We start from the raw sequence: 64,778 nt of genomic DNA, 5'->3' as shown, positions 1-64,778 counted from the left end.
CCTCACAGTGTAGAAACTCCCCCATAAGTGGCCTCACAGTGTAGAACCCCCCTCCCCAGTATGTGCCCCCTCACAGTGTAGAACCCCCCTCCCCCAGTATGTGGCCCCCTCACAGTGTAGAACCCCCCTCCCCCAGTATGTGGCCCCCTCACAGTGTAGAACCCCCCTCCCCCAGTATGTGGCCCCCTCACAGTGTAGAACCCCCCTCCCCCAGTATGTGGCCCCCTCACAGTGTAGAACCCCCCTCCCCCAGTATGTGGCCCCCTCACAGTGTAGAACCCCCCTCCCCCAGTATGTGGCCCCTCACAGTGTAGAACCCCCCTCCCCCAGTATGTGGCCCCCTCACAGTGTAGAACCCCCCTCCCCCAGTATGTGGCCCCCTCACAGTGTAGAACCCCCCTCCCCCAGTATGTGGCCCCCTCACAGTGTAGAACCCCCCTCCCCCAGTATGTGGCCCCCTCACAGTGTAGAACCCCCCTCCCCCAGTATGTGGCCCCCTCACAGTGTAGAACCCCCCTCCCCCAGTATGTGGCCCCCTCACAGTGTAGAACCCCCCTCCCCCAGTATGTGGCCCCCTCACAGTGTAGAACCCCCCTCCCCCAGTATGTGGCCCCCTCACAGTGTAGAACCCCCCTCCCCCAGTATGTGGCCCCCTCACAGTGTAGAACCCCCCTCCCCCAGTATGTGGCCCCCTCACAGTGTAGAACCCCCCTCCCCCAGTATGTGGCCCCCTCACAGTGTAGAACCCCCCTCCCCCAGTATGTGGCCCCCTCACAGTGTAGAACCCCCCTCCCCCAGTATGTGGCCCCCTCACAGTGTAGAACCCCCCTCCCCCAGTATGTGGCCCCCTCACAGTGTAGAACCCCCCTCCCCCAGTATGTGGCCCCCTCACAGTGTAGAACCCCCCTCCCCCAGTATGTGGCCCCCTCACAGTGTAGAACCCCCCTCCCCCAGTATGTGGCCCCCTCACAGTGTAGAACCCCCCTCCCCCAGTATGTGGCCCCCTCACAGTGTAGAACCCCCCTCCCCCAGTATGTGGCCCCCTCACAGTGTAGAACCCCCCTCCCCCAGTATGTGGCCCCCTCACAGTGTAGAACCCCCCTCCCCCAGTATGTGGCCCCCTCACAGTGTAGAACCCCCCTCCCCCAGTATGTGGCCCCCTCACAGTGTAGAACCCCCCTCCCCCAGTATGTGGCCCCCTCACAGTGTAGAACCCCCCTCCCCCAGTATGTGGCCCCCTCACAGTGTAGAACCCCCCTCCCCCAGTATGTGGCCCCCTCACAGTGTAGAACCCCCCTCCCCCAGTATGTGGCCCCCTCACAGTGGTTAACCCCCCTCCCCCAGTATGTGGCCCCCTCACAGTGGTTAACCCCCCTCCCCCAGTATGTGGCCCCCTCACAGTGGTTAACCCCCCTCCCCCAGTATGTGGCCCCCTCACAGTGGTTAACCCCCCTCCCCCAGTATGTGGCCCCCTCACAGTGGTTAACCCCCCTCCCCCAGTATGTGGCCCCCTCACAGTGTAGAACCCCCCTCCCCCAGTATGTGGCCCCCTCACAGTGTAGAACCCCCCTCCCCCAGTATGTGGCCCCCTCACAGTGTAGAACCCCCCTCCCCCAGTATGTGGCCCCCTCACAGTGTAGAACCCCCCTCCCCCAGTATGTGGCCCCCTCACAGTGTAGAACCCCCCTCCCCCAGTATGTGGCCCCCTCACAGTGTAGAACCCCCCTCCCCCAGTATGTGGCCCCCTCACAGTGTAGAACCCCCCTCCCCCAGTATGTGGCCCCCTCACAGTGTAGAACCCCCCTCCCCCAGTATGTGGCCCCCTCACAGTGTAGAACCCCCCTCCCCCAGTATGTGGCCCCCTCACAGTGTAGAACCCCCCTCCCCCAGTATGTGGCCCCCTCACAGTGTAGAACCCCCCTCCCCCAGTATGTGGCCCCCTCACAGTGTAGAACCCCCCTCCCCCAGTATGTGGCCCCCTCACAGTGTAGAACCCCCTCCCCCAGTATGTGGCCCCCTCACAGTGTAGAACCCCCCTCCCCCAGTATGTGGCCCCCACAGTGTAGAACCCCCTCCCCCAGTATGTGGCCCCCTCACAGTGTAGAACCCCCCTCCCCCAGTATGTGGCCCCCTCACAGTGTAGAACCCCCCTCCCCCAGTATGTGGCCCCCTCACAGTGTAGAACCCCCCTCCCCCAGTATGTGGCCCCCTCACAGTGTAGAACCCCCCTCCCCCAGTATGTGGCCCCCTCACAGTGTAGAACCCCCCTCCCCCAGTATGTGGCCCCCTCACAGTGTAGAACCCCCCTCCCCCAGTATGTGGCCCCCTCACAGTGTAGAACCCCCCTCCCCCAGTATGTGGCCCCCTCACAGTGTAGAACCCCCCTCCCCCAGTATGTGGCCCCCTCACAGTGTAGAACCCCCCTCCCCCAGTATGTGGCCCCCTCACAGTGTAGAACCCCCCTCCCCCAGTATGTGGCCCCCTCACAGTGTAGAACCCCCCTCCCCCAGTATGTGGCCCCCTCACAGTGTAGAACCCCCCTCCCCCAGTATGTGGCCCCCTCACAGTGTAGAACCCCCCTCCCCCAGTATGTGGCCCCCTCACAGTGTAGAACCCCCCTCCCCCAGTATGTGGCCCCCTCACAGTGTAGAACCCCCCTCCCCCAGTATGTGGCCCTCTCACAGTGTAGAACCCCCCTCCCCCAGTATGTGGCCCTCTCACAGTGTAGAACCCCCCTCCCCCAGTATGTGGCCCTCTCAGAGTGTAGAACCCCCCTCCCCCAGTATGTGGCCCTCTCAGAGTGTAGAACCCCCCTCCCCCAGTATGTGGCCCTCTCAGAGTGTAGAACCCCCCTCCCCCAGTATGTGGCCCTCTCAGAGTGTAGAACCCCCCTCCCCCAGTATGTGGCCCTCTCAGAGTGTAGAACCCCCCTCCCCCAGTATGTGGCCCTCTCAGAGTGTAGAACCCCCCTCCCCCAGTATGTGGCCCTCTCAGAGTGTAGAACCCCCCTCCCCCAGTATGTGGCCCTCTCAGAGTGTAGAACCCCCCCCCTCCCCCAGTATGTGGCCCTCTCAGAGTGTAGAACCCCCCCCTCCCCCAGTATGTGGCCCTCTCACAGTGTAGAACCCCCAGTATATGGAAGTCTTGATTTATAGCTGCTCCCCCCCAATATATGGACCTTCAATATATAGAACCCTCCCCCCTCTCTATCTGATCTAATCTATCCATTGAACCCTCTCACTATATCGAACCTGGGTGGTACTTGGATATTAGGTCAGTGATGTAGTTCGGGGCAGTATGGTGGACGGCTTTGGACGTCAGTGTTAGGATTTTGAATTTGATCCGTTGGGCAATCGGAAGCCAGTGGAGGGATTGGCAGAGGGGGGTGGCAGAGATGGAGCGGTTGGAAAGGTGAATGAGTCTGTATATATCATGTCTGTATATATGTGATCTGTCGATGTTTGTCTCTTAATACATGTGATCTATGAATGTGTTTAAGTTCCAAGTGTGGCTTCCTATCCGGCTGGTCATCAGGAAGGACTTTTCCTGGACTGTCTTTGTTTCCATGAGCCCAGAGGAAGAGCTCTGCTGGGACAGCTGTATGTGTTTGTTGCTGTATCTGCACCTCCTTTTTCTTGTCTTCAGTGTGCTGTGTATGGGGAGTACGTGAGGTTCATCATGTCATCCTAGCTTGGCTGTAGTCAGACATTTTTTTCAAAATTGCAATATTTCAAAAATTGGTACAAATTTTCCAAGACTGGGTGCATGGCTAGATGTTTGTCCATTGCAATGCTGTCCATAGATCTTTTTGTAAATCTGCCAGAGGGCTGAAGGAAATGACAAGCCTTCCGCACAAGCAAGGATGGGGGAATCCTCCCCACTTTGACATTGGGGACTGTCCGCTGTCTGAATACACTGATTGCAGATGCTGATCAAATGAGTTTTCTAGTAGTCCCATTCACCAGAAGTTGATCGTTGGATTGAAATATGAATTCCTGACGATGTATGGCCTCTATCGGCCGTCTGAATGGGTAGGACTCTTCCAAGCGCCTATCCTGATGAATGTGAACTGTCACTAAATGTTGATTAAAGTTGTCTAATATTTAGTTATGGTGTCTCCTAGGTGCAATCATGTCTGCAGGGAACGCTCACATCGGGAAGCCGGCCCCAGATTTCGAGGCTACAGCGGTAGTGAAAGGAGAATTTAAACAAGTCAAACTATCAGACTACAGAGGTGAGTGTTACCATTGTACGGATGAGTGTCCTATATTAACTAGTGGTGGACTGAAATTAAAATTTTGGTGCCGATGCCGAAAATTCAGAATGCACGTGGCCGAAAACAAAGTCTGCGTATGTGGGGGTGGGGAGGCTCCAATTTTTATTTTCTTTTACTTTTATATATTTTTTAACTTATGATTTTATTGCTATCACATAGGGGACCAATAGTCCCCTATGTGATAGCATATGAGTGACAGATCCTCTTTGTAGGGGGGAGCAGTGTGTGCAAGGAGGGAGCAGGAGAGGAGCAGTGTATACAGAGGCTCCCTCACTGGTTGTGCCACTGTTGGTGCTGGTTTTTAATTGTTATTAATGGCTATTTTCTTCACTATAGCTCAGAGTTGGCTGTCCCTTTCCCCAGAGCTAAAGGAAACTGTTTTTTATCTCGGGAAAGAAACTAAAAGGAAACTTTTTAGCTTGAGGGAAAGTGACAGCTAATTCTGTGAGCTGTAGTGAAGAAAAAGCTGGAAATTACATTTAAAAACCTGCACTGACCTATAGTGACAGGCAGTCGCTGTATATACTGCTCATCTCCTCCCTTTGCATGGGGGGATTTAAAAAAAAAAAAGTATAAATCTTTTTTTTTTTTTTTTTTCCCTGATTCATCTTTTTTTTAATCGCTTTTATTTGTCAAAAGGAATGTAAACATTTTTGTGACAGCAATAGGCTGTGCCAAGTACCCTCTAGGGAGAGATTTATCATCTTAGACCCCAGACCGCTCCAATGCAGCCGATCAGACACAGATCAGTGTGATCGGCTGCTTTACTGGCCAGTAAACACAGAACCGAAACAGGATGTGACGAAATCCTTGTTGCTTTCTTTTTCTGATCCCACACAGTGGGAGGAACAAAATCTGTTCCTCCCACTGTCTGGGGGAGCAAATGCCGCTGGTCCCATCTTTACCAGGCTTGAGAGCCCATTAAAGGTGACGGTAGAAGGGGGCGAGACCTCCTGCCACCTGTAAAGGTAATCCAGCGGCTGCTTGGCTGGATTGGCTCTAAAACAGAACAGGATCATGGTTGTAGCCTCCTTGGCTGAAAATAAGTTTAGTTTTGCTTTTAAGTTGTAAAATTTGTTTTGCTCTTTTCAAAATATTGTTAATTTTATACTGAATCAGAACCCCCCCCCATTGGGAACTTTTTTGCATTCACTGTTTCACCTGGACTTTAGCTTAGAACGTCAAGTCCAGACAACACAAGAGCAATGTATGCAGGAAAGTGTGAACTGACAGGTGTACAGAGTCAAACATGACCTGCAGGTTGGTAATGTCAGCCAGTTGACAAGGCACAAAATGGCAGGATTCAGGTGACTGCCCACTCTGGACTTGTGCTAACAAGGCTAAAAGTAAAGGGAACGGTTGTGAAGAAACAGCTAAACCCTTATAGCCTAGTTCTGCAATACATTCACATCCCTCATCTTTGTATGTTTAACCCCCCTGGCGGTATTCCCCAGTGTAGCTCGGAGTAAAGTTTCAGTACCACAAGCGGTGACCCCGAGCTACACTCGGGAATACACTGCAGCGTTGCTCCGGGATCTGTTCTTCTCTTGCCTTGTCCTGCGCTCCCGCGATGTCCCTCCCGCAGTGTCCCCTGTAATGTCCTCCAGCGGATGCCGGCATCTGTCTTCTGGGTTCTGTCCCCTGCAATGTCAGGACGAACGGGGGACGGAACGGCAGGAAATTTGAAAATGACATTCACTAAATACACTAAAATCACATAGTAAAACATTCCTGTATCAAACCATTTCATATACATTTTGTCCCGAGTGCTTTGTCCTGCGCCCTGCCTGCATTTTTACTGTTCTTTCTGCCTGGAAACTGAGAAACGTCCATGGCGTCCAAAAAGCGTCCCTTTAGGTCAAAAGCGGTTTTAGACCGGCTAGAAAACAGCGATAGTAAATCAGAACCACTTGCAGAATTGAGTGATAATGATTCGTGGGGAAATTCCTCATCAGACACTGAAAACAATTTTGCAACGGAGCTCAGTGATGTGCGAACTTGGCGCTATATTTCAAATTTCAGTGTTTATGGTTTGATTATATTATTGAATTACATTTATTATATTATGATTATTTATTAAATTATAATTTATGATTTCGGGTTTCAAATTTTAACATACCCGGGACGTTTACTAGACTCTTGTTCGGACAGATTTCAGTGAGTTCCTAAAATTACAGGCCTACGATAAAATACATATTTCCATGCAAAACAATGTACCGCTTTGAGCACAGAAATATGGACATAATCAGACTGCTAGGGAGGTTAAAGAACTAAATGCAAAACCTTTCATTTTGGAAAGCGTAAGGGGAAAATTAGAACATCTGTCGGAGATTTGCCTTCACTTTTTTCATAGTCAAAACAGGAAGTGAGAGGAAATCCCTCCAAAGTGAGGGAATGCCTAGTTGTCACCAGAACTAATGTCCCTATTGGGCCAATTTCCCCTCTATTCTTCTGTGGACAACCCAAAATTTGGGACTTTCTCTTTTGATAACCGTAAATAGGACAAATAGAGGGTGAATCTCCTGAATTGGGACAGACAGCAATAAAAACCTGACTAGTATTTTAATCCCTCTCCACTTTATCCAAAACTAAAGAAAAACACCTTTGTACATTAGAAACGCTGCCAGAGCAGGAATGCCTATTGATCTTTCAGAAATCCAATGGACTTCCAACTTTTGATATAGTGAGCTGACAACATTGCCTGCGCTGCATTGAAATTCCATATCGGCCTCTTGAAGTTCTCCTCCTGTGGGACTGCAGAAAACCTCCCCCTAACATCATAATAGTTTACTTTCTCTGCATGCAATCCCCTCCCATACCAGCTGCCTGTTTTTGTTCTCCTGCTATTACAATGGAAGTTACCTGCTTGTGTGAAAATGGCATGGGCTGAAAAACAACGTTCCCTCTGGGAGCAACCTCAAAGCATGTGATTAAACAAAGCTCTAACTTGTACTCCATTCTCTATGGACCCGGTCTTGATGTATGTATTGTTTTAGACCAACAATACTTTCTGCCCGTCCTGGTAATGGTTGATATTTTTGAATACAGTTTCTACTTTTGTATATTAAATCTGTATCTTTCCATTTGATGCCATACACCTGCGCAGAACATTTGTATCTTTAGCACCTTTTTGGTAGCTGCATGTAGTATTTGGTGTTGCCACAAATGCACTGCTGCTTTTATTATCGGTATGTTCATTGCATACCCCCAGCACCATGACTGCTGTCCCTGATTGCTATTGAAAGCTCAGCAAGATGGGGGGGGGAATCTCATCTGATCTGACACCAATCACCTGCTGAGGAAGACCATGAAACTGGTGCAAGATTTAGTTTTTGTGTGGGTTTTTTTTTTTTTTTTTGTGTTGGGGCTAGTGCAGGAATGGGCAAACTACGGCCCGCGGGCCGTATACGGCCCGGCGAACCTTTTAATCCGGCCCGCGGAGCGTGATAAAAAAAAAACAGCCAGGGCAGGCAAACATTGGCTGTCAGGATGTGTGTAGACGGGGCGGCGTGACGAACGTGAGGGGAGCTAGGCTCCTCTCAGTCCGCCCTGAAAACAGGAACTCGCGGAGAAAAGGTAAGTAAATTGACACAGGGGGGACTTGGCTTACTACTTGGGGGGGGGGGGGGGGGGAAATAGTACTATGGGGGGGATGAATTGCTATATGGGGGATACATTGCATAAAAGTTTTGTAAAATAACTTTTTATGCTTTTCTACCTTAAATTAATCTAAACATTTAATGTTACAAATTTTAATTTATATTCACACATACACATCATTCATCTACTCTTGGTCCGGCCCCCGGGTCCAATATATGAACCCATTGCGGCCCTCAAGTCAAAAAGTTTGCCCACCCCTGGGCTAGTGGGAAGGAAGGGGTTGATTTTACTGAGACCTTACCTCTGGGCTAGACTTCCTGCTTTTCATCTGAGCCTTTAATCATTAGGAGTAATGACTATACTTCCCAATCATTACTGTTCAGCGTACAGAGTTTGCATGGAATGAGGCTCCTCTGCAGATTGTGACAAACTAATGCAAATTCTGTTTGGCAGGCAAATATGTTGTGCTATTCTTCTACCCCCTGGACTTCACCTTCGTCTGTCCCACGGAGATCATCGCCTTCAGCGAACACGCCGAGGACTTCCGCAAGATTGGCTGTGAGGTCATCGGGGCTTCTGTAGACTCCCACTTCTGCCACCTTGCATGGTAAGCACAGTAGACATGTCTTATTGTATCCCTTTCCAATGTCCACGTGGAAGGATCATCTAATGGGCTGTCCATTTTTGTGCTCTGCCAGGCTTTGCTTTTTTTCTTTAAAATATTTTTTTAAAATATTTTGAGGAGAATTCATAATGACGAGAACAGCAGAGAGTAAAACAATGCATATCCAGTCAATTGTACAATGTGTAGGAAGATGAAACTGACACCCCCTGGACAACTGATGTCTCAAGAACAAGTTGGCCACCATTAACCACTTCCTGTCCGGACACTTTTACCCCCTTCCTGTCCAGGCCAATTTTCAGCTTTCGGCGCTCTCACATTGTGAATGACAATTACTCAGGCATACAACACTGTATCTAAATGAAATTATTATCATTTTTTTCAAACAAATAGAGCTTTAATTTGGTGGTATTTAATCATCACTGGGGTTTTTATTTTTTGCTAGAAAAACGAAAAAAGGCTGAAAATTTTGAAAAAAAACATGTTTTTCTTAGTATTTGATACTAAATTTTGCAAATAAATATACTTTCTTCATAAATTTAGGCCAAAATCCATTGTGCTACATTTTGTTGGTAGACATAACCCAAATCAGTGTGTATTATTTAGTCTTTGTGAAAGTTATAGAGTCCACAGACCACGGTATATATATTTGATATATTTTAAAATGTATCAATCCTGATGCACGGACTACCTATATAATTTCTTGGGGCCCTAAAATGCCAGGACCCCCCAAATACCCCCCAATGACCCCTTTTTGGAAAGTAGACAGTCTGAGGTATTTAATGAGAGGCATGGGGAGTTTTTTGAAGTTGTCATTTTTTGCCAATTTTTTAAGGAAATGATGAAAGTAAAAAAAATTCTTTTTTTTTTCCCACAAAGTTGTCATTTAACAAGTTCTTTCTCTCACACGGCATAGGCATACTTGCAATTACACCCCAAAACACATTCTGCTACTCATCCTGAGTATGGCGATACCACATGTGTAAAACTTTTTCACAGCCTAACCACATAGAAGGGCCCCACATCCAATAAGCACCCTTAGGCGTTCTAGGGGCAAAAATTACACATCTAATTTCTTGACTGTCTATCACAGTTTTGGAGGTCCTGGAGCACCAGGACAATTGAATTACCCACAAAATGACCCCATTTTCAAAAGAAAACACCACAAGGTATGTTTTAAGAGGCATGGGGAGTCCTCTGAAGACTTCATTTTTTGCCACAAGTTTTTGGAAAATGCAAAAAGAAAATGAAAATGTATTTTTTTTTCTACACAAAGTTGTCAATCTATGAGATATTTCTAATACACTGCATAGGCATACTTAAAATTACACCCCAAAACACATTCTCTAACTCTTCCTGAATATGGTGATACCAAATGTGTGAGACTTTTTCACAGTCTGGCCACATAGAGGGGTTCCACATCCAATAAGCACCTGTTAGCGTTCTAAGGGCAAAAATCACACATCTAATTTCTTACCTACCTATTGCCGTTTTGGAGGTCCTGGAGCATCAGGGCAATGGAATTATCCACAAAATGACCCCATTTTGGAAAGCAAACACCCCAAGGTATGTTTTAAGAGGCATGGGGAGTCTTCTGAAGACTTCATTTTTTGCCAAAAGTTTTTGGAATATGTTAAAAGAAAATGAAAATGTATTTTTTTCTATGCAAAGTTGTCAATATAGAAGATATTTCTAATACACTGCATAGGTATACTTAAAATTACACCCCAAAACACATTCTCTAACTCTTCCTGAGTATAACGATACCACACGTGCAAGACTTTTTCACAGCCTAACCAAATGGAGGGGCCCCACATGCAATAAGCACCGTTAGGCATACTAAGGGCAAAAATTACACATCTAATTTATTGACTACGTATCACAATTTTGGAGGTCCTGGAGCAGCAAAGTCTTCTGAAGACTTAATTTTTTACACAGATTTTTAGAAAATGTGAAAAAAAGTAGTTATTTTTTCTTTAATGCAATGTTACCAATAATAACATATTTCTAACACACTGCATAGGTATTCTTAGAATAACACTTTAAAACACATTCTGCTACTTTTCATGAGTATGGGGATACCACATGTGTAAGACATTTTCAGTGTTTGGACTGATTACTGGTCATTGCAACCTGTTTATCACAAAAATTAGCAAACATTATATATCAATAAAGCATAGTGTAGCTTCACCTACAGCCTGTTCCTAAAAGCTTAACCTATTAGTACGTGGCTGTCCACATAGCACTATGTTCATTCACCAAGAAGTTGAACAAAAGATAAACCAAAGAGTACCTGTTGTTTCAGTGCAGAGGGTGGGTGGCACCAGTGTCTTGCAGGAAGGTAGCCAGTGGGATGTGCAGATGGGTCAGTACCGGTGTCATGCATAGATGTGGTGAGCAAACAGGCAAAGTAGTGGTCCAGGAAGAAGACAGGAACATGGTCCATAAAAAGGCCACAGTCAATACAGACAGCAAGCAAAGAAGTGGTAAAAGGATTGGTCCAGGCAGAAACATTAAGCTTAGGGCCTTGGTTAGGTAAGACTGGACAAAGGGGTAGAGGCTTCATCCCACCCAAATCTCTTCGAAGCCTCTGGTCTCCAGACCCTGATCCGGGAATTAAAAAACCCAAAGAAAACAAAAAAGTTTTCTCTGCTCGGAAACACTACTCTGGATCCCCTCACATACGTGAGACCCCTGTGTTGTCTTGAATCCCACTACTAAAGTGGGAGGGCAAAAGATCAGTCCAGGAGGCAGGCAGAGGCATGGTCGATTAACAGGCCGAGGTCAGTTCAGGCAGCAAGCAGAGGCATGGTCGATTAACAGGCTGAGGTCAGTTCAGGCAGCAGGCAGAGGCATGGTCCATTAACACACCGAGGTCAGTTCAGGCAGCAAGCAGAGGCATGGTCAATAAACAGGCCGAGGTCAGTTCAGATGGAAGGCAGGAAAATGAATTCAGGCAACAGGCAGAAACGTGGCAGGGAAATAGCAAACAGAGGACAAAGAGATATATCTTCACCGTACTTCACTAATAATGCAGTGCGGTATGGTAGATACGGAAGCACTCTTCTATACAGAGACCAGGCTTTGAGGGACACTGGGGACAGTAGTATCGGGTGTCAGATCGAATTCTATGTTTGGAGCATACCCGACATCTCTTTTGAGGATTGCGGTCTGTTTCGGTAGGGGGGACGATATTGGGGAAATGTCTTTCATGCAATCGGCTCACTGCATCAGACCGAATTTGTTCAGGTATGGGTCTTCCTTGATAGATGAGGGATGTGATAATCTCTTCCTGATATTGTAAGAAGGTGACAGGTCTTTGTGTGGACTTCTGGAAAACGATGTAGGAATTGTACAGGGCCATATGGAAAAGGTAGGATACTTTTTTATACCAGTAGATTGATCTTCTGTTGGGTATGTAGGGCTGTAACATTTGATCATTTAAATCCACTCCCCCCATGAACAGGTTGTATTCGTGTATGCATTGGGGTTTTCGGATGGGACCGCGACTTCCTTGAATTTCCAATGAGCTGCTGTTATGGATAGATGAAAGGACATACACATCCCGTTTGTCTCGCCACTTAAGGGCCAGGATCTCTTCATTTCTCAAGCTAGCTGACTCCCCCCTGTTTAGCTTGGTGGCAACCAATTGTTGTGGAAATCCCTTCCGATTGGGTCGAGCTGTGCCACAGGCTACAGTGTCCTTGAGATAAAGGTGGCGGAAAAGGGGCAGGCTTGTGTAGAAATTGTCCACGTAAAGGTGGTACCCCTGATTGAAGAGGGGGTATACCAGGTCCCAGACAATTTTTCCACTAATCCCCATATAGGCTGGGCATTCAGGGGGCTCTAGCTGACTGTCCTTTCCCTCGTAGATACGGAACTTGTGCACGTATCCTGTGGACCTTTCGCAGAGTTTGTTCATCTTCACCCCGTATCTGGCCCGTTTACTTGGAATGTACTGTTTTATGATCAGCCTCCCAGTGAAATGGATTAGGGATTCATCGACACAGATGTTTTTTTCAGGACAATATATTTCTGAAAATTTTTGGTTGAAATAATTGATTAGTGGACGAATTTTATAAAGTTTGTCGTACTCGGGGTGATCTCTGGGGGGGAACAGGGAATTATCGTTGAAATGTAGAAAGTGCAGAATTGTTTTATAGCGGGTCCTGGACATAGTGGCAGAAAAGAGCGGCATGTGTTGAATGGGATTTGTCGACCAATAAGCATGCAGTTCATTTTTTTTTGTTAGTCCCATATTAAATGTAAGGCCAAGAAAAACTTTAAATTCTTCAACTGTGAGGCATTTCCACTCAAATGTTCGAGCATAACAGGAGTTGGGATTTTGAGTGATTAATTGCTGGGCGAAAATATTGCATTGGTGCACAACTGAATTCAAAAACTCTTCAGTGAAAAATAAATGGAAATAATCAATGGCTGTAAAATTTTGGGTTTCTGCCTGAATGCCTGACTGGGCTATGAATGGGGGAATTATAGGTGCTCCTGATCCTGAAGGTAGCCACACAGGGTTTAAAAGAGCATCTGGGACAGCAGTATGGGCCCTAATCCTTGGTGGCGGATGTGACACCTGAATACTAGAACTTGCACTTACAGTGCTGGTAGTAGCCATATCAGAAGAACGTATTGAGCTGCTGGTGGTTGCTTGCTGCTCCTTGGAGTTCCTCATTCTTTTTGTTGGAACACCTTCTTCTGATTCAGAGAGTGAACCGCTGCTGTGTTCTGGTTCATATACAGAATCAGAGTTTGACAGTGAGAGTTCTCCGTCACTCTCATCTGTCATACTCAGAATTTGAAATGCCTCCTCGCTTGTATACGATCTTTTGGCCATATTTTTGACACTGATCAGGACCCACTGGTATGGCAGTGATCAGGATGGTGTTGCAGTGAGGGACAGATATCTGGCTGCAGTTGGTTCACACTAGTCACTGTTGGGCAAAAATCAGAGATACAGTGAGGTGGCTGGCAATGTTTTGTGAGTGTGTGTAAACTCTGTGCAAAGGCTGAAAATTACTCAGTTAGCTGTACTGGATCTCTCTCCTCACAGACGTTGGCAGTGAACAGGATCCACTGGTGTGGCAGAGATCAGGGACACTTTATGAACAGGTACACTGTAAGGTGATCAGGGACACTGATTGGGCCACTGTATGGTGATCAGGGACACTGCTGGGCCACTGCGGTGATCAGGGACACTGCTGGGCCACTTGTGTGGCAATCAGGGACACTGTGGCAATCAGGGACACTGTGGCGATCAGGGACACTGCTGGACCACTTGTGCGGCGACCATGGACACTGCTGGGCCACTGCGATGAGCAGGACACTGCTGGGCCACTTGTGTGGCGATCAGAAACACTGCTGGGCAACTGCGGTGATCAGGGGCACTGCTGGACCACTTGTCCGGCGATCAGGGACACTGCTGGCCACTTGTGTGGTGATCAGGGACACTGCTGGGCCACTTGTGTGGTGATCTGGGCCACTGCGGCAATCAGGGACACTGCGGTGATCAGGGACACTGCTGGACCACTTGTGCAGCAATCGGGGACACTGCGGTGATCAGGGACACTGCTGGGACACTGCGGCGATCAGGGACACTGCTGGACCACTTCTGCGGCGATCAGGGCCACTGCTGGGCCACTGCGATGATCAGGACACTGCTGGGCCACTTGTGTGGCAATCAGAAACACTGCTGGACTACTGCGGTGATCAGGGACACTTCGGTGATCAGGGGCACTGCTGGACCACTTGTCCGGCGATCAGGGACACTGCTGGGCCACTTGTGTGGTGATCAGGAACACTGCTGGGCCAATGTGGGGATCAGGGACACTGCTGGGCCAATTGTGTGGTGATCAGGAACACTGCTGGGCCAATGCGGTGATCAGGGACACTGCTGGGCCACTTGTGTGGTGATCAGGAACACTACTGGGCCAATGCGGTGATCAGGGACACTGCTGGGCCACTTGTGTGGTGTTCAGGGACACTGCTGGGCCACTGCGGCAATCAGGGCCACTGCGGCGATCAGGGACACTGCTGGACCACTTGTGCGGCAATCAGGGACACTGCGGTGATCAGGGACACTGCTGGGCCACTGCGGTGATCAGGGACACTGCTGGGCCACTGCGGTGATCAGGGACACTGCTGGGCCACTGCGGTGATCAGGGACACTGCTGGACCACTTGTGCGGCAATCAGGGACACTGCTGGGTTACTTGTGCGGCAATCAGGGACACTGCTGGGCCACTTGTGTGGCGATCAGGGACACTGCTGGGCCACTGCGGCAATCAGGGACACTGCGGCAATCAGGGACACTGCTGGACCACTTGTGCGGCAATCAGGGACACTGTGGCGATCAGGAACACTGCTGGACCACTTGTGCGGCAATCAGGGACACTGCGGTGATCAGGGACACTGCTGGGCCACTGCGGCGATCAGGGACACTGCTGGACCACTTGTGTGGCAATCAGGGACACTGGTGATCAGGGACACTGCTGGGCCACTTGTGTGGCAATCAGGGACACTTCTGGGCCACTTGTGTGGCAATCAGGGACACTGCTTGGCCACTGCGGCGATACTGCTGGGCCACTTGTGTGACAATCAGGGACACTGCTTGGCCACTGCGGCGATCAGGGACACTGCTTGGCCACTTGTGTGGCGATCAGGAACACTGTGACGATCAGGGACACTGTGGAGATCAGGAACACTGCTGGGCCACTATGTGGCAATCAGGGACACTGCTGGGCCACTTGTTGGGCGATCAGGGCCACTTGTTGGGCGATCAGGGCCACTTGTTGGGCGATCAGGGCCACTTGTTGGGCGATCAGGGCCACTTGTTGGGCGATCAGGGCCACTTGTTGGGCGATCAGGGCCACTTGTTGGGCGATCAGGGCCACTTGTTGGGCGATCAGGGCCACTTGTTGGGCGATCAGGGCCACTTGTTGGGCGATCAGGGCCACTTGTTGGGCGATCAGGGCCACTTGTTGGGCGATCAGGGCCACTTGTTGGGCGATCAGGGCCACTTGTTGGGCGATCAGGGCCACTTGTTGGGCGATCAGGGCCACTTGTGGGGGCAATCAGGTGTCTACTACCTCCTCTTGGCTGTTTCTCCTCTCACAGACAACTCCGTGAGAGGAGAAGGAGGCGGAAGCCGCACCATGCGGCTTTTGTTTACACTTATGCTGTGTCCTTTTTGGACACAGCTGATCACATGGTATGGGACCGATTTCATTGGTCCCATACCATGTCACGTAATCTACCGAGTCCGTCGGACTCGGCGATCATCGGGCTCGCGGGTGCGCGCTCTAGGAGCCGCGCACGAGCCTCAGACACAAGGTGCCGTTTAGAGACGGCAACCCGCTCCTGTAGATGTCCCGTCCTGCCGTTTATAAACAGCGGCCGGACGGGAAGTGGTTAAAGGCCACAAGCATCAATGACCCAAGTTACCTAGGGAGGGTATTATAGGCCTCTCACAAAAGAGCTTGTAGTGTTTAAAGGAAGACACAGTATACATTTGACTGGGATAGTCAGCAGTATGAAGGAAAAGAGATGAGAAGGAAGAAAAGGGGAGAAGAATATGGGAAATATAGGGGGCCATAATAAACCCCATGGGGGAGATGCCAGGGTCAGCCTGTGCTATTGGTTCACTTTTTCTTTTGTGATTGTCCAGGGATTTGCAGGGTTTGATGGGAAATGTCATGGTAAAACGTGAGAGGCTTGTGTTGATGCTCTACCTGCCTCTTGCTGCCTCGTGGACCTGTTGATATGCAAGGATGCCATCAGTGATGGGTCATTGGTGAAGAGGTGGTGGGCCGTGGACGTTGGCATTTTAGGGAGGCACAGTGGCTTAGTGGTTAGCACTTCCGCCTGGCAGTACTAGGGTCGTTTGTTCGAATCCCAAGCACGGCACCACCTGCCTGGACTTTGCACGGTCTCCCTGTGCCTGTGTGGGTTTCCTCTGGGTGCGTGGGTTTCCTCCCACACTCCAGACATGCAGGTAGGTTAATTGGATCCTGTCTAAATTGTCCCCAGTATTCATATGTATGAATGTGAGTTAGGGACCTTAGATTGTACACCCCTTGAGGGTCAGACTGATGTGAATGTACAATGTGTGTTGACGGCGCTATAAAAATACCTAAAATAAATAAAAATAAATTTTCTATTGAGACTACTTTAAAGAAAACCAGTTGCTATTGCTATGCGTAAAATACCCCTGTTGCAGGATAAAAGTCAAATCAAAAATTTATATTAAAATTCTAAGTAAAACTTAAATTTCCCTTGGGAAAGATACTTTACTTCTGACTTCAGGAAGTCGAGGGATATCTGCTCCCAATAGGAAACTGCAAAAAAAGCCTTAAAAGGTTTTTAAAGTGGAATTCCAGCTTGCACCTAACTAGCCTTAACTGTCCCCTTCCTTCCCTCCCAACACCTATGCTAACTAACCGGCAAGATTACATGGATATTTCATTTTCACTTCAGTCATGTGATCTCCTTACCCAGTGGCAGCTGCAGGGGAGAGGAGCACTCCAAACGGTTAGTAAAGCCTGGAGCAGTGATGTCACACTTTGACTTCAATGGCCTATCTGTTTGCAGTGCTCCCTCTCCCCTGCAGCTGTGCTGGCTAACAGTTGGACCCTGAGACCAGATCAGGCTGTAAATGGGGTACATATACACACCTTTCACAGGTCTTCAGCCTAGGTTTTAGGAGAGGGGTGGGGGCATTTGTAAGAGCTGGTTAGGGTCAAGCTGGCATTCCATTTCAGCCATTCTCTACACTATCAAACTGTTTTTAATATACTTTAAAGTACTAAAGTTTTGATATTAACAGTCAGAACCATTCTGAAGCCTCGTGATATTCTGGCATATAGTCCTCTGGCTCGCTCCAGTGATCTATTCATTGACTATGAATATTGCATGAGACCTGAAGACTCAGCAGAATGCAGCAGGGCATGGAGGTGTTGGCTTGTGGCTGATGTCCTCTTTATCTCTGCGGTGTTCTGCCATTCTCCACCCAGTCAGTACAGTGCAGGCCTCCCCAGTAACTGTACACCTCTTATCAGGTGAATGCAGATCTGCTTTATTGTTAATGGGGCAGTTTTGAAAATTGCCTGAGTAATCTACAGCCGAGCAGATTGCTTTGTACTGCAAAGCTCTGAAGACACGGTTCACCCGGGTAGTCTGCACACTGTGAAGTATGAAGATGAATACTTATTGGCCGCTTCTTGGGTTTCAAGGTGCGAATAGAAGCAGGGGAACTGATGCTATAAAGATGCTGAAACCATTTAGTGGCCTTTAAAAGGTTTTTTTAACCACTTCAATACCGGGCACTTTTACCCCCTTCCTGCACAAGCCAATTGTCAGGTTTCAGCGCTCACTTTGAGTGACAATTGCACGGTCATACAACACTGAAATTTTATAATTTTGTTCACACAACTAGAGCTTTCTTTTGGTGGTATTTAATCACCGCTGGGGTTTTATTTTTTGCTAACTTAACAAGAAAAAAAAAAACTTTTTTGGTTTTTTGTTATATAAGTTTTCAAATGTTCTTCATAAATTTAGTCCAAGATGTGTTCTGCTAAATTTCTTTGAAAATAACCCAATCGGTATTTAGTTTGTAGGAAAGTTTAAGTTCACAAACTATGGGATATATCTGAAAATTGATCAATCCTGAAGTACTAACAGCCAATCCAATTTCTTGAGGCCCAAAAATGTCAGAACAGTACAGATATCCCCTCCATGACCCCTTTTTGCAAAGTAGACAGTCCGACGTATTTCTTCATAAGAGGCATGTTGAGTTTTTTTAAAGTTATTTTTTTATCATTTTTCGGAAACTGACGAAAAAAAAAATTTCCCTTTTTTATTACATTCTGTCACCAGTGCAGTACAGCTTCATCATATAACTGGTGTGGTGGTGATCAGGGACTGGTGACTACGAAATAAATGAATTTTTTTATTTACTTTTCTTTTTTCATATTGCACTGATCAAAGTAGTATAATGTTGCCATAGTAACATTGTACTACTTTGAGCAAGTGATCCGTATATTTTTTTTTTTTTGGTACACAATTTGATTATAGCAAAGAATTTCTTTGTAAACAAGCATTTAACTGAATGAAATTGATTTGAGTCAGGTTTTTTGTTGGGATTGGCCACGGCTAATCACATGACACAGATGGGCTGTGATTGGCCCAGCCTGTGTTTGTGATCGCTGTGACCATTCACAGCTAGACACACTTGTATACAATGGATGGCTTCCTTTCATGTCATCCATTGTATACAACTGTCATGTGACCTGCTGTGATTGTTCACAGTAGGTCACATGGTACTGGAAACAGGGCCGGTACTCAGATCTGTCATCGGCTGTCTGAGGTACACAGCCGATGACAAGTTGCGCCACGGTGCGGGCATGCGCAATCCAGGAAGGATGCCATATGGACGAAGTGTTTGCCCGGCCACCACTTGGCCATAGCCCGGGCGGCAGCTGGTTAATCAATGCCATGGGACAAGAACTACTTTAAATTTATGTTGCATTAGACCAAAGTATACATGGCTCACAACTCTATTTTATATCTGGTATCCCCCTGCTTAAGTGACTATTTCTAGGATCTACTGTTGCATAATTCATAAAGGATTCTGCGTGCACATTGGTGTCCTTTGTGTAAGTGTATGTTTGGTCAAAATGAAAATTGTTTCATTTCTGCAATTCACGCACATTCCTCATGTTCTGTCCCCTTAAAGTGACAATAGGCTTTTTTTGTACTAAATTCTAAAAAATATACTATGGCTTTTTTGGAAAGTGTTCAAGCTAGTTTCCTGTACACGCTTCCTGTCCACCACTGATGCTCCTCTACAACTACCAGTGCAGACCAGTGCTGTCTGTTTATATGATTTGCTCTATACATACATAGAATTCCTATAGCCCTGACCGTTTTTCACGTAGATGTGTTTACCTTGGGATTAAGGGGGGGGCAGGAAAGGGTGGCTGTTCACATACACAAGGAGTATTGAGAAAATAGCCACCCTAGAACAGGAAGACTGACAATAGCATACAAAGATTGTATTTGAGAGCTGAAACAAAGGAAGAAAGATGATGCATTCTACTTGTATTTTAAACCTATTGCAAGCTTGGTGTCACTTGGGAGATCTGTGGAGCAGAGCCTACGTACATTTCTGACATGTCCAAGTGGTGTTTTCAGTCCTACCGGAGTTCTCCCCTGCTGCACTACAGATTACCTCCCCTTATGAGGAGCTCTATAGATCGGTGTTCCTCAACCTTTTTTCAGTCAAGGCACCCTTTATAATTATGGATAATCTCAGGGCACCATGTTCTAAAATGTAAAAAATTCTACACCCAACATTAGAGGTGATTTATTCTTCCAAAGCAAATACACCTTTGCATTGTGGTACTGACTAGTATTCCTGTGTCTCTCTCCCTTACTCTGCTAATGTGACTACAAGGGAGAGGCAAACAAGGATGATGTATATCACCCCACGTCCTCATCAACTGATGATGTCATTGGTTGTTAGGATGCAGGCAGCTAGGTCATAAGTGCACAATGAAAACCTGTGTACTAAAAAGCAGGATTGATCCACCTGCTGGCTTGTATACAGTTTTTGGACATTGCCAAGACACACCTTAAGAAGCCTGAAGGCACCCCAGAGTGCCTGGCCACCCTGGTTGAGAGGCTACTATAGATAAACAGTAGAACACTGGGCATGGCTAATGCCTGGGATTTTGGTTCAATAAACAGTTGGTACACTAAGTTGGGAATACACTAGTTTCTGGCACATCAGCTGTTATACTTGCAGTCTTAGGCCCCTTTCAGATGGGGTGGACCCATCAGCGGATCAGCCTGCTCAGTGGGGATCTCTCTGCTGATCCCCACTGAGGAGGCGGAAGACAGGTCTGTATCTGCTTCGCTGCTGTAGAGCGGACACACTGCCGGCGGTCAGATGGAAACGGACCGCCTGTCCGTTTACATCCGGTTGCCCTCCAATCCACCAGATGAAGAACGCATCCTCCTCTGTCTGTTTCCGGCCTATCTGGATGCTGGTGGGTGTTAGCAGACACCCGCCAGTCTATAGAGGTCTATGAATGGTCCGATCAGGTCCCCCTGAAAAACTGACAGGCAGATCGGACTGTCAGTGTGAAAGGGGCCTTAGAAACAAAACATGGAGAAATGTGGATGAATTGCAGAGATGGTCTGCATGTTTATTGCCCAGAATCTAAACTGCCCTACCTATAAATATCCATTGGTAAAAAGCACAGGTTTATCATCGCCCATAAAACCTTTAATCCTGGGTCTCTTCAGTGACATTTAGACTGCGGCAGGAGTGATGTATCCTTGGCCTTGCGCATTTGCGGGCGTTAGGACCTTTCACTGGAGATATCACACACGTGGTTCAGCTACCTCAGAGGTCACTTGTTCTGTTCACTCTTAGAATTCCTATATATAGAAGCATGGGCTGGTTCATACACACCTTATCAGCTACACTTGCCGTTCATAGTCCAATCTCCAAGCAAACCTGTGAATTCAAACCAAGCCTATGATGAGAAAATATATACAAGCAAAGGTTCTTTGGTGAAAACGTGTGTTCGGTAGATAAAAATGTAAAGGACCTGAAACTGCATGCAGTGCACACGAGTCACTTTAGATACAAATGAGGCTTCTCATAATGGTGCGGCACACAAACAGAAGTAGACCTTTCGTTTGAAGTTCCACATTTTTTGGGAAAGATTTCAATCAAACTGTCCTGTGTGGGGGAATCTCCCATTAGGGACAGACTATAAAATCCTGAGACCTCTATCCAGAATTCTGGTGCTTTAGGCTAGGTTCACATCTTCATGTCAAACGTGCACAGAATTGTTCCCAAAATGCAGAGAAATGTGGTGCCATTAATTGTTAGTTTCACGCACACAAATGCAGTTTCACACACCAGACCACCATGTGCCACAGATGTGTATTGGTGTTTTTTTTTTTTTTTTTTTAACAGTTTCAATACCGGGCAATTTTACACCTTCCTGGCCAGGCCATTTTTCAGGTTTCAGCGCTCTCACACTTTGAATGACAATTGCGCGGTCATACAACACTGTACCCAAACTAAAATTGTATCATTTTCTTCACACAACTAGAGCTTTCTTTTGGTGGTATTTAATCACCGCTGGGGTTTTTATTTTTTGCTAAATTAACAAAAAAAGACCAAAAAGTTTGAAAAAACACATTTTTCTTTGTTTCTGTTATAAAAGTTTGCAAATAAATAATTGTTCTTCATAAATTTAGGCCGAGATGTATTCTGCTACATGTCTTTGGTGAAAATAACCCAAATTAGGATGTATTTTTTAGTTTGTAGGAAAGTTATAGAGTTCACAAACTATGGGATAGATCTGAATATTGATCAATCCTGAAGTACTGACAGCCAATCTAATATCTTGAGGTCCAAGAATGTCAGAACAGTACAGATATCCCCCAAATGACCCCTTTTTTGCAGAGTAGACAGTCCAACGTACTTAAGAGGCATGGCGAGTTTTTTTGAAGTTGTATTTTTTTTTGTCATTTTTCGGAAAATGAAAAAATTAAAAAAATTTCACTTTTTTTTTTTACATACTGTCACCAGTGCAGTACAGTGTCATCATATAACTGGCATGGCGGTGAACAGGGACACTGACTGGTGACAGTATGGAAAAAAAAAATATATATTTTTTTTATTATATTTAATTTTTTATTACTTTAATTTTTTTAAGATTTTTTTTAAGATTTTACTATGACCAAAGTAGTACAATGTTACCATAGTAACATTGTACTACTTTGGGGAAGTGATCAGTATTTTTTTTTTTTTTTTTAAACAATTTGCTTATAGCAAAGAATTACTTTGCTATAAGCAAGCATTTACCTGAATGAAATCGATTCAGCTTTTTTTTTTTTTTTTTGTGCTTAGCTGTAATTTGGTCACAGCTAATCACATGACATGTGCATGTGATTCGCTGTGACCATTCACAGCTAGGCACTAGTATACAATGGATGGCATCATGAATGAAGCCATCCATTGTATACAACTGTCATGTGACCTGCTGTGATTGGTCACAGCAGGTCACATGGTACCAGCAACGGGAGCCGGTGCTCGGATCTGTCATTGGCCGTGTCCGAGGTGCACAGCCGGTGACAGATCGCACTGCTGCGCCGCTCTGCATTAGCGCAAACAGCCCATGTGCGGGAGAGACACTTCTGAAGCCGCCAAACGGCCATTGGCCAGGGGGCTAATGGTTAAAAGATGGCCTTTTTTTTTTGCAGTATTTTGTACATATGAGCTGCCCTAGATGTAGGAACACCCTGGAAAGTGTACTGTTGCACCTGTAGTGTGATCCCAGCCTTAGAACTGATCTTAGATCAAAGATCAAAACAGACTAGTTTCCCTGTAATTCCATTGACTTGGGGATTATAAACTTCTCAATTATTTCTAATGCTATTTTCATAAAAGGACTATTGTAGTAGCTGAGGGTGAAGCATTGGGGACATTAACAGTCCTAATCTCCCCTGCTTTATAGCGAAGGAGTATGTCTAGGGCAAGATATGGCCAGGTAACTACATATTAAGAGCTGAAGAGTGAGATAACAGAAAACTGGGTGCTGTTCCAGTGTAGACTTTTAAAGACCAATAGTTTAAAGCCCAACTTTGGTAAAACCATGACCCCCTTCCTGCATGTGCCGTCGTGTGGTTTTTTTTTTTTGGTACATGCAGATTACTTGCCTAGATCATCTTCTTAGTCTCTTTGCAAGTGTGGGGAGTATAAATCCAATGCTTCGAGTGTTCCCACACCCATCCTGTCCTTGACCACCCCTTGTAATGACATCACTGCTTTTAAATCTTAGGGACCCCCGGCAGGGGACACCCAACGAAACCTGCCGGATGTAAAAGACTGGGGCCTGGAGTGTCATGTGAACGCAGCTTTAGAGTAGTAAAGATTGTAAGCTCCCAGGATCAGGCCCTCCTAACCCTCTTGTATTGAACTGTATCATTGCTGTGTTGTCTCCTGTTAATATTGTAAAGCACCGAGCAAACTGGTGCTATTTAAATCTTGTTTGTTAATAATAAAGATCCTTCAGATGGGGCTTTTTATTTCATTGATCAGTTGGCTGTGTATAACTTATGTTCATACCGCTGCTCATACTGTGTTCCCACAAAAAATATAAGTGACTCAGTGCCCGCAATACCAAATCTTCCTAGTGATACATTCTCATGTGCCATGCAATATCACATCTTGTATTAGGTGGACGTGTGTATCTTATACGTTTATGTCCAAACAGAACTTGCGTAGAACGCAAGTTTGTCGTCACAATAGATTTAGAACAATACTCACACTAAATCTTATAATAAAGTATGTTCAGTGGACATGCATGTATCACATGCATGTGTCAAATACATACGTGTAACTCATCACCATATATCTGAAACTAACCTATATGTGGTGCAGCATATAAAGTAGAATAGTGTCAATGGTATAAATATATAGGTTTACCCCTGAGGACGTGCATGCGCACGAAACGCGTTGTAAGGAGCCTACGTGCGGACGTCACTCTGCCGAGTCCGTGCTTTGGAACTGCAGCCATATTGGTATATGGCATATTTAATGTTTTATTTTCCACCTGGAATGCTTTTATGCATAATTTTCAATAAATACTACACTATATACAGTTTTCCGGGCTGTGTGGTGAGCGTTTCCTTTCAGGATGTAACTAGACCAACAGATGTCCGAGTGGATAACACAGATCACTGAGTGCATAGTGGTGGTGGATTGCACACTGGACTCCAAAGCACGGTGTAGAACCAAACACAATTTGCCGTGACTACTAGTATCACATCACTGATGAACAAAAAAGTCCTAGTATAAATCTGTATAATACCATATTGGTTGTACTGATATGTGACATTGTGTCAAAAAGGTATGTATGTAGTCACCATCTCTGATGCTAGCTGCTCCTACTGCTATAGCGCTCACCATTTGCATTTTGGGATACATTTGAAACCATCCACACCCATAATGACAAAACCTAAAAAAACTAAATAAAAAATCTTATGTTCTGTGGACATGTGTGTATCATATGTGTATATATCAAAACATAGAATCATGCATACAATGCGTTTAATTCATCGCCATATATCAAACTATCCACACCCATAACTACAAAACAGTAAATAATGGTAAATTCAAAGTGTCTGTTTTCATAAGAATGTCCAAAAATCCAACCGTGCAAGCAAGTATGTACTACATGTTTTGCTCTTCATTTCTAATACCCATCCACCATTGGTAATATGCCCTCACCTTTTTAATAGACCGCACAACAAGGTCTCATGCGCCTGCCCCTTGTAGTGGGCACCGCCATCACAAGAGTAATGGTTTCCTCCAGGTCACTGGGGCTTCTCAATCAATCTCCATCCTCGGCAGTCCTTGGTGGAATGTTTTCAATAAACTCAGAACAAAGCAGGAAGTATAGTGCTCTCCGCATAAAGCTTGCCATTTATTGGAAAAATATAATGCGTTTTTTTTTTTTTTTTTTTGTGCACATGGAATACAGGCATGTGTAGTTGAAACCAACCAACAAAATTGCCGGCCGTGTACTTCAATTTGTGCAGCATGTCACCAGCTCCTCCCTACATGCTATGTCATGTGATTTCATCAGGGGGAACGGGGGGGGGGGGGGGGGGTCTTCCAGAGTTGGGCTTTAATAAAAATATCTTGATCACCTGGTCTTGATTCACATTTGGCCAACATGGCTCTTTGAAGCAGACCTACAGAATGTTGAATCTTTCTTCAGCCTGTAGATCTGGAATGGCACCAAGGTGTACGGTCTCCAGTACACACACCCTACGTACTTGTGATCATAGAGAAGTTGAGTTCTCTGAAGCCAGTTGAATATTTGAACACAAATTTAAGCAAGCTGGTTCATTTATTTATTTATTTTTTTTTCTTTCAGGACCAACGTCCCTCGCAAGGAAGGTGGTCTGGGACCCATGAACATTCCTCTTTTGTCTGACCTAAAACACTCAATTGCCCGGGACTACGGTGTTCTGAAGGAGGAAGATGGTGTGGCCTACAGGTAAGGCTGCTGGTAAAGCTGTGAAGGATATAACCGGATGCCTGTACTGTCCAGGAATCTGTATACAGCCTTGGTCTAGTTCCAGGGTTTGACCAATCTTTGCCTTTCTTAGGGGGTTGTTCATCATCGACAGCAAAGGAATCCTCCGCCAAATCACTATAAATGATTTGCCCGTGGGCCGATCTGTAGATGAGATCCTCCGTCTGGTTCAGGCCTTCCAATTCACCGACAAGCATGGAGAGGGTAAGATGGAATCTGCCATGATGGCTGCCAGTTGGCTATGGAACCTGCATGGTTAAATATGCTGGAATGTGGATCTGGGGGGTGGGATTAATATGGAATTCAAGAGTAGATGTCCAGAACATGTCTCCATTGAAACTGGAGCTGATGCTTTGAGCTGCACAGAAATGTTCAGTCTTTTTACGGGCATACTTCACTCTGAGTGCAGGCCTCCAGCAGTTGCTGGTCACATTTTTTATTTTTTTATTTTTTTTTTTTGGTGCAGGAGCCTGTAGACCATTGCACCAGTTAGTAGAATGCTGATGCCATGCATATCTCATACTGACCTGCTTGCCCATATGGGATGTACGAGCAAGCAGATCTACTGACTGTAAGAAACCGTGAACTACTACAGCACTCCACAGCATTGTGGTAGTTCATTGAGAACTGCAGCCGACAGCCGCTAAGGCCATCAGGACTTGTAGTTTCTCATTCAGAGGACTGAATTAGTGACTTTGTTCCCCGCACAGCCACTTTTTTAACACTTTGACAGCAGGAGAAGACTATTCCCCGATGGCGGGGGCTGCTCTGTTATGCCCTGAATATGGGACCTATCCTTTAACCACTTCATGTCTGGATACTTTCACCCCCTTCCTGTCCAGGCCAACTTTCAGCGCTGTTGCATTTTGAATGACAATTGCGCAGTCATGCAACACTGTACCCATATGAATTTTTTAGCATTTGTTTGAGACAGAGCTTTATTTTGGTGTTATTTATTCACCACTGGGATTTTTTTTTTTTTATGTAAATGAAAGTCCAAAAATTTTGGAAAAGTGTTTTTCTTATAAAAGTTTGCAAATAAGATTTCATCATGAATCTTGGCCAAAATTTTTTTCTTTTTAGTAAAAAAAACTTAAGTTAGTTTATAACCAAAAATTATAACTTTTTTTTAAATTTTTTTTTTTTTACTATTTTATATTTTTTTACATACTGTCACCCTAGCAGTATAGTGTCACTGTACTAGTGGGGGGGTGATTTTTTTTTTTTTTTTTTTTTACACGGATTTGCTTTTATACCCATAAAGGCTGTAAAAGCAATAATTTCTCATTCTCTGGCTGCTCTCCTTTAAAAGCCCCCCTATGTTTGTGGGACAGGTGGACCAGCTTTAATAAACCACATTTCAACAAACTCTAACATGTTTCACTCCGTCTGGAGTTTATTTGTAGTCTGTGAATAATCTCTGGATGGAGTGAAATGTGACCTTGTGGGGCATTTGCATTAGTTTCTGCATTCTATATTTCAATAAACATACATGAGGCTTCTAATGGAAAGCTGTTTCCTTGTTGAAAGTGGACTATTCAGTAGTTGGTCCAGACAAAGCATGTACCCATTGAAATCTGAAATCTCTTCTGTCCCAAATCCAGATTGGTATTCTGGATCTTCACACTCAAAACAAGCTCTGGTGGCTTGCTTCTTCTGCGTATTCCTTAGTTTTGTATGATGTTCTTTTGTGTTCATACTTCAGCAGGAACACATCTTAGTGGTGACTACAGTAGACTGCTGAGGCATTGTGTTGTCACTGCTGCTGAATGGATATCACCCTAGGACAGGGAACGTATACGATCTGTCTTTAATGAAAAGTATTTCATATCAGCATTTCATGTTTTGGCATTAAACATGCGCAACTGGATGTTTGTCTAGATATACTGAGCAGGCCTAAGCAAACTGGGAATACTGTACAATGCATAGATTTTAAAGGAAGACCTGCTTCAAAAGTATCTGATCACTGTGCTACCACTTCATTGTAAGCAGACCGTACCACTGTAAAGTGTTACTAAACCCACAACTGTAAAATCGGTCTGTATATACAGTAAAGCATACTTGTTATACTCGCTGTAGAACCTAAGGGGGTTTATCCTCTGCATTGTGTAAAACCGTGGTTTGATCCTGACTTCTCTGATCCTCCCCTTCTTCCAGTGCCCCCCTCTTATCTCCTCATAAGATATTGTGTGGAGTCACTCTAGCAATTCACATTAAACTGAGCATGTGCAGAGAGGTTTTCTTGGGAGAGTGCATGTGATCAGCACTGTCCAGACAGGTCAGGGGTTCTGCATCCTCATAGCAAAAATAAAACTCATCCTACAAGCTTTAACCAGTTCTCGGCTGGACACTGCTAGTCACGACTGCTGATATGAAAAGGTATTTAAGTTTATGCTTACTAAAATAATTGCATTTCCATGTAGTGTGTACTTTGGGAGACCAGATATAGTGAATGCAGGGTCCGGGGAGACCGGATGTAGTGAATGGCGGGGTCCGGGGGAGACCGGATGTAGTGAATGGCGGGGTCCGGGGGAGACCGGATGTAGTGAATGGCGGGGTCCGGGGGAGACCGGATGTAGTGAATGGCGGGGTCCGGGGGAGACCGGATGTAGTGAATGGCGGGGTCCGGGGGAGACCGGATGTAGTGGATGGCGGGGTCCGGGGGAGACCGGATGTAGTGAATGGCGGGGTCCGGGGGAGACCGGATGTAGTGAATGGCGGGGTCCGGGGGAGACCGGATGTAGTGAATGGCGGGGTCCGGGGTTTATTAACACTTTAAATCTATCAACTGTAGTTGAAATGCATGAGGAAAATACTTTCACATTGATTTGGCTGTTGACAAGTAGTTTTGATCAATCCTAACGTTTGTTTTTTTGCACATTAGTTTAGGCCTGAATAGAAGTTAAAACCCCCCAAACAGTATCTCTTGAAAGGTGCAGACACTGCAGCCCTCAATACAAAGCAATAAATGCTTGTTGAAGGATGTTGGACAGTGCATATTGTACAAAAGGAAAATTATGGTGTGTGTGGATGGGGGATCTTGTGCAGCTATAGATCCTTGTTGGCTTTTGGCTTGGGCTTCTAGTTCCCAGAGCTGATGTTTAATAGAAGTAAATGGTGGCATGGAAGTAAATGGTGGCATGGAAGTAAATGGTGGAATGGATCTCATCTCAAACCAGGTATTAACCATGCTGTGTTTTTATAGTTTGCCCTGCAGGATGGAAGCCTGGAAGCAGCACCATCAAGCCCAACGTGAAGGACAGTAAAGAGTACTTCTCTGCAAACAACTGAAACTACTCTACTACTCCATAAGATGTGACTGTCCCCTGTGACAAGGGGGGGCACCCCCTGACCTGCACTGATTTGTTGTATTCATGCTGACACTCCATCCCTCCATGTTCTGGAGGAAAAAGCACTTAGTTCTTCCATCTTCAATAAAATGTTGTTAGAATTCCCGTGTGTGTGTTGGGTATACCAGCAGTATTATGTGATGGGGTAAGGGGGTGTACTTGGCTCATTGCTCACATCAGGATTCCAGGTGATTTGGTGGGTTAGATGACTAGTGGTAGTCAACCCCCAATGGGAGCCCAGGCTGGCATGAAATCGCACTACCCTGGGTTTGCACTAGTAGCTCCATTTTATGCCTGTCTAGTTTGAGTGAAAACCTGTCACCATTCAAGAATTTAACCTCTTGGCGCCAGCCAACCGCAAATGTGCGGCCTCCTGGCGTCTGGGCCTAGAGGCCAAGCAGCTGCACATTTGCGTTCTATTAAAGTAAAAAAAAAAAATGTGCAGAGAGCGTGCTCCCAGCACACACGTTCGGTACTCACTGAAAGGTCCTAATCTTTCAATCGGGACCTTTCCCGATCATGTGACCGCGAATCACGGCAGTCACATGACCCTAAAACCTCGCCCCGCTTCCTGGCTTCTGAAACCCTTAAAGAGCTGGGAGGCGCCAAGGGGTTAAAGTTTCTTGGCCTCTCACTAAATATGGGACTCACAAAAAAAACTACAGTCCCCCATTCACCAAATGCCACTCTAGTCTTCTGTTGTGTCCAAGACCTGCTTTATCCTAGTTATGAGATTTCTATACTTCAGTGACCATTTCCTGTGTCTTCCCTGAAATCGCCCCCTAAAAAAGCTTTAGAAAATTATGCCACCAGTCAATTATTTTAACTAAAATTTTATAAAATGCATAGTCCTGAAACATGTCATTTATCAACTGGTCGCATCTAGTCTTTGAGCAGAGGTTCACACTTCTAGCTGCGCTGCATTCCTGAGTTCTCTGGCAGGCTTGGGAGTCCATTCACAATCTCCAAGCTGCTTCAGCCTCTTCCCTGAAACCTAATCTGGTTGTGTACCCCAGACCGTGCCAGGATGAAGTCCTAGAGGGTCCACATCTAGTGATTTGTGGGTTATCGGCTGTAAAGGAGAACCCTTTTATTGCGTTCTGTCCCCTCTTCTACCTGTCCTGGTACGGGGAATACCCTTGGATCCTCCTCAAACCAGTTCCTCTTTAGCTCTTGAAGCTCCTGTAGTTTATTTCAGCCATGAAAGGTCTTCAGCATTACTGAGCAAGTCACGTTGCATGTGAGTAACTACGAAGACCTGGATAAATGAGGACAAACATAAAGCGCGTCAGCCTCGTGCATTATCAGAAGACTTTACTGAATAGATAAAGAACGCCAAACTGCTCACAAAGGCAAATGGTCAAATGCGTGTAAGTCAAACAAGCCGCCAGAAGCACGTCCATCAGGGCACAGCTTACGTGTTTCGGGGGTGAAACCCCCCTTCCTCAGAGCGGGATCAATGAGAACTTTCACAGACAGCCTCTATCTGATTTGTATTGCGCTCTGTGAACATAGGTCACCCGAATAGAAACACGTCATGCAAAAAAAACCTAACCGCACGAAAGAAAAGTATTGTATGCGCTCTAATAAGTTAAACCACAAGGTGGTGCTAATAAAGCATACAGTCAGATTCCAGTCCTCAGTGGAGCCCGGCCTGGAGTTCTGAGTAGCAACAGAATACAGTTCCTGATTCAGCTCTTCAGTGCAAATCGGCATAGCAGTACTTGGCAAATCCGCTTTGTATCCATGAATCTAAACTGTAATCAGGGGCGGACTGACAACTCATGGGGCCCCTGGGCAATAGGGGATCTTGGGGCCCCTGTGTCCTTGCCCAAACTCAAAAAAGCCTATGAAAAAAGTACCAGGGGCATCTCATGGGGGCCCCCTACTGACCCCGGGCCCTCGCAGTGCCCAAGTTTCCAAATGGTCAGTCTGCCCCTGGCTGTATCTATTGGTTTCATTTCATCTTAGATTGTAAGCTCCCAGGAACAGGCCCTCCTATCCCTCTTGTATTGAACTGTATTGTCTTCCGTTATATTGTAAAGCGCTGAGCAAACTGTTGGCGCTATATAAATCCTGTATCATAATAATTTCTTATGCAGGCCATACATGGGTCGAATTCCAAACGATTTTTCGTCTGAAACTCAAAATTTGCTCGGTAATCCGATGGCGCCATCAGTGATTTAGAAAATCGGCCGACCAAGTCATAAAGTTCACCCCATATAACGGGAAACTTCTGTTCCTTCCAGGTCACAGCTCACGTGCATATTTTCGGGAAAACGATCGTATGATTTTACCATCATTGAGTTGAAAATTGGTAGTTTTTCACAAATTTTCCAACATGCCCGATTACCGAAAAGCGGAGGGACCACGAAAATCGTCCGCTGCTGTTGACCCACTAACGGAGCGAAAATCGGACAATTATTCTTAGGTACGATTTTCGGACGAAAAATCAGTTGAATTTCGACCCATGTATGGCCGGCATTATTTTTGGTTAGGGAAGGGTCGGAACCCCTGTGGGGTCTTTATTGCTCTCTGTCCCCCTGTGGGGTCTTTATTGCTCTCTGTCCCCCTGTGGTGCAGCTCCACTCCTCTATTTGTCCCGGTGACCATTGTCAGTAGGAGTCAAAATTAATGGATATCCACAATTCTGAGTTCTTCCCAAAACAGGAATAGAGGGGAAATCTTCCAATCAGGATGCTTGTTCCAGTGCCAAGGCATTTCCTTCATTGGCTATGCGGCCAATGGCATCATTTTGCTAAAATCTTTCAAATTTCTCAACATGACCTCTTCAGAAAGCTCAAAGGCCGCATATAAAAGTGTTGTTACACCTGTCCTTATGAAGCCGCCATGTTTGAAGCCACAAAACGCGTTGGTGTATTTGATTATCTGACCGATAAATACTCACCTTTTGATGCGCATTCCCCCCAAGTTCTTTCTTCGATCACAGGAGCCTCAGCTGATCACACCAGGACTCTCTTTTTGGGGCGAACACTTTCTCCTATATCACATATGGGATCCAGTCACTGCAAGGCACATGATCATTCAGAGAGCGACCATCCACCGTCTACCTGCCTGGAGACAGACATAGGCCCCACAAGCTCCCAAACCGGATCCTTTATTGACTTCCCAAATCCCCCAGATTTGAGGAGATGCACCAAAAAAAAAATGTGTGTATGTGTGTATATATATATATATATATATATATATATAATTTTTTTTATTCTATACCTTCTGATATCAACTACTACACTTAGATAGATCTTCCTTCTGGTCATTTATCCTCTTTCGCTATCTTTTGAGTTTTGGAATACATCTACACTTAAGCCCCGGGTTCACACTGATGCAGAATGTGCAGCGGTTTCTGTGCAAATTCCGCACCGCATCACAATCGCACCCCGTTCATGTGAACCGCTGCGGGTGTGTATGTTAACAACACCTTGAAATTGGTTTGCAAAACATGGTGCGATGTGGAGAATCGGATCGCATAGGTGTGAATACCCATTCAATCCAAATTCTAGTGCGGACCAAAAAAAAAAAAAAATCGCACCATTTTTGGCGCAGCTGCAATGCGATTTGAGCCATACAAAATGTACGGCTCAAATCGCACCACACAGAATTCTCATGCACAGGAATGCGGTGCGGTTCCTGTGCGAATCACATGCGATATCCCGCACCGCATATATGTGAACCCGGGCCAAAACCAGAAATGTATTATATTGCAGCTTACCAATCATTAAATGTGAGGTCTGCATTCGTTTTTTTCTTTGGGTTTTTCCCTGTTTTCACCTGCTGATCCGGCCAGTAACACACCTCCTGTATTCGTGAGACACAGCTCTGGATGAATGAGCACAGGAGGCACAGCAGCATTATCAGCCTTGGGGGAAGGGAATGTTAAATGTATTAGCAGATTTAAATACACTAAACAAACTGAAGCTAAACTCCAGCTAATTCATTATAATCCTTTAGAGCAGTTTTTCTTTGTTTTGGGATAAAGGTTTTGCATGAATAAATAAAAGCAGATTTATTTATTTTAGGTACTTATATAGCGCCATCAGTTTACACAGCACTTTACATATACATTGTACATTCACATCAGTCCCTAACCCTCAAGGGGCGTACAATATAAGGTCCCTAACTCACATTCATACATACACATACTAGGGCCAATTTAGACAGGAGCCAATTAACCTACCAGCATTTCTTTGGAATGTCAGAGGAAACCAGAGTACCCAGAGGAAACCCAGTCCCTAACCCTAAAGGGGCGTACAAGCTAAGGTCCCTAACTCACATTCATACATACACATACTAGGGACAATTTAGACAGGAGCCAATTAACCTACCAGCATGTCTTTGGAGTGTGGGAGGAAACCCACGCAGGCACAGGGAGAACATGCAAACTCCAGGCAGGTGGTGGAGTGGTTGGGATTCGAACCAACGACTCTAGTACTGCCAGGCGGAAGTGCTAACCATTTAGCCACTGTGCTGCCCACAGCGATCATTTCAATCACCCCTGCCAGTGTCAAGTGGTTTGCCTCACCCATGTAAACTGATACATTGTGCTTCTGGAAAACAGCAGAGTTGTTGGCTGGATCACCAGATGAAAATAGAAGAAAGAACACCTAATAAAGGAAAGTAATGAAGCCATCACCTCTTCATTGGTAAACTGCAATATAATAAATGTTTGATTTTGGGTTTAAGACCATGATGACACCGGGAGCGACTTGCAAATCGCATGGCAAGTCACACCCTATTGTCCACAATTACTGCGGTCATATCGGTGCGATTCCGACTTGTTCGGAGCCGCACCGATTTCTAATGTAGTGCATGCATGACTTTAGGTGTGACTTCCATAGACATCTGTGACTTACAAGCTGCGGATGTCTTACAAGTGGCACCTCAAGTCGGAATACCATCCGACTTTGAAATTGCGCAACTTCACTGGAAGTCGCATGATTTCAGTGAAGTCGACCGGGGTGTAATACTGCTTTAACCTCCCTGGCGGTATTCCCGAGTGTAGCTCGGGGTAAAGTTTCAGTACCAAAAGCGGTAACCCCGAGCTACACTTGGGCTTACCATGCGGCGTTGCTCAGGGATTCCCTGTAGCGCTTACCTTGTCCTTCGCTCCCGTGATGTGTCCCCTGCAGCGTCCCCGGCCATCTCCTCCGGCCGATACTGGCATCTGGCTTCCATGTTCCGGTCCCTGTGACGTCGGGACGTACGGGCGCCGGAACCGGCAGCAAATTTGAAAATTTTAAAAAAATGACATTTTTTTTTAAACGATTATTTCATAGCAAAACATTCCTGTATCAAACCATTTCACATACATTTTGTCCCGAGTGCTTTGTCCTGCGCCCTGCCTGCATTTTTACTGTTTTTTCTGCCTGGAAACTTAGAAAAGTCCACGGCGTCCAAAAAGCGTCCCTTTAGGTTAAAATCGGTTTTAAACCGGCTAGAGAACAGCGATAGTAAATCAGAACCACTTGCAGAATTGAGTGATAATGATTCGTGGGGGAAATTCCTCATCAGACACTGAAAACGATTCTGCGACTTTGCTCAGCGATGTGCGAACTTGGCGCTATATTTCAAATTTCAGTGTTTTTGGTTTGATTATATTATTGAATTAAATGTATTACTATTATATTATTATTTTTTATGAGTATTTATTAAATTATAATTTATGATTTCGTGTTTCAAGTTTTATCATCCCCGGGATGTTTACTAGACTCTTGTTTGGACAGATCTCAGGGAGTTATTCCTAAATTACAGACTACAATAAAAAAAATACATATTTCCATGCAAAAAAAATGTACCGCTTTCAGCACCAAAAATCGGAAATAATCATACCGCCAGGGAGGTTAAAAAATAAATAATGCACATTGGGGTTGATTTACTAAAGGCAAATAGTCTGTGCATTGCAAGTGTACTTGTGCTAGATCTGATGGGAAGCTCTGCTGATTTCTATCATCTAATCACGTGCAAGCAAAAATGCTGTTTTAATTTTCCTTGCATGTTCCCCTCAGATCTAGAGCAACTTCACTCGCATTGCACAGACTATTTGCCTTTAGTAAATCATCCCCATTACAGTGCTCTGCGGGTTATTTTTCAACTGTAGTGTGACTTCTTCCCACATGGTGGCGATAGAGCATTGAAAAGTGTGTTGAGCCGCCTCTTGGCACCTTTACATATGACAGTCACTGGGGGGATTCCAAAGAGGAAAGATACTAACTATTCCAAGTTTGTCTCAAATTTACAATTTACTGTAAGGGGTCTACTATTAAAAAGAAAAAAAGGCATTTCATCTTAAATTATATGCCAATTTATAGGGTCATTTCTCGGCAATGAACTTAAAGCGGAGCTCCACCCAAAAGGAGAAGTTCCGCTTCTGATTCACACACGTGCGATGCGGACTGAATTCACAGCTAATTGATACAGTCGTTGTTCACAGGTTCAGTTCAGGTTCAGGACAGGATCAGCTCTGGATCTTATCCTGTTCACACGTCAGGTTTAGAAAAGGTTCCTATAGAAGTCAATAGCCTGGAATCCACACCTGAATCTGAGGGCACTGCTCAGAAATTGGACGGGACTCTTTTTCAGACCGCACTGAGCCTGGGTTCACACTGATGCAGGGCGAAATTTGCACCGTTTTCTTTGCGATTTCCGCACTGCATCATAATCGCACCCCGTTCACACAAACCATTGCGGGTGTGTATTTTAACCTCTTGGCGCCGGCCGCACGCAAATGTGCAGCCTCCCTACATCTGGGCCTAGACGGCGAGCGTCCGCACATTTGTGTGCAATTAAAAAAAACATATGTGCTGAGAGCGCACGCCCTGCACGCTCCCAGCACACGTCCGGTACTCACGGAAAGGTCCCGATCTTCTCTTTCGATCAGAACCTTTCGAGATCATGTGACCGCTGTGACGGCGTGTCACGGCGGTCACATGACCCTAAACCCCGCCCCGCCTCCCGGCTTCTGAAACTCTTAAAAGGCCGGGAGGCACTGGCGCCAAGGGGTTAAGTTAATGATACGCCAAAATCAATTTTCAAAACGCGGTGCGATGGACAGAATTGGATCACACCCATGTGATCCGATTCTAGTGCAGACCAAAAAACGATACTTTTGTGTAAATGCGGTGCGCACCACACAGAATTTCGCATGCGATTTGCACAGGAATGCGGTGCGGTTCCTGAGCGAATCACATGCGGTATGTTGCACCGCACAAGTGTGAACCCGGGCTGAATCTGCACCGAGAGTGCACTGGACATACGTGAACAGGCACCATAGGAAGCAATGTTATTTCACGTCATATGGATTGGATGCGGGTCAAACTGCATCTAATCCGCATATATGTGAATGGGCACTAAGGACTTGTCCCGCTCCCTGTTAAGGATTGGCACCTTTGGGGAGAGGGGGGGAGCGGTTACCCGAAATTGACAGGTACCCTCTCCCACTTCTGCTGCGATTGCCTAGGCCAGTGGTCTCCAAGCTGTGGCCCACGGGCTAGATGCAGTGCTTTGCTTGCCTTTATCTGGCCCTCGGGGCTTTATTCCTCCCATTGACATTAATAGTGGAGCATAATTCCTGCCACTGATACCAATAGTGGGGCACTATTCCTCCCCTGGACACCAATGATTGAGGATTATTCCTCCCACTGACACCTGTGATGGGGCACTATTCCTTCCACTGACCCCAACAATGGGGCACTAATCGTTCCACTGACCCCAACAATGGGGCACTATTCCTTCCACTGATACCAATAATGGGGCACTATTCCTCCCACTGACCCCAACAATGGGGCACTATTCCTCCCACTGACACCAATAATGGGGCACTATTCCTCCCACTGACCCCAACAATGGGGCACTATTCCTCCCACTGACCCCAAAAATGGGGCACTATTCCTCCCACTGACACCAATAATGGGGCACTATTCCTCCCACTGACACCAACAATGGGGCACTATTCCTCCCACTGACCCCAAAAATGGGGCACTATTCCTTCCACTGACACCAATATTGGAGCATTATTCCTCCCACTGACCCCAACAATGGGGCACTATTCCTCCCACTGACCCCAACAATGGGGCACTATTCCTCCCACTGACACCAATAATGGGGCACTATTCCTCCCACTGACACCAATAATGGAGCATTATTCCTCCCACTGACAGCAATAATGGGGCACTATTCCTCCCACGGATACCAATGATGGGGCACTATTCCTCCCACTGACACCAACAATGGGGCACTATTCCTTGCACTGACACCAATAATGGAGCATTATTCCTCCCACTGACACCAACAATTGGGCACTATTCCTCCCACTGACCCCAACAATGGGGCACTATTCCTCCCACTGACACAAATAATGGGGCACTATTCCTCCCACTGACCCCAACAATGGGGCACTATTCCTCCCACTGACACCAATAATGGGGCACTATTCCTTCCACTGACACCAATATTGGAGCATTATTCCTCCCACTGACACCAATAATGGGGCACTATTCCTCCCACTGATACCAATGATGGGGCACTATTCCTCCCACTGACCCCAACAATGGGGCACTATTCCTCCCACTGACACCAATAATGGGGCACTATTCCTCCCACTGCAACCAATAATGGGGCACTATTCCTCCCACTGACACCAATAATGGAGCATTATTCCTCCCACTGACCCCAACAATGGGGCACTATTCCTCCCACTGACCCCAACAATGGGGCACTATTCCTCCCACTGACACCAATAATGGGGCACTATTCCTCCCACTGACACCAATAATGGAGCATTATTCCTCCCACTGACAGCAATAATGGGGCACTATTCCTCCCACGGATACCAATGATGGGGCACTATTCCTCCCACTGACACCAACAATGGGGCACTATTCCTTGCACTGACACCAATAATGGAGCATTATTCCTCCCACTGACACCAACAATTGGGCACTATTCCTTCCACTGACACCAATAATGGGGCATTATCATCGAAACTAGGCCATTTTCTACTCCTATGGGCCACTGTCTGGCCCTTTTAAAGTTCGAAGGATACTAAACTGGGCCTTTTTTTAGGAAAGTTTGGAGACCTAGGCCTAGGCGATCAGAAGTTGAAGTTGTCCCCCCCATACTCTTCTGGGACACAGGATCATTCAGAAAGCGCAGTACTACTCGCGCATGCGCAGTGGGCACCCGGCTGTGAAGCCGCAAGCTGTCACAGCTGGGTGCCCACACTGAAGATGCTGGCGCCAGGGACACTAGATGGCTGATGAATTGGGCTGCGGGGGACACACTGCAGGATCGTGGGACAGGTAAGTGGCTGTTTTTTAAAAGTCAGCAGCTAACGTTTTTGTAGCTGCTAACTTTTATTTTTTTATACTTTGACTGGAACTCTTCTTTAAGTATGTGTAATACTACTTGTAAAAACAAATATGCATCATTGAAATGTATCTAAAACCAACACTTTTTTTCCATTTTGGATTGTGTGGAAGGGCTAGAACCAGAGGCGTATCTATGGTGAATGGCACCTATGGGAAGCAATGAATTGTGCCCCTGTCCAGACATTTGACCCCCCAGTTCTGGCACACCCAGACACATTAGAGCTGCTGGGCCTGTAAGGTTGGTGCAGAATAAGGAATGTACAGCAAAGTGTACAGAATGAGGCAGTGTGGAATGGAGAACACACAAGCATGGTATATGGAATGAGACGGTATACAATAGAGAACACACAAGCATGGTATATGGAATGAGGCAATGTGGAATGGAGAACACACAAGCATGGTATATGGAATGAGGCAATGTGGAATGGAGAACACACAAGCATGGTATATGGAATGAGGTGGTGTGGAATGGAGAACACACAAGCATGGTATATGGAATGGGCAGGTGTGGAATGGAGAACACACAATCATAGTATATGGAATGAGGCGGTGTGGAATGGAGAACACACAAGCATGGTATATGGAATGGGTAGGTGTGGAATGGAGAACACACAAGCATGGTATATGGAATGAGGCGGTATACAATAGAGAACACACAAGCATGGTATATGGAATGAGACAGTATAGAATAGAGAACACACAAGCATGGTATATGGAATGAGACAGTATAGAATAGAGAACACACAAGCATGGTATATGGAATGAGGCGGTGTGGAATGGAGAACACACAAGCATGGTATATGGAATGAGATGGTATAGAATAGAGAACACACAAGCATGGTATATGAAATGGGTAGGTGTGGAATAGAGAACACACAACCATGGTATATGGAATGAGACAGTATAGAATAGAGAACACACAAGCATGGTATATGGAATGGGCAGGTGTGGAATGGAGAACACACAAGCATGGTATATGGAATGAGACAGTATAGAATAGAGAACACACAAGCATGGTATATGGAATGGGTAGGTGTGGAATGGAGAACACACAAGCATGGTATATGGAATGAGGCGGTGTGGAATGGAGAACACACAAGCATGGTATATGGAATGAGGCGGTATAGAATAGAGAACACACAAGCATGGTATATGGAATGAGGCGGTGTGGAATGGAGAACACACAAGCATGGTATATGGAATGAGGCGGTGTGGAATGGAGAACACACAAGCATGGTATATGGAATGAGACAGTATAGAATAGAGAACACACAAGCATGGTATATGGAATGGGTAGGTGTGGAATGGAGAACACACAAGCATGGTATATGGAATGGGTAGGTGTGGAATGGAGAACACACAAGCATGGTATATGGAATGAGGCAGTATAGAATAGAGAACACACAAGCATGGTATATGGAATGAGACAGTATAGAATAGAGAATACACAAGCATGGTATATGGAATGAGGCGGTGTGGAATGGAGAACACACAAGCATGGTATATGGAATGAGACAGTATAGAATAGAGAATACACAAGCATGGTATATGGAATGAGGATAGAAAATGCACAGTCATTAAATATGTAATGAGGTGGTGTGGAATACAGAATGCACAAGCATGGTGTTCACAAGGAGAGGGTGCCAAATATGCACTCTGCATGCATGTCCATTTAAGCTGAAGTTTGTCAGTTTATATTTTACCTTCCCTGGTCCTCCCCCCCCCCACCCCCTTCATCAACGTGCTGATGACATTTTTGCATAAAACCTTTTCATTTTCATTACACACCCTATTTTAGACCCAGAAATGTCATCACTGGGTTTCTATGCTTCCCTATATAATGCAGACAGATCCTGGTTGATGGGAGGGGCCACCAGGGTGCCACCAGCTTCCTGAAAACATCACACCACCCTGCCCCTGTGCTCTGTCTGACTTGCAGCAGCTTCTAATGCACACTGAGAAAAGCTCACAGTGTGCAGTGAAATCATAGTAAGCAATTTCAGTCCAGGAGAGGAGCCAGTACAACTGTTCAAGACTGAAGGCTGGAGTTCATCTCTAAAAGCAGTGTCCTTTGACGCATGAAATGTAAAAACTGTGAAGACTCAATCCAAAACTAAAAAAAGATCTGACTTTAGATATACCCATTTTAACATACTTTTACATGTTTTATCGGTATGTTTTCAACAGTTTTTTTCAACAGAATTTTGCATGCATGTCCTTTAAAATACGTGGCAAAAAAAAGTGCTAAAAAAAATACCATGACCGCATAAAAAAATGTATAATCGTGAGAGAATTTACAAAGCAGAAGTGTGAAGAGTCTGCTTCGCAGGATGATCAGTAGCAGATAACTGGCCAGTAATAGCAATACCCAGTAATATTTCACCATATTAAAGTGGAACTAAACCCACCCGTTTATAGGTGCCCCAAAACAGTCACATTCAAGACATGCTGTCAATGATAATTGTCACAGTTGCTTGTGCTCTCAGCTGAATTGTCAAGCCATTAAATGTCTGCTGTCATATGTGATCACATGTGAAGCTCCACAACAACTGCAGTTCAAACAGAGGCTAAGATGGCTGGAAAGGATAGGAGGGTTTGGTTCCACTTCAGTGACCAAATATATAGGTATATAAAAGTACGAGTTCACAGGAAAACTATATATTTTACTTGCATCCTTTCCAGAAACCTGAATTGCTTTTGTAAACAGAAACCAGCAGGACCGGAATCATCCAACCGTCACCCGAGCCACTTTTTTCACACCTTGGGCAGCGAAGGTTTCTGAGGAACTGTGGCTTACAGAAGAAGAAATGTTCATTGCAGGATTGAAGATATAAGAAGATTAAACAAAGAGATACATTTGGGGAAGCTACGACTTTTGTCCGGTGATCAGCAATAAATTGTAGTTCCCAGGAATATGGCAAGCAAGACGGCAATGCTCAGCTAAATACTGACCGCAATATTACAGGCCAGGTACCAAAAACATTTTAGACCCATTTAAAAATGATAGAAGTGGACCTAGTATATTATCAGATATACACTATATTGCAAAAAGTATTAGGACACCCCTCCTAAACCTTCCCATAGACACCCCTCCCAAACCTTCCCATAGACACCCCTCCTAAACCTTCCCATAGACACCCCTCCCAAACCTTCCCATAGACACCCCTCCTAAACCTTCCCATAGACACCCCTCCCAAACCTTCCCATAGACACCCCTCCCAAACCTTCCCATAGACACCCCTCCTAAACCTTCCCATAGACACCCCTCCCAAACCTTCCCATAGACACCCCTCCTAAACCTTCCCATAGACACCCCTCCCAAACCTTCCCATAGACACCCCTCCCAAACCTTCCCATAGACACCCCTCCTAAACCTTCCCATAGACACCCCTCCTAAACCTTCCCATAGACACCCTCCTAAACCTTCCCATAGAGACCCCTCCTAAACCTTCCCATAGACACCCTCCTAAACCTTCCCATAGACAGCCCTCCTAAACCTTCCCGTAGACGCCCTCCTAAACCTTCCCGTAGACACCCCTCCTAAACCTTCCCGTAGACACCCCTCCTAAACCTTCCCGTAGACACCCCTCCTAAACCTTTCCGTAGACACCCCTCCTAAACCTTCCCGTAGACACCCCTCCTAAACCTTCCCGTAGACCCCCCTCCTAAACCTTCCCAGAGACCCCCCTCCTAAACCTTCCCATAGACCCCCCTCCTAAACCTTCCCATAGACACCACTCCTAAACCTTCCCAGAGACCCCCCTCCTAAACCTTCCCATAGACACCCCTCCTAAACCTTCCCATAGACACCCCTCCTAAACCTTCCCGTAGACACCCTCCTAAACCTTCCCGTAGACACCCTCCTAAACCTTCCCGTAGACACCCTCCTAAACCTTCCCGTAGACACCCCTCCTAAACCTTCCCGTAGACACCCCTCCTAAACCTTCCCGTAGACACCCCTCCTAAACCTTCCCGTAGACACCCTCCTAAACCTTCCCGTAGACACCCCTCCTAAACCTTCCCACAGACACCCCTCCTAAACCTTCCCACAGACACCCCTCCTAAACCTTCCCACAGACACCCTCCTAAACCTTCCCATAGACACCCCTCCTAAACCTTCCCAGAGACCCCCCTCCTAAACCTTCCCATAGACACCCCTCCTAAACCTTCCCATAGACACCCCTCCTAAACCTTCCCGTAGACCCCCCTCCTAAACCTTCCCGTAGACACCCTCCTAAACCTTCCCGTAGACACCCTCCTAAACCTTCCCGTAGACACCCTCCTAAACCTTCCCGTAGACACCCCTCCTAAACCTTCCCGTAGACACCCCTCCTAAACCTTCCCGTAGACACCCCTCCTAAACCTTCCCGTAGACAACCTCCTAAACCTTCCCGTAGACACCCCTCCTAAACCTTCCCGTAGACACCCCTCCTAAACCTTCCCGTAGACACCCCTCCTAAACCTTCCCGTAGACACCCTCCTAAACCTTCCCGTAGACACCCCTCCTAAACCTTCCCACAGACACCCCTCCTAAACCTTCCCACAGACACCCCTCCTAAACCTTCCCACAGACACCCTCCTAAACCTTCCCATAGACACCCTCCTAAACCTTCCCATAGACACCCCTCCTAAACCTTCCCAGAGACCCCCCTCCTAAACCATCCCATAGACACCCCTCCTAAACCTTCCCATAGACACCCCTCCTAAACCTTCCCATAGACCCCCCTCCTAAACCTTCCCGTAGACACCCTCCTAAACCTTCCCGTAGACACCCTCCTAAACCTTCCCGTAGACACCCTCCTAAACCTTCCCGTAGACACCCTCCTAAACCTTCCCGTAGACACCCCTCCTAAACCTTCCCGTAGACACCCCTCCTAAACCTTCCCGTAGACACCCCTCCTAAACCTTCCCGTAGACACCCTCCTAAACCTTCCCGTAGACACCCCTCCTAAACCTTCCCACAGACACCCCTCCTAAACCTTCCCACAGACACCCCTCCTAAACCTTCCCACAGACACCCTCCTAAACCTTCCCATAGACACCCCTCCTAAACCTTCCCAGAGACCCCCCTCCTAAACCTTCCCATAGACACCCCTCCTAAACCTTCCCGTAGACACCCCTCCTAAACCTTCCCGTAGACACCCCTCCTAAACCTTCCCGTAGACCCCCCTCCTAAACCTTCCCGTAGACACCCTCCTAAACCTTCCCGTAGACACCCTCCTAAACCTTCCCGTAGACACCCTCCTAAACCTTCCCGTAGACACCCCTCCTAAACCTTCCCGTAGACACCCCTCCTAAACCTTCCCGTAGACACCCTCCTAAACCTTCCCGTAGACAACCTCCTAAACCTTCCCGTAGACACCCCTCCTAAACCTTCCCGTAGACACCCCTCCTAAACCTTCCCGTAGACACCCCTCCTAAACCTTCCCGTAGACACCCTCCTAAACCTTCCCGTAGACACCCCTCCTAAACCTTCCCACAGACACCCCTCCTAAACCTTCCCACAGACACCCCTCCTAAACCTTCCCACAGACACCCTCCTAAACCTTCCCATAGACACCCTCCTAAACCTTCCCATAGACACCCCTCCTAAACCTTCCCAGAGACCCCCCTCCTAAACCATCCCATAGACACCCCTCCTAAACCTTCCCATAGACACCCCTCCTAAACCTTCCCATAGACCCCCCTCCTAAACCTTCCCATAGACACCCTCCTAAACCTTCCCGTAGACACCCTCCTAAACCTTCCCGTAGACACCCTCCTAAACCTTCCCGTAGACACCCCTCCTAAACCTTCCCGTAGACACCCCTCCTAAACCTTCCCGTAGACACTCTCCTAAACCTTCCCGTAGACAACCTCCTAAACCTTCCCGTAGACACCCCTCCTAAACCTTCCCGTAGACACCCCTCCTAAACCTTCCCGTAGACACCCCTCCTAAACCTTCCCGTAGACACCCCTCCTAAACCTTCCCGTAGACACCCTCCTAAACCTTCCCGTAGACACCCCTCCTAAACCTTCCCACAGACACCCTCCTAAACCTTCCCACAGACACCCCTCCTAAACCTTCCCACAGACACCCTCCTAAACCTTCCCGTAGACACCCCTCCTAAACCTTCCCACAGACACCCTTCTTAAACCTTCCCACAGACACCCTTCTTAAACCTTCCCATAGACCCCCCTACTAAACCTTCCCATAGACACCCTCCTAAACCTTCCCACAGACACCCCTCCTAAACCTTCCCACAGACACCCTTCTTAAACCTTCCCATAGACCCCCCTCCTAAACCTTCCCATAGACACCCTCCTAAACCTTCCCATAGACACCCCTCCTAAACCTTCCCATAGACACCCCTCCTAAACCTTCCCACAGACACCCTCCTAAACCTTCCCACAGACACCCTCCTAAACCTTCCCATAGACACCCCTCCTAAACCTTCCCATAGACACCCTTCCTAAACCTTCCCATAGACAGCCCTCCTAAACCTTCCCATAGACACCCTCCTAAACCTTCCCATAGACACCCTCCTAAACCTTCCCATAGACACCCCTCCTAAACCTTCCCATAGACACCCCTCCTAAACCTTCCCATAGACACCCTCCTAAACCTTCCCATAGACACCCCTCCTAAACCTTCCCATAGACACCCCTCCTAAACCTTCCCAGCTTTCAAAAAACCCAAACAGTGACTGCATTTGATTAGATGCAGCTGCTGTTCGGGCCAAAATTTTCCACCTGGCTCAATCTAAGGTTGTCAGGTGGGAGGGGCCACAAATAAAGCAAATTTTGTCTGTCTCATGCACCAGCTCAATATCGTACATTGTTCCGTACATTGTTTATCCAGCTTTAACACATTCAGGTATGTATTACCTCCCACAAGGATCACAGTACTTCCCAGATGATAGGTACAGATTAACACTGCATTCATGAACCAGCTCTTAAAGTGTATATAAACTTTTCAGTCTATGTAATCCTGTTCACATTCATTCTTTTTTTAACATGCCATATCAAATGACCAAAAATGCAGTTAAAATATCTATTTGGCTTCTTTTTTAGTGGCTGTCATGTGACCAATAAATCCCTTCTTTCTTCCCGAGTTCTGAAGAGAGGGGGAGGAGTCTCCTATTAACAATCGCTTGGGATCTGCAGTCTGTAGGGCTGGACAGGGGGTGTGCTAGCCTGTGGGCTGAATACAGGACTGTAGGCACTCCGTATGTCGGCACAGAGTCCTGTGAGTCCTGTTGGTTATGTGTTAGAGAAGACACTGGTAGCTTGTGATGAGGCAGAACTCTGTTTTACTTGTGTGGCTTAAGTTGCAAACATACAGAACACATTTCAGCAGACATCTTGGTTTTGAAGAGAGGAAGAGAAGAAAAAGAGAACCAACAAGTTTTACACATATGCACAACTAGTAACCTTAGTGTACAGTGCCATCTACTGGTCAAGTGATATTAACACACAATGCTATATAGTACATGCTGTTGCATTCCCAACAAGTCCCACAGAAAGGAGAAGGGATGCAAAGTGACCACATTAACACAGGGCTGCTGTTGTGGTTTGCGTGGTCAGTAACCATAGGAAGCCTGGAATGAAGGGAATAACTGGCACAATGGCTGGGTATTTGGTAGGACTAGATTATGCATAAAGAAGAGGCTATAACAGGGGCAGAGAAATGCAGTAAGAGAGTTTGGAATTTTAGGTTTACCTTATACCAGCATTTATCAACCTTTTTTCAGGTTCCGCCCCCTTTAAAAGTATGCAAAATCTTGAGGCACCCAAGTCATAAATGTAAAAAACATAAATGTTACTTATAATGGGAAAACTGAGCCTGGGAATATATACACAACATCCTACTAACTTCACATCAGAATCCTCCCCTTACATTAGAGGTCCCCACATCACATCAGAGTGCCCCTTGACATCAGAGTCCAACCCTTCACTCCAGAGGCCTCCATCACTTTAGAGGTCCCCCCTTCATGTTAGAGTCCAATCCTTCACACCGGACGTCCCCATCACATCAGAGGTTCCACATCCCATCAGAATCCCTACTTCATGTCAGAGTTCCCTCATTCATATCTGTCCTTCACATCAGAGCTCCCCCATCATGTCAGAGGTTTACCGTCACATCAACGTCCCTCTTCACCTCAGAGTCCATCCTTCATGTTAGAGTTCAATCCTTCACTCCAAAAGCCCTCATCACATCAGTTTCCCCCTTCATATCATTGCCCGCCCTTCATGTCAGGGTCTTCCCATCACATGAAAGGTCCCCTATCATGTCAGAGTCCTTCCTTCATGTCAGAGTCCCCTCCCCATTATATCAGAGTCCCCTCTTCATGTTAGAGCCTGCCCTTCATGTCAGAGGTTCCCCGTCACAACAGAGGTCCCCCCATCACATCTTAGTTCCCCCCTTCAATTCAGAGTCTTCCCATCATCAGAGGCCCCACTATATATGACAGCCCCTCATCACATCAGAGTCCCCCCATCACAGAGTCTCCCTACATCCTCTCTCCAATGGTGGGAGCAGCACTGCATGCAGCTTGCCCTGGAACAGCTTCTAGCATTGCCATTGCAAGTGGGCAAACTGCCATCAACACAGCAACAACTGACGCCATGCATCCTGAAAGCATCATTGGTTGTCATGGTGCTGGCAGTGGCCCGCCCACACCATGGCAACGCATTATTGAGGGCAAACTGCATCCAGTGCTTGTGACACCCTGGGCAAATCCAAACTGCTCCCTGTTTGGGAAAAGCTGACATGCAATTTAAAGATTTGTGTTCAAGAGACAAACAATCATGTTAAAAAACCTTACTCGGTTGCAAGAACCCAACTTTCCTTTCCCAGTTTCCCCCCTTCTCCCCTCCCCCTAGAGGCTCCCCAGCAGTATTTTTTGTGTTTCTCTATATACGAAAATGTACTTGATTTTTTTTTAGGCCGGTCACAGGACACACAGGAGTAAATTCAAATCTTCTACGGCGCTGGGCAGTACGTAGTGTTGCAGAGAGTAGCATTAACGTGATGACGTCAGCATTATTGAGAGTATAGGGTACCATAGTTACTCTCCCTCAAGGGGAAGGCCCATGACTCCCTACACTTACCGCCTGTCCTCAGCCCAGCATAGTACAACCCAGAACTCTGAGGACATCTAGTGGTGGAAAAGAATGACTGCGGGGGTAGCGCTAGAGAGTAGATGAGTATTGCAGCCAGAGACACTTTTTTGTTTTAATTCCCTTTAGGAAGAATATTGAAAAAAAAAACATATTTTCCTAGAGTTCAAGTTGATCTAAATGCATATGCCTGCTCAGAGCGCTACAGTTTTACACAGAAGATGGGCAAAAATCCTTCCAATACGGCAAGATTGCCATTTATTCATGTCATAATTGCATCTACTTCAATGCAGATAATCCCCTATAGCTCAGGAAAATGTTAGTGGAATATGATGGACAGAACTTTCTACAAAACACAAAAACTGCATCTGTCTTGGAACATTTCCCTTGTAGAGAATTTGACTTTTATAGTCTATGAATCTGCAGAAATACATATCATAGAAGTGTATGGTATGACTGTATGTGAACTCAGTGATCCTGACATTTCCAGACACTGCTGTTTCCTGTATACAGGCGTGTGTGCTGTGTCTGAACTTTAAAGGAAACAGTCCCTGTGAGCTGCTTTCACCATATGCGCAAATATTTCCCAATCATAGATCCTACAAGGTCACCGAGTGCGTTCTACACCCCCTGTGTCTACACCCTCTACACCCGCCTGCCTCACATACATGAGGTGCAGCACATACAGGCAACACCCATAATTAATAGATTGAATGTAACCTTCCTCCAGTATTTCCTGCTAACACCTATAATGTTGTATTAACTGCACAGCGTCCCATTACCCCTGTAATATCTCCTAACATCCCAGCTCCTGAGTGTCCCATTACCCCTGTAATATCTCCTAACATCCCGGCTTCTGAGTGTCCTATTACCCCTGTAATATCTCCTAACATCCCAGCTCCTGAGTGTCCCATTACCCCTGTAATATCTCCTAACATCCCGGCTTCTGAGTGTCCTATTACCCCTGTAATATCTCCTAACATCCCGGCTCCTGAGTGTCTTATCCCCCTGTAATATCTCCTAACATCCCGGCTCCCGAGTGTCTTATCCCCCTGTAATATCTCCTAACATCCCGGCTCCCGAGTGTCTTATCCCCCTGTAATATCTCCTAACATCCCGGCTCCGGAGTGTCTTATTACCCTGTAATATCTTATTACGGTAACCCGGCTCCAGAGTGTCTTATTCCCCCTGTAATATCTTATTGCGGTAACCCGGCTCCCGAGTGTCTTATTACCCTGTAATATCTTATTACGGTAACCCGGCTCCCGAGTGTCTTATTACCCCTGTAATATCTTCTTACGGTAACCCGGCTCCCGAGTGTCTTATTACCCTGTAATATCTTATTACAGTAACCCGACTCCCGAGTGTCTTATTCCCCCTGTAATATCTTATTACAGTAACCCGGCTCCCGAGTGTCTTATTCCCCCTGTAATATCTTATTACGGTAACCCGACTCCTGAGTGTATTATTCCCCCCGTAATATCTTATTACAGTAACCCGGCTCCCGAGTGTTTTATTCCCCCTGTAATATCTTATTATGGTAACCCGGCTCCCGAGAGTCTTATTACCCCTGTAATATCTTATTACGGTAACCCGGCTCCAGAGTGTCTTATTACCCCTGTAATATCTTATTACGGTAACCCGGCTCCCGAGTGTCTTATTCCCCCTGTAATATCTTATTACGGTAACCCGGCTCCCGAGTGTCTTATTCCCCCTGTAATATCTTATTGCGGTAACCCGGCTCCCGAGTGTCTTATTCCCCTGTAATATCTTATTACAGTAACCAGGCTCCTGAGTGTCTTATTACCCCTGTAATATCTTATTACGGTAACCCGGCTCCCGAGTGTCTTATTACCCCTGTAATATCTTATTACGGTAACCTGGCTCCCGAGTGTCTTATTCCCCCTGTAATATCTTATTACTGTAACCCGGCTCCCGAGTGTCTTATTCCCCTTGTAATATCTTATTACGGTAACCCGGCTCCCGAGTGTCTTATTCCCCCCTGTAATATCTTATTATGGTAACCCGGCTCCCGAGTGTCTTATTCCCCCTGTAATATCTTATTACAGTAACCCGGCTCCTGAGTGTATTATTCCCCCCGTAATATCTTATTACAGTAACCCGGCTCCCGAGTGTCTTATTCCCCTGTAATATCTTATTACGGTAACCCGGCTCCCGAGTGTCTTATTACCCCTGTAATATCTTATTACGGTAACCCGACTCCCGAGTGTCTTATTACCCCTGTAATATCTTATTACGGTAACCCGGCTCCTGAGTGTCTTATTACCCTGTAACATCTTATTACGGTAACCCGGCTCCCGAGTGTCTTATTCCCCCTGTAACATCTTATTACGGTAACCCGGCTCCCGAGTGTCTTATTCCCCTGTAATATCTTATTACAGTAACCCGGCTCCTGAGTGTCTTATTACCCCTGTAATATCTTATTACGGTAACCCGGCTCCTGAGTGTATTATTCCCCTGTAATATCTTATTACGGTAACCCGGCTCCCGAGTGTCTTATTCCCCCTGTAATATCTTATTACGGTAACCCGGCTCCTGAGTGTATTATTCCCCCCGTAATATCTTATTACGGTAACCCGGCTCCCGAGTGTTTTATTCCCCCTGTAATATCTTATTATGGTAACCCGGCTCCCGAGTGTCTTATTACCCCTGTAATATCTTATTACGGTAACCCGGCTCCCGAGTGTCTTATTACCCCTGTAATATCTTATTACGATAACCCGGCTCCCGAGTGTCTTATTCCCCTGTAATATCTTATTACGGTAACCCGGCTCCCGAGTGTCTTATTCCCCTGTAATATCTTATTACGGTAACCCGGCTCCCGAGTGTCTTATTACCCCTGTAATATCTTATTACGGTAACCCTGCTCCCGAGTGTCTTATTCCCCTGTAATATCTTATTACGGTAACCCGGCTCCCGAGTGTCTTATTACCCCTGTAATATCTTATTACGGTAACCCGGCTCCCGAGTGTCTTATTCCCCTGTAATATCTTATTACGGTAACCCGGCTCCCGAGTGTCTTATTCCCCCGTAATATCTTATTACAGTAACCCGGCTCCCGAGTGTCTTATTCCCCCTGTAATATCTTATTACGGTAACCCGGCTCCCGAGTGTCTTATTACCCTGTAATATCTTATTACAGTAACCCGGCTCCCGAGTGTCTTATTCCCCTGTAATATCTTATTACAGTAACCCGGCTCCTGAGTGTCTTATTCCCCCTGTAATATCTTATTACGGTAACCCGGCTCCCGAGTGTCTTATTCCCCCTGTAATATCTTATTACGGTAACCCGGCTCCCGAGTGTCTTATTCCCCCTGTAATATCTTATTACGGTAACCCGGCTCCCGAGTGTCTTATTCCCCCTGTAATATCTTATTACGGTAACCCGGCTCCCGAGTGTATTATTCCCCCTGTAATATCTTATTACAGTAACCCGGCTCCCGAGTGTCTTATTACCCCTGTAATATCATATTACGGTAACCCGGCTCCCGAGTGTCTTATTCCCCTGTAATATCTTATTAAGGTAACCCGGCTCCCGAGTGTCTTATTCCCCTGTAATATCTTATTACGGTAACCCGGCTCCTGAGTGTCTTATTCCCCCTGTAATATCTTATTACAGTAACCCGGCTCCTGAGTGTCTTATTACCCTGTAATATCTTATTACAGTAACCCGGCTCCCGAGTGTCTTATTACCCTGTAATATCTTATTACGGTAACCCGGCTCCCGAGTGTCTTATTACCCTGTAACATAGCGTTACAGTGGTCCAGAACCTGATTATATCTATTATTGGTGAAGGCTTATTAGCTGGAGATGTGGCGCCCTTCTGGGGCTGTTTGTGACCTTTTCTCTGGTCACGTACATCACACACTCGTTACGCGTCTGCCTTGTTAGGTGGGTGATGTGCTGCCTCTTTGTTTTCTTATATGGGAGCTGTGATGTCAGTTATCGTCGTAATCAGCAGCTTGCCGTGGGTGGAAGCTGTGTTCCAGATAGCAGCATACGCTGACAGCCACTGAACGTATCACATGGCAGAACGAGAAGATGTTACCATAACTTTAGTGTGATAAGCTATCAGGTTTTCTCTCCTTCTAATAGACATTGAAAGCAAAAGCTGCAAATGGCAGTTACTCTCCTGTGAATGGTATCAAACCAATGTGATCACCCCCCCGTACAGGTTGCTGGGAGAAGCAACCAGTCATAGTCAATGATTATCGTTTTCAGTTTCTGTTTCAATATATTGCCGTTGAATGTTTTTAGTGAACACAACAGAGTGATCGCAGTTATGGAAGTTTGGACAGTATACTGTATATCACAAAAAAGACTGGGACATCAGACCCCATACTTGTCCATTAATAGTCAGATGCAGGGGCGGACTGACAACTCATGGGGCCCCTGGGCAATAGGGGATCATGGGGCCCCTGTGTCCTTGCCCAAATTCAAAAAAGCCTATGAAAAAGGTACCAGGGGCATCTCATGGGGCCCCCTACTGACCCCGGGCCCTCGAGCAGTGCCAGAGTTTCCAATTGGTCAGTCCGCCCCTGGTCAGATGTTTAGTAACAGAACCCATATCCTGGTAGTATGACCATGCATGTGATCAAAGGAGAAACAAAAATGTAACCCTCATAGAGATGAAAAAGTGAAAACTCATGGAATGGTGATGGGTTGTACAGAATGGCTTAGGTCAGGGGTGGGCAACTGTGGCCCTCCAGCTGTTGTAGAACTACAAGTCCCATGAGGCATTGCAAAACTGACAGTTACAAGCATGACTCTCAAAGGCAGAGGCATGATGGGACTTGTAGTTCACCAACAGCTGGAGGGCCACAGTTGCCCACCCCTGGCTTAGGTTTGTGGTTATTAACCACTTGCCCTCATGAGGATCCCCCCCCACTCCTGATCAGGCCATCTTTTTACGATATGGCTCTACGTTACTTTAACTGACAATTGCGCGGTCATGCAATGCTGCACCCAAATGAAATTTACGTCCTTTTTTTCCCATGAATTGAGCTTTCTTTTGGTGGTATTTGATCACCTGTGCATTTTTTATTTTTTGCGCTATAAGCAAAAAAATGACCGACAATTTTGAGAACTTCTTTGCCATTAAACATGTCCAGTAAAAAAATTTTAAAAAATCAAATTTCATCATAAATATAGGCCAAAATGTATTCTGCGCCATGTCTTTGCTAAGAAAAATCCCAATATCCGTAAATTAATTGGTTTACGTGAAAGTTATAGCGTTTATAAAAGGCGGTATATATAGTGGGATTTTTTTTCTACTAGTAATGGTGCCGATCAGCGACTTTTAGCGGGACTGCAGCAGACATTCTGACACTGAGGAGGAACTAACTTGGTGTCACTGACATCCCCAGTGACACCAATACAGTGATCAGTGCTAAAAAAAAAAGCACTGACACTGTACTAATGGCACTGGGCAGGAAGGGGATCATGTGAGGGGCGATCAAAGGGTTAACTGTGGGTGTAGGGGGTGTTATACTAGAGGGTGGGGGTGTGTGCTTCACTGTAAGCACACTGATCTGGATGGCTGTACTGTGCACAGCTATCCCAAGGAGTGTGCTCGAGCTGACAGGGAGGAAGACTGTAAACAAAACAATCTTTCTCCCCGTTGGTGATTGCCTGTAATCACTGGGCGCCGGCTGGTAATTACCAGTCGGGACCCAGTGAATGACATCCGTGGCTGCGAATGGCGGCGCGGGTAGGGCGCTCGTGTGGCTCGCACGCTCCTCCTACCCGGAAATGCAAAATTACGTGTATATATACATGATTTTGCGCACAGGTGCTGCCGTGTAGCAGTATATCTGCTATACGGCGGCATGGAATCGGTTATAGAGGAGCTTCAGTCTCCCGGAAAAAAAAAAAATACCGTAGCTGCTGACCTTTAATAAAAGGACACCTCCCTGTCCAGGGATCCAGCGCCGCCTCACTGGGGCCGTTTCTTCGCCAGTCTTTGGGTCCCCAGCGCATGTTTACTAAAGGAAGCTGACCATGACTCCTTGCAGCTTCACAGCTGGCTTCCCACTGCTTTCTGGGACCTGTGACATATCCCAGGAGGCTGCAGACAAAGGGGGGGGGGGGGCTGAACTTCTACTAAAATCACCTAGGCACTCCAGGTAGAAATGGTATCTGGCTTTGACAGGTACCAACTCCCCAAAAGAAAAATAGAAAAATAAAAGTTTGCAAAAGTGGTAGAGGAGGACGAGAAGGAGGGAGCAGAAAAAGAGGAACTTTTGGGTGCAGTTCTGCTTTAAGTTCAATAAGCAGGCATATGTGGTGAAGTATGGGGACAGGCAGACAACATGTACAAAAATAGACTTGATTTTAAAGGAAAAGAGGAAACTTGGGGATCCCTCATCACCTGACACAAAAATAAAATACACTAAATATAATACACTAAAATACAAAAGACACTAAATAAACCCAGGGGATAGTTTCCCCTCGTAAGGCACAAAAGGAGATTGACCACCTCAGATGTGCATGATTCCCTATGAGACTGTATAGAGAGGGGTGTGTCCACATCTCTACTCAGGTCTCAGATTACACTAAGCTAAGGTTCTCTGTGTTTTGCAGTATGTGATGTCAGATCCCTGCCCCCTGCCTCCTGGAGCTCAGAAATGCTGTGTAAACTGTACACTTTGAATGGCTGGAAGAGAGAGGGCATCAGATAAAATGTACAAGGATTGTTTCACCTGTGTATTACCTGAGACTAGTCATTTCAGTGTGTATATATCAGACCCTGTTCATATATATGCGCATTGGATGCATTTTGAACTGCATCCGATTCACGTCACATGTGAAGCAAAAGGTTTTTCTAAGGAGCCGGTTCACATATGTGTGGGCCGGCCGCAGTGCGATATGTAAAAGAGTCCTGTGCCATTTTCAGTCTGGTTCAGGTGCGATTTCCAGTGTCATACACTTTGACAATTTGTATTGGAATCGCACCTGAACCACTGAATGAAATCGCACAAATTACAAATCGCACTGCAAACTGGACCCGCACATATACTCACCAAACACTTTATTAGGTACATCTTGCTAGTACCAGGTTGGACCCCCTTTTGCCTTCAGAATTGCCTTCATTCTTAGTGGCATAGATTCAGCAAAGTGTTGGAAACATTCCTCAGAAAATTTGATCCATATTGACTTGATAGAATCCCGCAGTTGCTGCAGATTTGTCAGCTGCACATCCATGATACGAATCTCCCGTTCCCCCGCATCCCAAAGGTGCTCTATTGGATGGAGATCTGGTGACTGTGGAAGCCATTGAAGTACAGGGAACTCATTGTCATGTTCAAGGAACCAGCTTGAGATGATTTGAGCTTTGTGGCATGGTGCATTATCCTGCTGGAAGGAGCCATCAGAAGATGGGGACACTGGAGTCATAAAGGGATGGACATGGTCAGCAACAATACAAATGTAGGCCGTGGCGTATGAATGATGCTCAACTGGTACTAAGGGGCCCAAAGTGTGCCAGGAAAATATCCCCCACACCATTACACCACCACCAGCCTGAACCGTTGATACAAGGCAGGGTGGATCCAGGCTTTCATGTTGGTTATGCCAAATTCTGACCCCACCATCTGAAAGTCACAGCTGAAATCTAGACTCATCAGAACAGGAAACATTTTTTCAATCTTCTATTGTCCAATTTCAATGAGCTTGTGCGAATTGTATCCTTCGTTTCCTGTTCTTAGCTGACAGGAGTGGCAACCAGTGTGGTCTTCTGCTGCTGTAGCCCATCTGCTTCAAGGTTCCACGTGTTGTGTGTACAGAGATGGTATTCTGCATACCTTGGTTGTAATGAGTGGTTATTTGAGTTAATGTTGCCTTTCTGTGATCTCAAACCCGTCTGCCCATTCTCCTCTGACCTCTTTTTCTCCTCTGCCCATTCTCCTCTGACCTTTTTTCTTTTATGGACCAGTCTCTGTAAACCCCGGAGATGGTTGTGTGTGAAAATCCCAGTAGGTCAGCAGTTTTTGAAATACTCAAACCAGCCCGTCTAGCACCAACAACAACGGCACATTCAAAGTCACTTAAATCCCCTTTCTTCCTCATTCTGATGCTCGGTTTTAACTTCAGAAAGTCGTCTTCACCACATCTAGATGCCTAAATGCATTGAGATTGGCTGATTAGCAATTTGTGTTGCCAAGCAATTGAACCAATGTACCTAATCATGTGGCCGGTGAGTGTATATGAACCCAGGCTAAGGGTTACCACTTTAATTACAGCCTTGGCCCACACAGAGCCCAGCAACATTCATCCTGGAAGAAGACCGATGATGGATGCTGGAGCAGGACTTGGAGGGCAGTGCAGGAGCATGCACAAGATAGGTTTTGCTTTACTCATTTTTTTCATATGAAGAAGTGGGCAGTGGCAAAAAAAAAATAAAAATAACTACAGATCTGCTTACCTAAATCACTTTTTTACACATCTTCAGGGAGATATTACTTCATAAAGCAGCTACAAAATTCTGATGGCTTTCCTTTCTTTTGCAAGAACTGTAGCTAGAAGGGTTCAGAACACCTTTTATGTACAAAACTGTCATTTTTTTGCTCATGTGATTGGCTGTCTGATTTTCTCTTATTGCAACACCGGTCATGTGAACACAGTGGGCGGATTCTCCCACAATGATGAATCTGCAATGATGTTTGTTACCATTCTTGTCATGCATATAATGGACACAGAAAGGATTGTTGTCCCAAAGAAAGTGAGCCTACACTCGAAATGTTTTGTAATCACAGCTGAATCTGATGTTGTTCAAAACTGCCATTTACAAGCTAAGATTGGATAATGTCACTAAAAATCATGATCTGAGTGACCGTGAGTGTATACAGTATGTATTTTTTATTTATTTCAGGTACTTATATAGTGCAGTCAATTTACACACACACTTTACATATATATTGTACATTCACATCAGTCCCTAACCCTCAAGAAGTGTATAATCTAAGGCAGGGTTTGAAATTTCCACTCACCTGCTCACCAATGGCGAGTGGAAATTATGGTAGGGGCGAGTGTGTCCCCCAGTGCCATCTTGCTGAGCAGGTTCGGAGCTCAGGCCAGATCTGTCAGTGGCACTGGGAGCCGTCAGACTGCTCAATAGCTGAGCGCAGTGAAAGCAAAGGAAGGAGTGTGTGCTGTGCTCTCTGCCTCCCCCTAGAGTGCAGTACCCGGATCTGTGCGTGAACAACGAAGTACTGCAACGTTTTATAGGGGGTGTGTGTGTGTACGTGTACATGTGTGTGTGTTTGTGTGTCTGTACAATTGTACATGTGTCTGTGTGTATGTACATGTGTGTATCTGTACATGTGTCTGCGTGTATGTACATGTGTCTGTTTATGTATGTACATGTGTCTGTGTGTATGTACATGTGTCTGTGCATGTGTATTTCTGTATATGTATCTGTGTGTATGCGTGTCTATACGTGCCTGTGTGTGTATACATGTGTCTCTGTGCGTGTGTGTACATGTTTCTGTGTGTACAGGTGTCTCTGTTTGTGTGTGTTTGTTGGTGGCGAATACCTCTAAGGCCTGGCTAGTAGCTCAGGGCTTGAAATTTTAAGCCTTATTCTAAGGTCCTTAACTCACATTCATACACACATACTAGGGCCAATTTAGACAGGAGCCAATTAACCTACCAGCATGTCTTTTGAGTGTGGGAGGAAACCGGTGTAACTGAAGGAAACCCACAAATGCACAGGGAGAACATGCAAACTCCAGGCAGGTGGCGCCATGGTTGGGATTAAAACCAACAACCCGAGTACTGCCAAGCGGAAGTGCTGACCATCTAGCCACTGTGCTGCATTTTGAGCAAATATAGTATAGGGGTCTCCAAAGTTTCTAAACAAAGGGCTAGTTCACTGTCCTTGAAGTATAACTAATAGAATGGAGATATATTGTCAGTTTTTTTTGCTGTCTGTTTCCCAGTTAGGGAGATTTACCTAGAACAGTAATAGAGGGAAAATCTTCCAAATGGGGACACTAGTTCTGGTGACAACCAGGGATTCCTTCACTTTTGAGGGATTTCCTCTCACTTCCTGTTTTGGCTATGGGACAGGAAGTGAAGGGAAATCTCCCCAATGGGACACAAATGACAAAAAAAACTGTATGGAGGCCAGGCTATGGCCACTAGGAGCGGAAAATGCCTCATTGTCAGTGGGAATAAATAATACCCCAGGCTTGGTGGGCAGTGAGAGTAAAAAAATTTCCTAGTGTCTATAGTAAGTGCAGAAAAGAATAATGCCCCATCATTGGTGTCAGTAGAATGAACAGTGCCCTACTGATGTAGTCAATGGGAGGAATAGTGCCTCGTCACTGGTTTTCAGTGGGAGTAATAGTGACCTATCCTTGGTGTCAGTGGAAAGAATATTGCCCCATCATTGGTACCAGTGGGAGGGAGGAGTGTTGAATCATTGGTGTCAGTGGAAGGAATAGTGCCCCATCATTGGTACCAGTGGGAGGGAGGAGTGTTGAATCATTGGTGTCAGTGGAAGGAATAGTGCTCCATCATTAGTATCAGTGGAGGAGGGGGAGTGTCCCATTGTTGGTGTCAGTGGAAAGAATAGTACCCCATCGTTGGTATCAGTGGGGGTGAGAAGTGTCCCATTGTTAGTGTCAGTGAAAGGAATAGTGCCCAATTTTCAGTATCAGTGGGGAAGGAGTTTCCCATTGTTGGTGTCAGTAGAAAGAATAGTACCCCATCGTTGGTATCAGTGGGGGTGAGGAGTGTCCCATTGTTAGTGTCAGTGAAAGGAATAGTGCCCCATCACTGGTGTCAGTGAGAGGAATAGTGTCCCATTATTGGTATCAGTGAGAAGGGGAGGTGTCCTATTGTTGGTGTCAGTGGAAAGGATAGTACGCCATGATTAGTATCAGTGGGGGAGGAGTGTCCCATTGTTGGTGTCCATGTAGTGCCCCATTGTCGGTATCAGTGGGGAAGGAGTGTCCCATCGTTGGTGTCAGTGGAAAGAATAGTACCCCATCGTTGGTGTCAGTGGGGGTGAGGAGTGTCCCATTGTTGGTATCAGTGAAAGAAATAGTGTCCCATCACTGATGTCAGTGAGAGCAATAGTGTCCCATCCTTGGTATCAGTGAGGGGAAGTGTCCCATCACTGATGTCAACAGGAGGAATAGTGCCCCATCACTGATGTCAGTGTCCCATCATTGGTATCAGTGACGGGGGGCTCTGTCCCATCATTGGTGACAGAAGGAGTAATGCTATAATGTCAGTGGGAAGAATGGTGTCACTGGGAAGAATAGTGACAGGGTGGTTTCAGGGGAAGATGTGCATGCATGTGCACCAATATGTAGAACAAGGATCTCTGCCAGCAGGTTATATGGGCATGCCTGTTTGTGCGAGAATGCATGTGGGCATGTTAAAAAAACGTCTGCATGTGCTGGTGCAGAGACACGCACAACCAGGGGCGGACTGACCATTTGGAAACTCGGCACTGCCCGAGGGCCCGGGGTCAATTGGGGGCCCCATGAGATGCCCCTGGTACCTTTTTCATAGGCTTTTTTGAGTTTGGGCAAGGACACAGGGGCCCCATGATCCCCTATTGCCCAGGAGCTCCATGAGTTGTCAGTCCGCCCAACATGCGCACAACCAATTCAAGACTTAGCGTCAGACAGCCTATTTAAAGAAGCGTGTCTCTGGATTCTTCTCTGCTCTGACCTCCTGTTGTGGCTTGATGTTGACCTTAGCTTATCTGTCTACTCATTGCTGGCCTCGGCTTGCTTCCTGCTGTCTATCCATTGCTGACTTTGGCTTTCCTCCTAAACACACCTCTACCCTTCATCCTGCCCAACCACTGGCCTCCTCAGACTCAGTCTCCAACCTGTTGTGGGGTTTGGTGCTCCTGTCAGCTGTTGTTTCAGTCTCCTCCTCTGTAGTACCTTCACCTGGTTCCCCAGTGATCTCCTCAGCAGTCTACAAGAGTACTTCTCTGCTACGTTACCTACCAGAAGTGATCATCTATGGACTGGACTCTTGGCACCCATGTCACTTTGTGTCCTTTCACTCCCTGTCACCATTGTCAGGGGTGTTTGGACCACAGCTGTAGGAAAGTCTTCTCCTCACTTTGGCCTCTAACTAGTTACATGATAAATAGTGTCCCATCAATAGTATCAGTAAGAAGGATAATGGCTTATCCTTGGTGTCACTGAGAAGAATAGTCCCATCACTGATGTTAGTGGAAGGAATAGTGCCCCATCGTTGGTATCTGTGGGAAAAAATACTGTCCCATTGTTGGTGTCAGTGAAAGGAATAGTGCCCCATTGTTGAAGTCAGTGGAAGGAATAGTGCCCCATTGTTGGTATCAGTAGGAGTAAACGCGCACCATCATTGGTGTCATTGGAAGAAATAGTGCCACATCGTGTCAGCTGAGGAAAAAGTGCCCCACCGTTGATGTCAGTGTAAGGTACAGCACCCTATCATTGATGTCAGTGGAAGGAATAATGCCACGTCGTTAGTGTCAGTGGGAAGAATAGTACCTACGGTTAGTGACTGTGGCAGAAACAGTGCCCCATTGTTGGAGTCAGTGGAAGGAAGAGTGCTCCATTGTTAGAGTCACTGGAAGGAATAGTACCACATCATTGGAGTCAGGGTGAGGAATAGCGCCACATCCTTGGAGTCAGGGTGAGGAATAGTGCCCCATCGTTGGAGTCAGGGTGAGGAATAGTGCCACATCGTTGGAGTCAGGGTGGGGAATAGTGCCCCATCGTTGGAGTCAGGGTGAGGAATAGCGCCACATCCTTGGAGTCAGGGTGAGGAATAGTGCCCCATCGTTGGAGTCAGGGTGAGGAATAGCGCCCCATCGTTGGAGTCAGGGTGAGGAATAGTGCCCCATCGTTGGAGTCAGGGTGAGGAATAGCGCCCCATCGTTGGAGTCAGGGTGAGGAATAGTCCACATCGTTGGAGTCAGGGTGAGGAATAGTGCCCCATCGTTGGAGTCAGGGTGAGGAATAGCGCCCCATCGTTGGAGTCAGGGTGAGGAATAGTCCACATCGTTGGAGTCAGGGTGAGGAATAGCGCCCCATCGTTGGAGTCAGGGTGAGGAATAGTCCACATCGTTGGAGTCAGGGTGAGGAATAGCGCCACATCATTGGAGTCAGGGTGAGGAATAGTCACATCGTTGGAGTCAGGGTGGGGAATAGCACTCCATCGTTGGAGTCAGGGTGAGGAATAGTGCCCAATCATTGGAATCAGGTTGAGGAATAGTGCCCCATCGTAGGAGTCAGGGTGAGGAATAGTGCCCCATCGATGGAGTCAGGTTGAGGAATAGTGCCCCGTTGTTGGTATCATTGGGGGAACAGTGCCCCATCACTGGTGTTAGTGGGAGGAATAGTGTCCCACCGTTGGTGTAAGAAGGTGGTATAGTGCCCCATCATTGGTGTTAGTGGGAGGAATAGTGCCCCATCATTGGTGTTAGTGGGAGGAATAGTGTCCCATCAATAGTATTAGGGGAGGAATAGTACACCAAAGGCCAGATAAATGCAAGCTGCAGTCTGGGGACCACTAATATATTATATAACATGATGTAGTAATGTTCTCATTTACTGAAGAAATGTGTAACAATTTGATTTCTTTAAAAATGAAATACTTGTTTTTAACTCAACATTTTGTGGCATCTCAGTACTGCTTATCTCCCGCAGCCTCTGGGCGGGTTTCCTGATGTTGACAACTGTGAATCATGCCTACATAAAGTGTGCTGAAATGACAATTTGTAGTCTCCATCAAAAGCTGTGTGCCAGGATGACAATGCAAGAGTACAACTCAAGTCAACATTTGACACGATGGGATTTTGTAGGTACAAAAAAAATAATTTTTTTGTCTTATTTAAAACAACACAGTTGTTTTAAACATACCATATTCATCGACCTAATGTGTAAAATCAGTCGATTACATTCCATCTCAGATTGAATTCTGGAAAGCTCTTAAATTCTGCAAAGCTCGATGCGTTTCTTGGAATTACTCCACTTCATCAGGAGCTAGAGATGAATATCTCTGAAAAGACCCATATGAAGGGGGAAAAACAAAATGAAACTGTTGGAGGCCCAAAGCAAGAGGGAGAACCTAGAGACTGGAGTCCCAATTATCCCCCTTGTGTCTGTATAGTCCAAGGTGGAACCTCTCCGGTACTTGGTAGCTTCTCACCAATTCATAGGACTCACAGGTTTCACCTGGAACTATACAGAGCGTTTATCTGACATGAGTGGATCCAAGAACAGTGTATTTCCCTGGGGAGGGGTGAGCCAGCCTCAAGAGGAACTTGAAAGTTTATGGAGAATTTTGACATTATGCTGTTTCCTCATTGAAGTGATGAGTATACATGACTAGTGCACCCGAGATAGGTTCATCCAGACCCCACTACACCACCGTTACCCTTCCATACCAATCCCCTTTACTTACTATACTTACAGAAAACATAACACCAATTTTGAAGTAAAATGGCCAACACGGCCTTTTATTAACAAATCAAGTTTAAACACATCAACCATTCTTTATAACAGAAAACATAAAGAGTTGTCGTTGGTCTTTGAAGGCACCCCCAAAACCATTCCGAAATGCACCTGCGGACAACCATATTCCACTAGGCCTCCAGCCGCAACCAACCAGCTCGGAGACAACCATACCGTCCGCAGTGCAGCACCACCACCTTCCAGTTAAACCTTGGTTAACTGGGAATGTTCCCGGGTACACCATACCAACGATGGGTCCCACACCATTTTGTACCTCCAAGATAAGAACCGCCTCCAAAGACCAACCACCACCCAGGAACCAAAATAACCCCCCCCCCCCAGGAGGAACACAACATTCACCAAACAGGGCGGGCGGGAGGGAAGCTCTCTCTCCCACGTCCAGCTTCCAATTGACGCCCCTCCCCAGAACACCCCACCCTAAAGTGCAGGAGACCCCACCTACGCTCTCCTCTACCAACCAGATCCCCCAGCTATCCTTTACCAACTCTAAACAATCATTAACCCCTTACATGTCTTCCTTCCCAATCTGGGCCTAGTCATGCCTGCCCTTCGCTAATTCTTTTCTTCTTTTATCGCTGCGGGCATTTCTGTAGCACACAGCCTACCTACCAGTTTATGTATACATATCTGATCCGGTGTAATTCAATTGGGATTCCAGTCTCTAGGTTCCCCCTCTTGCTTTGGGCCTCCGACAGTTTCTTTTTGTTTTTCCCCCCTCATACGGGTCTTTTCAGAGACATTGATCTCAAGCTCCTGATGAAGTGGATTAATTCCAAGAAACGCGTCGAACTTTGCAGAATTCAATTTGAGATGGAATGTAATTGACTGTGATTTTAACTGCTTCCCTTCTGCTCTATAGCAGAAATACTGCTACAGAGCGGCACAGGTGCGCAAAATCACGCATATATATGTGATTTTGCAGGTCCAGGTAGGGGGCGTGTGCAAGCCATGCGCGCGCTTTACCCGTGCGGCCTCAGCTTTCAATCACCAGGTCCCGGCCAGTGATTACTCGCTGGCACCCAGTGATTGTAAAGTATTACCGACAGGGGAGAGAACTGCATGTATACAATACAGTTCTCTCCCCTGTCAACTCCTGCGCACTACTTTGTATGGCTCTTCATATCGGAGCCATACAAAGTAGTGTGCTTACAGTTGAAAGCACACACAGCACATAATGTGAATCAGCACACAGTTAACCCTTTGATCGCCCCACATGTTAACCCTTTCCTGCCCAGTACCATTAGTACAGTGTCAGTACTTTTACATGTTAACCCCTTCCTGCCCAGTGCCATTAGTACAGTGTCAGTACTTTTACATGTTAGCCCCTTCCTGCCCAGTGCCATTAGTACAGTGTCAGTGATTTTACATGTTAACCCCTTCCTGCCCAGTGCCATTAGTACAGTGTCAGTGATTTTACATGTTAGCCCCTTCCTGCCCAGTGCCATTAGTACAGTGTCAGTGATTTTACATGTTAGCCCCTTCCTGCCCAGTGCCATTAGTACAGTGTCAGTGATTTTTATTAGCACTGATCACTGTATTGGTGTCACTGGGGATGTCAGTGACACCAAGTCAGTTCCCCCCCAGTGTCAGAATGCCTGCCACATTCCTACAGTCCCACTATAAGTCGCTGATTGCCGCCATTACTAGTAAAAAAAAATTCCAGTTTATATACCGCCATTTGTAGATTCTTTAACTTTCACGTAAACCAATTAATTTACACGGATTGGGATTTTTTTTTAGCAAAGACATGGAGCAGAATACATTGTGGGCTAAATTTATGATGAAATCTTATTTTTTAAATTTTTTTATTGGACATGTTTAATAGCAAAAATTCAAAAATATAGTTTTTTTCTCAAAATTGTCGGTCTTTTTTTGTTTAAAGCGCAAAAAATAAAAAACGAAGAGACAATCAAATACCACTGAAATACCACCGACAGAAAGCTCAATTCGTGGGAAAAACAGGACATCAATTTCATTTGGGTGCAGCATTGCATGACCGCGCAATTGTCAGTTAAAGTAACGCAGCACCGTAACGCGAAAAATGTCCTGGTCAGGAAGGAGGGTAAATCCTCTGGAGGGCGAGGGGTTAATCATTAGGTCGATGAATATGTTATGTTTTCATTGAATTTTGTATGAATAAACTGTTGTTTTAAAATAAGTCAAAAAATAGATTTTTTTGTGCCTACAAAATCCCATCATGTCAAATGTTGAGTTGAGTTGTGCTTTAACAGGGATGTGGCACAGTTTCGGGCCGTTCACATTCAATGCAGGAGTACAATTGGGAGACAAAGCGTTGTCACCCTATAACAGGAAGTACCTGAGCAAAGACCTTCATGGCAGGATCATCAGGTATTATTTCGATGAAAGCTGCAGATTTCAAACTATTGAACATGACTTCTGAACTATTACCACTTTTATATGAGATTTAGTGACTGGGTTTACGTATACTTCAATAAAACTGCGTTTGTAATTTGCGCAGACACGTACAGTCCTATTGTATGTTCGTCCATTCCTCCTCACTGTGGGAATGGACGAATATATAACACATTGCTGGACTTCCCGCTTTCCTTTGATGAAAATCATCTGGTGTAGTCAGCTGACTGTTCACAAAGATGTCTCTAGTACAAAGTCAGATGGGCGCCATCAGTGCCGTGTCAGGATTACAGTTTTTTTTTGTAGTAGGAAATCTGTGACCTGGCAAACACAATGGGCCCGCGAACACGCTGACGAGGGAGCTGGCTGAATATTCTTCCAAATGATGCTGCAAACAGCATGTTCCACGTTAGGTATGCAA

The 64,778-nt window shown here is 46.1% G+C and overlaps 1 protein-coding gene across 1 annotated transcript; it reads left to right on the top strand.

Annotated features, from left to right (window-relative positions):
• Positions 1-4,086: 4,086 nt before the first annotated feature.
• Positions 4,087-29,086, top strand: PRDX2 (peroxiredoxin 2). The gene is made up of 5 exons (XM_089662993.1): positions 4,087-4,234; positions 8,330-8,483; positions 25,474-25,596; positions 25,709-25,839; positions 28,841-29,086. The coding sequence occupies exons 1-5, from the start codon at positions 4,132-4,134 to the stop codon at positions 28,924-28,926; spliced, it is 597 nt and encodes a 198-aa protein (XP_089519119.1). The 5' UTR covers positions 4,087-4,131; the 3' UTR covers positions 28,927-29,086.
• The last annotated feature ends 35,692 nt before the right edge of the window (positions 29,087-64,778 follow it).

Source organism: Staurois parvus, unplaced genomic scaffold, assembly GCF_062004578.1.
Source record: "Staurois parvus isolate SC_StPar_1 unplaced genomic scaffold, SC_StPar_1.0 ptg001601l, whole genome shotgun sequence".
Classification (NCBI taxonomy): domain Eukaryota; kingdom Metazoa; phylum Chordata; class Amphibia; order Anura; family Ranidae; genus Staurois; species Staurois parvus.
Note: the sequence above shows the minus strand (reverse complement) of the source record. Positions and strands in the feature narration are given on the sequence as shown.

What these genes read in the sequence shown, in the direction of transcription:
- PRDX2 (XM_089662993.1), top strand. Translation starts at nt 4,132, where the DNA reads ATGTCTGCAGGGAACGCTCACATCGGGAAGCCGGCCCCAGATTTCGAG. An exon ending in CAAACTATCAGACTACAGAG is followed by an intron (nt 4,235 to 8,329) that starts GTGAGTGTTACC and finishes TCTGTTTGGCAG; the next exon opens with GCAAATATGTTGTGCTATTC. An exon ending in CACTTCTGCCACCTTGCATG is followed by an intron (nt 8,484 to 25,473) that starts GTAAGCACAGTA and finishes TTTTTCTTTCAG; the next exon opens with GACCAACGTCCCTCGCAAGG.